Source organism: Barbatula barbatula (assembly GCF_947034865.1).
Source record: "Barbatula barbatula genome assembly, chromosome: 7".
NCBI lineage: Eukaryota > Metazoa > Chordata > Actinopteri > Cypriniformes > Nemacheilidae > Barbatula > Barbatula barbatula.
Window position 1 is genome coordinate 7289063 of NC_136770.1, and position 52007 is coordinate 7341069.

The window sequence follows — 52007 nt, forward strand, 5'->3', positions numbered from 1 at the left end:
ACATACCAAACTCATTTTCTACATCATTGGGAAGAATGTCTTACGTGGACAGCATTACATATGTTAATAACTGCCAGATTTCTCCCTTCTCCTGACAGACCAAAGAACAAAACTACTGATTAACGTGAATTCTTGTGAAGTGTGCCGGTCTCCGAGCGTGTTGGGAGCTAAATTTGCCCCCCGTACAGGGTAGCTGCGCGGCTCCTTGAACACAAGATGGAGTTTAATAAGTAAACAGAGCAGTAAGAGGACAGAGACTCTGATCACGGGGCCTGTTCGCCTACCGCGGCCCCCTGCAAGCCAGGCGAGCTGATTAGCTCTGCCGATTGTACCTAGTAATTGCAGTTCCATGACCCCCTCCAGGCAAACATTAGATTTTAGTGGTTTAACCTTTGCGGTCTACAGTGGGTTTAAATTGCCTGTGCAGATGTTGGGTAGCCCAGCGGCAGCCGGAGAGCTGGTGTCTTCTCATCAGTGGAGGGAGACGTCTTGAGACTCGGGTCCTTATTATCCCTCTCTTATTTAGGCTCGCTCTTTATGTCTGATTGGGACGCAGAGATTTTTCACTGATATCATGAAGTTGCTGAAGCTTTGTTTATTATTATGTGAAGCACCTGCTAAAACCTCTGGATGTCCGGTCAAATGATTTATTTAAAAAAGCACTTTGTGATTTTATGAACAAAGATCAGTTAAAGAGCAAATGGCTCTGTTACAGTAAAATTCCCAGTATGTGTTGGGAATGTGCGCAACTCTGAAACCCAATGGAGTTAAAGCCACAGGAGGGAGGGGGGGGGCTTTTGCAGGGCAAGCCCATTAACAGGAAATGTTCATGAGATAAAGCAGTAGGAAGTTTTTCTTAGGTTAGTCTCAGCGACCAGAGGGTCGTATTACCTCCGTCCTGTCTGGGGTCTCGAACCTCTTCCTCCCCAGTGGCGGGCAGCTGCATCCCACGACCCTTCTCTCCACACTGCGTAGTAATGGCTTCCTTCCTGCAGTCGCCACCGGGACCCCACCTCAGACGCTTACCTGGGGGAAAAAAGACGATGAGGGAGGGTGAAAGAGACAAGTCTTTTTATCCATGGGAAGGAGGGAAGGAACCCTTCAACTTGTCTCAGGCTTCGAAACCCAATACAGCCGCACTGGTGTACGATGGGGGGGGGATTAGGAGGGGGGTTGAATGGGCCTACAAAGTGGTTCCATCTGAGAGTGAAGGAGACGGAGACCCGCGCAGGAAGCGTATCTCAGGAAGAAACACACACGCATCACACGATCCTGACAGATCTGTATTCCGATCTATCCTTACTGCCCATGTAGCAAGTATCGTGTCGAAGAACTGAGGTGTACAACATGAGATCAGATGGAAAATCTGATAGAAATAAGCAGGGAATCAGCGGAAGGTCTGGCAGTACCCCCGTGACCACGCAACCCTGCGAAAGAGGCATTAGCAAAGCTGGCGCAGGCAAAGCACTTCACTGATCTAAATCGCTCCATTCTTCCTTATCAGCAGTGTGTGGGGAGCAATACTCAGGTAGCCCCCCACAGGCCCATCGCTAAAAGCCCTAATATCTGTGGACGTCCGTGGCCACGGCCCAATCTGCCGCAGCGGTCGATTTGTTTCACGCACTGCCAGAAGTGCTTTGTAATTAGGCTGATATTGATGAGGCCTGATTCCAGCAGGTAATCACTGGCAGTTCAGCTTCTCTCCGCTTCTCAGCAAAACGTCTCTATTTATTACAGAGCTTTTGCTATCAATTAAAGGCCACTCCATGCGCAGCTCTTTGATAATCAGCCGGATGATTTCCGTGGCTGTCGGAGGGCAGATATGAAATCTGGATAAGCATTCTCCACGGATGCATTGTGTTACAACAATGCTGTGCGATTTAGCATTAGAAAGGACTGTTTGCATTAAAAGTCCATTTTCTAAACAAGCCTGTTAGTAGAAAACAATGTAAATCAAATTGTGATTTTCAAAAAGCAAACTCTGCCAGAGTTATTTGTGGTGTGTTATGTCATACTTATTACGTATGTAGGCTTGATTGATCGTGTATGTGTGTTTAGGTCCCTGGGCCGTGCGTGTTTTGTGTGGATTACAGCTCTCTTGGATTCTGTCTGTGTTTCTAAAGAGAGGACACCATTTGGGCCTTACTCATATCCTCCGGCTGCCTTTTCCAATCACTGCCTCCGTGCCTCTCTACCTCTTCTTTCCTCTACAGATAAGCAGCCAATCAGCACAGGTCCTACATGCGGGGTAGGGGCACGGGGTGGGTTCCATTGCCCAGGGGAGCGATAGGAGCACTTGCACCCGTGACAAAGAAACACATGCGGATACTCACGCATTTACGCTAATGCATAAGTGCGTGTTCAAGGGGGAAAAGAGAAATCTGCTGTTTTCCTTTGAATCTCTTGCCACCCTCACTCCCTTTAAGCTGTGTCTTAGTATCAATCAATGGTTCTCACTGCATTGACCAACTACTTTCTTATTCGATTCACTTGTGTTGTTCCTACTTAAACACAAATGAACACAAAACCATTGAGACATTTCTCAAAATATCTTCTTTGTGTTCCCAAGAACGGAGTCATATGAAGGTTTTGAACAAGATGAGCGTGAATTAATGATAACAGAACATCACATTAAATTGCAGATTATAATAAAGACTTCTATAGACGGTTTCTGCCATGAATTACTCACCCTCAAGTCATTTGACAAGCCTAGGACATCGGTCAATCTTCGCAACACAAATGAATAGTTTTGATGAGGTTTACTTTGAGTGCTTTCTGACTCCCACCCATAGACAGCAAGGCAACTGACATTCAGCGTTTTAAATGTTATTAATTTCATTTTCACTTTCTTTCTTCCGCTTGTATTAGCACCTATTGTACTATTGCTCATTGTGTGACATATCGCTTATTGCTCCCCGAACTCTATGTAAGTCGCTTTGGATAAAAGCGTCTGCTAAATGATTTAATGTTAATGTAAATGTGAAAATTTTTGTTATCTGGACCCCATTCACTTGCAATGTTTTTGTGTTCATACAATAGAAGTGAATGGGGTCCAGTGCTAGTAGGTGACCAACTTTCTTTAAAATATCTTCTTACATGTATGCTGGTCTGTTAAATAACAGCCTTCTTATACTCACTCATATTGAAATATGCCCACATTATGCAAACTCAAAAGAACATATTGGTAATATTTTTGTAGGATTACTTCCTATCGATAAATAAAGCATTTTGAAAACCTCTGGACAGTTGCCATATATTTTGGAGCTGGCCCCAGTTAAACAAAAACATTAGCCCAAGTCTTAGCAGAGAGCCTGTGTTGTTTGTATCCAGTCAGATTTTTCACATAAATCCCTCATCAATGGAATAAGATACAGTGTGCAAAATTCCAGAGGAAAAGCCGTTTTATGCAGACTGCTTCTATGACTGATTGTGTCAGCCACAATGGCTGCTCTAAGCAGTGTAAAAGCTTTAAGGTGAAAACGACGCGTGCAGTGAGATGTGCTTATCCCATCACGAGCAAGTACATATATTAGAAAATCACTGCAAAGCGTGAGGGAAATTATGACTGGAATAAGCCAACATCCTGCCCTGCCACAAAAGCTTCAAGAATCAAACCCATCTATCTCCCCTTTATCCTCTCCTTCTCGCCCTCTTATGCCATGCCACCATGAACCTCTTTTTTCCTCAAATCAATATTTCTCGAGAATGCACCATTATGACATTTCAGTCTGTGGAATTTGCCATTCCTTTCTCGTTCTCTAAAACCACACAGCTCTTTTGCCTTTCAAGGAACCTTCTTTTTGGATGGCGGCCACAAAATTCCTGGAAGAAAGGTGGACATTTATTAACTTTTAAAAGACAGCAAAACCGTCTTCACGTGAGTCTGGCAAAATAATAATAATGAGATCATGCACAATACGGTTAAAAGGTTAGTCCACCAGATAATGAAAATTCTGTCATCACTCGTTCACCTTTAAATCATTCCAAACCAATACAGGATGACTTTGGTTCTTCAGTGGCACAGAAAAAAATGTGACAGAGGCTGTCAGTTACTGATATATTATCCCAGGCATAGACTTTAGAAGAGATGGACAGTGTGACGCCACTTCCTTCCATTGTAATAAATTGAGCATAAAACGTACAACGATGGGCGTGGACGCAAAAACGTCATTTTGGAGCCTGGGCATGCGCAGAAGAAATCGTCAGTGACGCCAGAGTCTGCGCAGTTGTGAGCACGAAGTGGAGGGTGGTATCAAGGTCCTATGCTATGAGAAATAGCGAGTCATAAAAATTATTTTGGCAAAACTTAATATACAGTACATGACAAAAGTGGACAGGATCCAAACCGAATTTCTGGAAGGCTCAGTTAATAAAAAAGCAAGGAAAGACAATATTTTTTCTTTTTGTTAACTGATGTACCTATTATTGACAACGTATTGTATATACATGTGTGATGTTTAGATGTACATCTTGTTGAATATTATGTTAAGTGAATAAAAAAAGATATCAAGGTCCCGCCCATATTCCTGAAATGACTCAATCTAAGAAATCATGTTTCCATAAAACATATCTTATAACTTTAAACCACACTTATTAGAAAACGTACACTTGGACATACATCAATGTGATCAACACTGACTAAAATAACAAAAACATCTTTGGAAAAAATATTTGAAGTGTAATTGATTTTATAGTTTGGCTCCTGTCCCTTTTGTTTACATGGCAAGGGCAGGGATTTATGACCTGTAGTGCAGCCAGCCATCAGGGGACGATCAAAGAGCCGTCGGATTCGCTTTTCAGGACGTGTGAGGCACCCCTGATCCCAGGTAAAAATGCGTGCACTTAAATACACTTTATTTTATTACAGTCAGTGCACTTCTAAAAGTATACTTAAAGGAACAGTTCACCTTCGAAATGAAAATTCTGTAATCATTAACTCTTATGTCATTTTGTGATTTTCTTTTTTCTGCAAAATACAAAGAATATATTTGGATAAATGTTGGTAACCAAATATCATTGGTCCCCATTGACTTCTACTGTATGGACACAAAACCAATGCAAGCATATAATTAATAAAATAATTTATATTGACTAATATTCAATTATTGTTAAACATAAATAAATGCATCTAATATGACCATATTTATATATGTATGTTTTTGTATTTATAAATAGGAAATTATCATTGTGCACATAGAAATATATTATGAAACACAAACTTTTATTCTGGAAGCGATTAATCATGATTATTCGTTTGACAGCCTTACTTAAGTACTTTTTTAAGGCATGAAAATAGAGCACTCAGGCATATTTAAGTGCACTTTTTTCACCTAGCAATGTCTGCTTTTAGTTATGTTTCATGGAAAAAACCACCAACATGGGAAAATGATAGAGGTTTTCCTTTTTGGGAATAATCCCTTTAAAGAGAATAAAGATATAGTTAAGAAATGTGAAAATGTTGTAAATAACTCATATTATTTACTACAGAGTGACCTTAACAGAGAAGACTGTCTTGAGAAATAGAAAATGAGGGTCTTGGTGTGCGGATGCAGCAAGTCTGGAAACCAAACAAATCAACACAAAACATGCAAAGCTAAAACAATGATGTCAATAATATATGATGTCAGCAAACTGCATGACTGGTTTATTTGAGAACGTTACACCTTTGCAATCTTTTCTTGACACGGTCATATCTAATAAAAGAGTATTCTCTTATTATTTTTAAGTAAATAAATAAAAACAATACTATTTTTTAGTCTTATGCTGTGCATCACACGTGTTAGTTCTGAGTTTGGCCGGAGTTAGCATGTGATTTATGTGAAGCTCACTAACCCCCATGGTGAATTGGAGACCGGGGTCGAATCTATTTTTCTTTGCAAACGCTTGTGGCTAAACCTGAGCACAAATGTAGTTCATCATTGCGCCACATTAGCTCGCCAGAGCATTGACTGGCACAAACCAGGAGCGTGTGCCCCTTCACTTTGATTAATGTTACTAAACCCTTACTCCAACTCCATCATGAGCGAAGACCCAGCATTCATTAAGAACCGCGCTCACATACAGTCTCTAGAATAAATGTTAGCCTGTGGCTCTGCCCTCTCCATTTGATTTGCTCTTACATAGTGTGAAGGAGATTGATTTTTTAGAAATCAGTAATTAAAGAAACGAAAAGAGAAAGTTGTTTGGTATGAATCATGACAAGCTTACAAAATGTATACTGTAACAATATAAAAACATCACATCCTCATTTGTGCAGAAACATTTCACATTATTTCATTATTTCACAACGTTTTTGTAGTTACTTCACACACTGAACTGACCTCGCTGCGCTTCTTGCCGGATGTGACACGCTCGTCACTTCCTGTGCGAGCAAACATGGCTGCCTCCTGTAGCAGAGGCGTGAGGTCGCTCTTATGGAAATATGAGACTTGCAAAAAAGGCTTATGTGTGTCTATATCAAGGACATGTCTGCAGGTAAAAACGACGCTTTCTTTTCTTTGATCATCGGCACTTCGGAGCGGTTTCTGCGTTTAGTTACTCGTGACTTGTAGTGGTGCTGCATAGAGTATCGTGTCCTTGTGCAATAATACAATTTAAACGTAACAATAGAATTCTTATAGCAAGTATATAAGTCATAAATTGACATAATATAGTGGACTGTAGATCTGTTGTGCAGTGGGAATTGTCAGAATGGCTTTTGTTTCATTATAATTTAGTATAAGATGGTCTGGCATCACCTTTGTAAGTCGCTTTGGATAAAAGCGTCTGCTAAATGACTAAATGTAAATCACTGTCAAGCTAAGCTACTAATTCAGATCGCACATAATCCAGTTTCAGAAATGCAAATGCAAAATATTATTACAGTGATCATAATTTATTTGAGGTTTTAGTCACCTTAATTTCGATCATCTTCCTTCTCCATATTTTAGCTGCCCGTCAGACAGATATGTGTGTCTGCCTCTGTGTGGAGAAAGAACTTGGCAGCTGCAGGCCCAAAGAAATACACAGAAGAGTTTATCAAAAAGCAGGTGGAGGAGTTTGAGGTTGGCAAACGTCACCTGGCCAACATGATGGGGGAAGACCCAGAAACATTCACACAGGAGGATATTGATGTGAGTTACGCTATTCTTTTCTCTTTTCTTCTCTTCTGTGTACTGTTCTCTGGAAGAAGGTGAGGCGAGACGGTGTAATAAAGATATAAAGTAAAATCAGCTTTTATTTCAATATGTTAATTAAATTTTTTGATTAAACCAATGACAATATTGGTACATCATTGCTAGTTATTGTACTTTATTTTCTTTTCATTGAGGAAATGTGCAAATTCAACGTTTATCCTAACTGTTCTGTTGGTTGTTTTTATATAAGCATCTGCCTGTTGTGTGCGTTTGGAAACATATTTGTTTACATTTCTAATCCACTAAATTCACTGGATAATCAACAGAATTATAGATGAATAGAATAGACGGCCTCTCGCAGTAAATGGATTTTAACGTGTAAATAGTAGGAGTGTGATGTCTCGCGTAATCCCACGGGAACACAATTTCCTTACGCAATTGTCATGAGTGCTGGGCTCGAAATTGCAACCTTTTTAGTCGCATATGCTTCCTAAATCTAACCTGTGCGACCTCAAAATATATTTTGGAGCATATGTGTGAGTGCACATTTTGTTGTGATGTGACCTTTTTTCATTACTGTACAGAACACGCTAATAACTGCACAAAGTATGTGCGTGCCGTGCTGTGAGCTACAGTGACTGGCCCGGCCATTCATAGACAACATGATTTTCCATCCCGCGGTGCTACTTTCCCATTGTTTTTCTATGTAGACGGACGGGTTTCAACCTTCAACCACATCTTCAGCGCATCACGCATAAAAGCACTAGTATTGCAACAGTGCAAAAGCACAGTCAGTGGAGGAAGGAGGATTGACAGTGTGATATGATCGCCACCTCTGCTAACATGAGCACTATCCAAAGTCATATAGAGAAAACAACCACAGCTCTTTACTAAAAGCTATGACTGTTAAGAAAACAAAGCATACATTTTGTGCAATAACTGCCTATCATTTGAATTTATGACATCATTTTGCAGTGTTTACTTATTGTTTATTATGCATAATATCATTCATTAAAAGAGAAGTTTAATGTGTTTCATAAAGTACAAGTTGATTTTTTAATACCAATGTTTATTTTGTCAAGGTGAATAAAATACTATTTTCCATATATATTTCATCATTGAGGATTTTCTTTTAAAAAGTCTAAAAAATCGCGTCTTGTCACACCCCCCCCTAATAAATAGGTTGTAAGAACGAACTCTGAGTTTTAAAAACATTTTTTGTACATATATGTACATGCATGTTGTATGTTACTTTGGTTGGCTGTGTGAGCTGGTAATAGTTTAAGATAATGGTTTGTGTTTTAATCATTCCGTTTGGATATTTATGTTGCCATTATGCTTTGGGCTTATTGCACATAGTTTAGTTTACACTATGAAGTTAAAGAGCTGCAAATAAAAGCTCATGAGATCATAGTGCTGTAGTTTAGATGTATTTAGTGTTAATCTAGAGTTTGGCCGGGCTTTGGATCTCTCAAAATGTTTAGAAAGAAAAGTAAGGATTTAGAAACCATATGAAGACAAAACAACTAGAAACCTAAATGCTGTTTATTCAAATACTCTGTGAGCTAAAAGGAAAGTGTCCAAGCTGAATCTGGCATAAAAAATCAAACATCAAAACTTATCTTTCAGAATTTGTGATTTCTAGGCCCAGAAGAGAGGAGAAAATGAGTCTTAAAACCTTTTCTTCCCGTAAATCAACTACAAATATAACCTGTTCTGAGAGGAGACTTTGAGACCCGTTCACCTGTTTATGAGTTGGCAAATCAAACTGTTCAGTACTTGTGTTCGGTATCTTTTTCTCTGCCAGACTGAGAAACGTCGATAATTGATTTATTCCACCCATTTGGTCCAATTTCTCGATTCTTAGCGTGATTCCCCGATCTCTGTCACCATTAATGAATTGAGTCCTCAGAGTAAGTGTGGCTAAGAAGGGTTGACACGTACCGTCCCTCTGCCAGCTGATCGGTGGGTAAGGGGTGGAAAATGGCTGCGACTGCAGGGCACAGGGCAAGTACAAGATGGGGCGTCTGTGCCTGAGCTGGCAGTAGCGTGTCTGCCAAGCGCTTCAGCCGACATGACGTTCCTGTGAATGCGCTGAAGGTGTGAAACAGCTGCACAGCAAGAGCTGCCAGGAGGAAGTAATTAATAAAGACTGCAAGCCTCACCTGCCTTCTCCCGCTGTCTCTCATCTGCTCGAGCACGCACTTGTGTTTGCACCCGTCAGGTGGGCTCTGAACTTCACAGAGCCCGTGCGTTGGAGAGTGCACAGGATTTGGGAAGAAATTTGCTGAGTTTTTGACGATTCCAACTTTGTTTGAACAAAATTGTGACTTAATGGCATCACGTAGACTAGCTCTAATTTTCTTGAGGCAAAGCACCTACCGTAGTCACAAGCTGTTTAAGGAAACAAATGCGGAATGTGTCATTCTGAAATCATCATGGTTAAAGTCACAACTATGCTGATGCCGAAGTTCACCAGGAAGCTTCTCATATACTTTGCTCGCCCGAATATAGTCACAACATGGCACCTCTTTGCGTGTCAGTGTCATCGGTTTTTAGGGAAAACTTGCATTTCAACTTTATTTGTTCACTTGATCTTTATCTTGGATATATGAAAGTCTTGGAAAGTAGTGCATGTAATTTTTTCTTCATTTGTTTCTGTGTCTTTTGGCAGTAGACAATATTACCATTTCTTGGACATTAGAAGCTCGGGTATTCTGAAAACATATTTTGTCTGAAAATATTATGGGTTTGTCGACATGTGAGTGAGCAGATGATGACAGAGTTTTCAATTTTGGCCAGACGTTATTGAGCCACTATTCAATATTTTGAAACATTCCTTAAACATTTCCAAAATAAACATTTTTTTATAGTTCAACCAATATTTGAAGGGACACTTCACCCAATAATGATAATTCTATAATTTATTCAGCCTCAAGTTAAACTGTATATGACTCTTTGGACCACAAAATAAGATAGTTTGAGAAATGTCTTGGTGGTTTTGGGTTCATTCTAGAACTGTGAATCGTTCAGAACACGATTTGATATATCTTGACTTGTCATCCAATTGTTATGTACTATTAACACAAACATTTTAAACTTTCTTTTTGTCTCGTCGCTTTCTTTGAGTGTCACACTTTTACTGGTACAGCTCTTTTCGTAGTTTTGACAAGGCGCTCATCGGGAGAGAGAGAGAAAGAGAGACGGACATGCACTTATTTACAACGAGTACTTCATCTACAATAAAAACAGCAACGTTTCCCATCGATGATATATTTAAATGCATTTTTCTATAATCGGTTATTTGCTTTATTTGCTTTTATGCATCGATGCAATAAATGGTGACATCAGCATTGTAAAAAATGAAGATAATTTTCCACAGCTCTAGTTCATACAGTGAAAGTCAATGGGGTCCCAAATTGTTTGGTTACCAACATTCTTCTAAACATGTTATTTTGTGGAACAAAGAAAGTCAGGTGTAGAACAGCATGATGTTGAATAAATGATGAAAGGATTTCAATCCCTTTAAATCATAGGTTTCATACAGCAGTCCTGCGGGCCACTTTTCTGTAAAGTCAAAGTTCCAAACTTCTCCGACACACCTGCTTGTAATCTTTTGGAATTTTCACTGGTTTGATTGGGCCTGGAGTGAAACTTTACAGGAGAAAGTTTAACGCCTGTGCTTTTCCTGTGAAAACGCATGTAAGGGTCAGAAAGAGGGTAGCAGGTATTAAATTGACTTTGTGGCGCAAGAAACCATGTCAAGCCTAGGTCGACATCCAGGAAGACAGAATAAAATGCTTCAAAAACCTGTGTAATGAAAAGGGATGGGATGTCAGATTTGGTCAACCTGCACAGTTTTTAACTGTATCAGCCAGATTGTATTTATTAACAGATATGTCCTTGTCACCTAGGAAGGTCGTACACTTAGTTTTGATGCTCTAGTTATCAGAGCGCAGTGGTCAGACGGCTCAAAATATTCAATGAAGTTGAGGGAGAGTGTGTAGGAAGTTGTTATCCCAGATTGGGGCTGTGTGAAGCTCAGGCTGCAGAGGTTTCTAGAACACTATGACGAGGCTAAACCTCCCTGAGGGACTTGGGCCATATTGCTTTTCAAGGTGTGAACAGGTGCTGCCTTCATCTGTCAAGCATCCCGCACTATTCTGTCCGCTCTTATTTTGTTTCTCTTTATCTCTCTCACATTATCTCACCCGCCGGCTTGGATGGCCCAATACATGGATGTCTGTTCTCTTGGAGTGCATCTGTCATCGCCTCGCCTTTGGCATTCGTTCTCTCTGTTCTTTTCTGAAAAAAACAGGGTACAAAAAACCCAAAGGCAAAAAGATTGCCAGTTCTGACCGGGTCAAAAATTTTATCCACCTTTATCCCCACTGTTGGAGATATTTTGTCTTTTATCATGATAAAATAGGGGGTGCACAGAGAGACGTAGTTGGGTAAACATTGAATATATGTTGTCTTTACTATAGTGTGACTTGACTTAAAGCTGGGATGTTTGTATGGTTTTTGTTTTTTCCTATAGAGGAGCATTGCATATCTCTTCCCCTCTGGACTGTTTGAGAAGCGAGCAAGGCCTATCATGAAGGTAAGATTGGGTCCAGCTGAACCGTATTGGTCCCACTTTATAATAATTGATGCATAATTGACACCTTTGTTTTTTCTATTTCAGCATCCAGACCAAATATTCCCGAAACAGACAGGTAGAGTACTCGCTCTCTGTGCTGTTTCTGTTTGTTTCTGTTTGATATAAAATATAAGCATGTCAATAGCCAATGATGATCATCCCTCTTCTCTTTTTATTTAGCTGTCCAGTGGGATGCAGATGGACGTCCTTTCCACTTTCTGTTCTACACAGGGAAACAGTCTTACTACTCTCTCATGCATGTGAGTCTATGCTCCTCATGATGTTGTCAGTTGTTTTTTTTATTTGTGGCCGAAAGTCATCTTGGACTTGTTCTCACACTTGCTGTTAGATGCAGGATCAGACTACAGTTGTTACATATGGTTTTCAAATACTAGCTGTTCTATAGGTTGAAGTAAAGATGGCTTTGAGCTGAGTTAGGGAGAGGTTTTGCTTTGTGTGGTCTATGGATGAAGGGAGTGGCACCGACAAATGTGTAGGTGGGGGCACACCACGGAGAAGTGGGAGGGGCACAGAAAACACGACTTTGGTCTCTGATTCCCTAAAAATGGCCTGGATGGAGTGAGGGGTGGTAGGGGAACTGTGTGTTTGTGTGTGTGAATGCATGCACACATATGCAGTTCTTTGTGTTTGCGTGTGTGGATCGGTCTTTGGGAATTTTCTGTGATGGTGAGCCTCTTGCCCTAACCATCTCTTTGTCTCCAATGCTAATTCTTTTTCAAAGTTTGTTTGTCTTTAGCCTTTTTTCCCTTCTCTACCATCCATTTCTAGACTCGACCTTGGGCTAAGACGTCTCTATAGTAGTAGAGAGTTTGTGTGTGAGTTGACTAATGTGCCATTGTCCTCAGTTTGCCCAAGCCCCTCGTCCTCCCCTTTGCCCTGCAGTAGCTGGGAACCCTGCTGCTAATTTAAATAGGTATGTCAAATCTGCCGCCGCGCACTGGCTCCCTCATCCAGCCCCGATTCGGTGCTCCGTGCCCAGAAACCCCGCAGCGTGCAGAAAATAATGTATAAGTCCCATTCCTCCAGAGAGGAAGATTTTTCTAGAATGAGGGAAAGCAAAACAAAAAAATACACTTTCTTACTGACACAAAGAAGAAAAATATGGACATTTATCAAGCACTTCTAGTCTGTAAGGGTATGTTCCTAATATATCACAATACATTTACAGCAGAGGGTATTTGAGAGGGAGGGGCAGGGGCTCTGTTATATACGGTTTCAAATTAAACATTGCTTTTCAAGCCGGCTATGTAAAGGGGTAGTTCAAGCAAATATAAAAGGTCTGTCAACAATTATTTACCCTCGTGTCACTCAAAATCTATATATGACTGAATATGAAAACAAAAGAAGATATTTCAATAGGGGCCAAAATTGTTTGGGGTCAGCTGTGGCCTGGTGGTCAGAACGTTGGTCTTGTGATCAGAAGGTTGCATTTTGAAATTTGTAAATGGACTCTTTTTTTATGTCTGTACTCTATCATCAGGTGCCGGTTGTTCAAAAAGTTTAAACTCGATCAGAATTATCTGTATTTCAAAGTCCCATGTTTTGCGATTCAGGATCAGATAATCCATTTTAGTTTTGTCACTTTTTCAAAGCAAAACTGGATTCAATCTCCCTGATCCAGATAACCAAATCTGGATTACTACCGCTCTAAGGAAGACCTAAAGGGACATGGTGATGGAAAAAAAAGATATATAATGTAAGTGTGTATATTACATGATATAAATCGTGTACATTTTCTTCCACCCTTTTCCTGGGGTCAGTATAATCCATTTTTTTTGGATCAAAGGTATCCGAATTTTACTAAAAAGTTAGATACAAACTGAATTTTTGATCCAGATAAAAACCTAGATTGGATTTTGTGATTTAATCAAATTCTCAATCCATTTTTTGCTTTTGAACAACCCATTTCTAAGATTCAAACCAATCTGATAGCCGAAATCCAATCAGATTTCTTTTGACAACCTGCCTTTGGGGTTTAGTAAAATAAAAACATTCGATTATATCTAATAGTAATAAATACATTTTCTGAGAATGTATATTTCAAGTTTTTACTGAAAAAAAATATATTTTAACTTTTAATGTGTCAAACTTGGGCTCATTCTGAATTGAATTATTAGGATGGCAATTTGGATGGTACCTGGTTACCACAGATGTTGCACCTCTTTCAATAAGAAGCTCCACAGACATCCTTATGACACGTTCTACGTGAAATAAATCGTCCCCTCCTGCTCATCATTAACAAAAACATTGCAGCATAGATGCACATCATTGGTAGTCCTCGCTATTCCTTCCTCAACTGTAGCTCTATTAACTTTGATTCTAAATGCTGTATTCATCACATGGTATTTTCAACAGAACCTTAACCGTCTACGAAAATCCTTGGGAGGAGCGAGGCCGCACAATTTAAGCGTGATTTGTTTGACTACAAGGAGCCCTGGCAACCAAAAGGCTACATTCAAAGTTCATATTAAAAGCTCTTCCAACCTCAGATCGAGGAACCTCTCTCCCCTCCTGAAGGCATTTGAATTTCTCTGGATTCGCTATGGCACCGTGATCACGAATGTGTAACGCGCATTCCCCCTCTTTTCTCTTCCTCCCCCCCTTTCTTTTCTATTATTCCTCCTTTTTTGTGCTGAAAATTGGTTTTTGCCCAATGTTTGCTTTTTTGGCGAGTGCTGGTGGATTATACGCACTCTATCAGGACCGAATTAAACAAACAGCTGTGGGATAATTGATGGGGAAATGAATTCTCGCACGGTCGCGAGCTAGGCGCAGACGTGAGCTGCATGTCGGTGCCGGGTCCCGCGTCAGACCCCTGCTCCGCTGCGCTCCAACACCGCCACGCCTGACGGGCACTCATGGGCGCGATGCCAATTTAGACAAGTGTGCCCGAGGATGCCATCCTGCTCCGCATGGCAGGTTCTCCTGTCAGAAGAGTGTGTGTATTAGGAAGCAGGGGTTAGAGGTGTGTGTTTGTGTTTGTGTGAGAGGGTGTGGGGGGTTAAGGCCCAAGTGCTCCCCAATTCAATTTTCCCTCCACACACACACACACAATTAAATTCAGTCAGAGCTGAAAAGAGAAAGATGGAATCTGCTTTATAATGGAGACTCCCCTGTGTGTGTGTGTGTGTGTGTGTGTGTGTGTGTGCGTGCGTGCGTGCGTGTTTGAGTGTGTGTTGGGATTTTTAAATCCCTGCTTTTGCTTCACTGCATCTTTTCTTTTGAGGGATTCTTGAATATCTATGAAGAATACTTTGCTATTCAATGTATTCATAGACATATTAGTCAAAAGGACCATGTTCTATGTATTTCTGTTTCACTTTCCTGCTGTTCCAAGGATGTATTTGAGAAGATTGTGGCGATAGAGAGACACCAAGACAAGATGAGAAATAAAGGCCTCTTCCCATCAGATACCAAACAAATGTAAGTCATTTAAAACGTATTGTAAGATAACTGTTGGAGTTGAGTGATCATTTTAATGGTTTCTGTCTGTGTTTGTTTGTGTCCATTTGGGTTTTTCTCAGTTCGCTAACTGGAAGCAGGTGGATGGTGAAAGAGGAAATGGAGGAGCTTCTGGTAGAGAATATTTCAGATCAAGACGTAAGAACCAGAGATATTAAACCGGCCTCAATGAGGAACCTTTAAGTCGTGTTATTCGGTATGAACACAAGAGGGTGTTGTTGTTAAGTAAATGCTTTTTTTGTGCAGTACATGCGGTTTATTCAGCTGATGGAGAGACTGTTGTCTATGCCCTACTGCTCTCTAGAAGAGGAGTTTGTAGGAAAGTTCCGCAGACAACTGGAGGTTCAGTCCAGTAAACAGGAGATCGCTCTGCTACAGTATGACTCCGAGGGAATTGCTTTCAGCGTTGCAGATGGTACTAGAGAAAATAGTCATCATAGACTGTGATTTTATTTTTTGTAGTACTTAAACTATGGAGACGTGTTTAATTCACCCAAAACATGAAATGTGTGGAATTAAATTATTTTTGGAGTCTTATTCCAAAAATGTAAGATTTCCTTGAAAAATTGTGAAAAAGAGACGAATGTAGAATGTTAAGCACGAATCCTGGGTTTTTTTCACACAATTTGAGTGTAAGGAGACAAATATTTTTTTTAATTTTTTTTAGTATACAGATTTGTTGGTAATTTGAACTCTTAGCCATTTTATTATGTGCTTTCTATCATTTTATTATTATCGTATTATTTGTTCTCTATATATTTATTCCGTTAATTTTAGTTTGTACTTATTTTCAGTTAATTTATTTAATTTAAAATTATTTAATTTTTTGCTTATTCAAAATTTCTATTTTTCAAATAGTTTGAAAAGTATTTAAAATAATATTTAGGCAGATGTTTTATTTTATTTCCATTAACAGAAATGTTTTAATCATTTTAGTTTTAGTTAACTTTTTGAAACGTAAACTTTGGTCTGTACGACTTCTGCATCGAAGCATGAAAATAGCACCTGAACTTTTGATAAAGGGATAGTTTACCAAAAAAGAAAAATTCATTCATCGTTTACTTGTTCCAAGTTCTTCCAAACCTGTGTAAACTTCTTTCTTCTGATGAACACGGAAATAAATTTGGAAGAATGCATATAGCTAAACCATATTAGAAAAATAAAATATTTTGAAGAATTTAGGACCGCAAACAGTTCTACGTTCACATTTATACATTTGGAAGACGCTTTTATCCAAAGCGACTTACATTGCATTATGCTGTTTCATTGTGTCAAGAGTATGCGCAATCCTCTGGGATCGGACGTGTAACCTATGGGAAAGCTAAGTTCTGGGGCATTTACATTTATTCAATTGCTTTTTTCCCAAAGCGACTTACAAGTAGGAGAGCATAAAAACATTTAGAGGCCATGCTACTAGGAGGATTAAAGCTGGAGTAGGCAAGGGATGGGATTTAGACATGGACAGTTATTGGTTTATCAAATAAATGCATAACTTTTTTTAAGTTTTGGTGGAGGCTGGCAGTTCATTCCACCACAGGGGAACTAAATGAGTAAAGGTTTTTGCAAGTGATTTGGTGCCCTGCTGGGATGGAACAACCAGGCGTCGTTCATTTACACTTTGACTAGTAATTTTTCCTACTATGGTAGTGTAGCAAGGTTCAATAAAAGGATGGAAGGAGGCGGGAAGCGGCGAACTTAAAACAGACTTAATAAAATAAACAAATGACAAAACAAACTTAAAATGCCGGCAGCTACCTCCCAGTCGACTGCCGGCCATACAAACACACTAAAACACAACATAAAGTCCAGGCCTTGTCCTCACTCGCCCTTCCCTGCGGTTGTTCCTCTCTTATGCTCCGTGAGAGATGCAAAACCTCGGGCCTCGCCACAGGTAGTCAATGGGGTCCAAGAACTGTTTGGTTACAAGCATTCTTCCAAATATCTTTCTCTGTGTTCAACCAAACAAATAAATGTATACAGGTTTGGAACAACTATAAAGTGTAATTCATGACAGAATTTTTATTTTTGGGTGAACTATCCCTTAACAATGCCAAACGCCATTGAATTTCGGTCTGGTAACCGATCATAACATACATTATTCAGGAATAAAATGGAGCAAACGTTTTTTATTAAATAACAACCTAAATTAAATATTGATCACTTTCATTTTTGGGTGGAATATTATATATTTTTACCTTCAGTAAGATCTGATTCGGGGAAATATATTCGCATTACTCAGCCCTAGTCTACACTGTCAGTTTAGACTTTTTAGTCATTTTACCGTTAAATGTTCTTCTTTACACATTCACTAAGCTCTCTTTCCCACAGGCAGAAGGAAGTCAGCCAAAGCCAGCATCACCCTCAGGGATAGCGGCTCTGGAAACATCACAATCAACGGCAGGAACTACCTCCAATACTTTTCTTTACTTCAGGACAGGTGCGTGTGTGGGTGTCACTAGCTGTACTCATCAGATGTTGTGAGAGAACAGATCCTTTCAGCAAGAGCTTTGCATGACTAGTATTTGTCTTCTGTAGTTAGTATGCCACAAATGAAACTCCAACCTTCCAAAACCTAAAATGCTCATAGCCAGCATTTATGAGGATAGGGTGTGTGGAGCATGTTTGAAAAGTTAATTACACAGATGAGCGAGTCAGGGAGTTGCCGCTGTCAGCGTGCGGCCGACTGATGCCCCTTATCGCTCTGTCCGCTTCACACAAGTATAATTGGAGCAGAAGGGGACTGTCAGCATTGTGGGTCGCCCCCATGAGCGCACACGCAAAAAGGCTAATGCACGCTTTTGCGTCGCATCCTCTATAGTGTCCTCTCAAGGTGTCAGATTATCACTTTGTATAAGTGTGTTGCTGTAGTCGTCAATGGGGGATTTGCAAGAGTGTCATACATATAGGTGTTGAAAGCTTGAATAGTTTCTGGAGAGAAACGTGTTTTTAATTCTCCCCTGTAAGCCGCGCGTCTTCTGTGCTGTTCACATTGTCCGTATAAACCTTGATACGTTTTTTCTCTTTCAGGGAGCAGCTGATGTATCCTCTGCACTTTGTGGACATGCTGGGCAGGTTTGACATTGAGGGCAGCGTGGAAGGGAGCGGTCACTCGTCTCAGGCCGGAGCTCTGAGATTGGCCATCTCACGGGCCCTGCTTAGCTTTGTGTCGGAGGGAGAGGTGGAAAAAATGAGGCAAGGTGAGTGATGGAATCCCATAGCACTATAATGACTCAGAAATGTAAACCGTGGATATTGAGATGAGAATTAAATCTGATCACAGACTTCTGTTGGTAGCCTATTATGCACGCGAGCAGAAAAACCAAATATGCAACAGTCACAGTTTTTATATAGCTTAAATATAAATTGTAAATGTAACAAAATGAGTTACACCTAATACTCCAATTAAAAACAGAAATTGTGTCGTCATTCACTGTGAATCTTATAAATAGCTGGCCTGCTGACCGCTGACCCCAGAATCAAGGAAAGGAAAAAGCCAGGCCAGGAGGGAGCACGGAAGAAGTTCACCTGGAACAAGCGATGAGCAAACACAGCAGCCCTACGGGATATGGATTATGGAACTTTCTCATTGTCACACACTGGTTGCGATGATCATACCACGCTTCACAGATGTAAACCAGCCATGAGGTGATATGCAAATATGTCTATAGGAAACTGAATGACATTGCAAACTCTCCTTCTCTGTGTGTATTGTGTATATTTATATTGTATTAAAAGATTTGTCAACATCTTTTAATAAATGTGTTTTTCAAACGTCAATATTCAAAAAGAAATTTATTAAAAAAATGCCACTTGCCAGGCTTACTAGAAGTATCTTAACTCACCACAAGAGGTCGACAAAGATGTACTTGCCTGTATATTTATAAGCTTGTCAATCTCAAATCGGATTTAAAGGGTTTCTAAAAATGTATAAAGGTTTGGAAAAACTTGCAGAATTCTCTTTTTTGAACGGACTATCCCTTTACATTGATGAATTTAGCTATGCATGCATGTGATCAAACAAACGTATTGTTTAATGAGTTGCTGTCTATAAGGCTTCTGCAAGGATTTGTACTACCCATATTGACACACTTACGGTTTTCAAATAAATTTACGGATTCGATTGGTTTAACATTAAATACAACATTATATATAGAGCTCAAATGATTTAGGCAGTTTTGTTTATTAAAATGGACGTCTTTTCAATCTGTACATTCAACCCAGGGCATTTATTTACAAAGCAACACCTATTAATACAGTATGTACACAGTAGCACTACTTGCATATATAAAATATTTCAGTGGATATAAAGAGATATAGCAATGAAGAGGATTTCCAAACCCTTAAACTGAAAAAATGGGATGAAAGGAATTGGTTGCAATGTTTTTTTGGGGGGTTGACCGAAAAGAATGAATAAAGTCTGTAAAGACTAAAGAGCATGTTCATTTTACTCATTTAAATGAAATACTTCCTTTGCTATATTGCCTTGTGCATGTTGCACCCAGTGTTTTACCAGTTCCTATATTTAACTGAAAATGTTCTAGTATCTGTAATACTTCTCTAACCTACTTAAATTGTAGGCGAACGCTCCTTTACCGTTCCTTGATCTTTAATGGCTGCGGTTATGTTAGTCTACATAGGCAGTGTTTATTCTGTGCTTTTCTGGTCTCTCATCTCAAACAAATTCTGCAAACATCTCAAAAATATGACATTTCCCTCTTTTATACAATGTTGAAAATCTAAAACATTTTCAAATACAAGGTTACAGATTATTCTCAGGCAATACCATCACAATGTGCTACCTTGCTTAAAGAAAATGTAGTTTTTTGATCAAACAGTTAATCACAGTTTAGCATTCTTAAAACAAATGACCCATGTCCACATTGCAACATGCATATGAGATGCAGCAAGCAAAATGCAGCTATTAACGCATGTATGAAAACAGCACAGCCTCCGTCAGAGACTTGTGTTTGCTTGAATGCAACATGGCTACAGTTTACAGATTATTTAAAGGGACAGTTCACCCAAAAATACAATTTCTGTCATCATTTACTCACCCTGGAGTTGTTGCAAATCGGTAAAAATTGTTTTGTTCCGATGAACACATAGCTATTTGAAAGAATGCTTGAAACCCAAGAGTTCCCCATTACAATGGTAGTCAAATGTGCCCCAGAATGGTTTGCTTTGATACATTCTTCTAAATATCTTTTTTGTGTTCAACAGAACAAAGAAATGTATGAAAAAATCCTACCATGGTACTAGTCAATGGTGGCCAAGAACTGTGTGGTTACAAGCATTCTTCCAAATATATTTCTCTGTTTATTAGAACAAAGAAATATATAAATGAAGAACATTTTTGGGTGAACTGCTTCTTTAAGACTGATAAAAAAGTGAAACTTTTATATCAAGTTAACTCGACCCTCTGGCTTAGTAAAGGAGCAGAGACGTCATTTTCAGGTTATGCACACACATTTTTACACACTTTGAAATGAAGAATATTTTTATAAGACTTATGTTGATTTGTTGAATTGATTAAATATATTTCATGAAAACAATCATATTCATAATTAAGAAATAATTCATTTAATTTCTCCCTTAAAATATTAAACAGACCATGACAAAGCACGCAAGCAATCAGGTAAGGCTATAACCGGTCATTTTCCGAGTTCAGAGCGAGTAACTTTGGTGTTTGATAAAAACCACTAACCATTTAAATAAATCTGCTTATTAGAAGAGATGGTATTTTGACCTCAACAATGCTAGCAGTCTACAAACCATAGTTATATTGTTACCCTAGATAGCACGTTATCTGGCCGAGGCTGCATTTACTGTCAAGTGGTTTACGTTGTACAGTGTTAACAATGCATGTGTGCCCATTTAAACAAAGCCACTGAACCAGCCACCGTAAGGCAATGAGGAAAATACTAACAACGTCTGTTTTTCTGAATGATAAACTTTTAGTTTGATGTTCATTAAAATGCTCCATCACTCATTGTCAGTGTTGTGTATACACACAGACGGACAATAGAATAAATAGTTTTTCAACACGCACTGATTCTCTGCCTGACACAGAGAAACAGGTTTGTATAACAAGTCCTAGTCATCCTCTTGAGCAAGCTCCGGATAGGAGCCCTAATGCGCTCGGCCCTTTTGCCACATTTGTGCGATACGGGTCCAAAACCAGCGTTAGTTGACTGCCCGAAAGTACCCTTCGGCTTCATGTGTGGTTGCTGTGGTGGGCATTTTCTTGCTGGCGCTCTACGGGAACGACCAGGGCTTTCTTGGCGACACAGTGAATGTGAACAGGTTTTCCGCCGGGCAGGCAGGCACAGTCAGGCTCACTAAAGGTATTGTGGCACAGCTGGCATCCCTTCTTTTCCGACACTAATATTGGGCCACCTCGATACTTCAGCTGCGTGAAACGGTAGAAAAAGAATGATGATAAAGGTAAAGCTTTCTTTAGGAAACAAAAGCAGAATCCATGTTGAGATTTATTAAACACAACTCACCCTGTCATGCTTAAGCTGGAGGTTTTCTGCACGGGCCAGCCCCACCGCAACCCGGGAAGTGCACCGTGCGTGCACGCTGGCCCTCAGTGCCCCACAAAGAAAAGGGCGGAGCAGCGGTAAAGACCACTCCTCCGGGAGGAGGTTCAACACCCGCACCGCATCAAAATCGTTAGCGTGCCGGTTAACCAAGTCCACAGCAGCTACGGTTTGTGGTCCTCCTGGTACATCTGGGTCCAGATAAACACTCAGGAGTTGGTGGAAAAGGTTCTGACGGTATGCTTGGTCCTGAGATTCAGATGCCCAGGAGCAGTATTCCTCAGCTGCAGGCGAGTCTTTAAGCTGGTGCACCAGAATGTGCAAGGCTTTATCATGTTCCTCCAACTTTCCGTGTAGTGTAGCGCGCTCAGGTAGTAGCAGCTCGCAGTCCTGAAGTTTATCTGCAAGCACGCAAGCATCTCTCAGATTACAAGAGAAAATCAATTATGCTTTAATCATTGGGGCAATGTGTATGCTTTACAAGACTGGCATACAGACTAGGTACCCACTTAATAATAACTGGACTCTGTACAGACTGGACTCCTTTAGTAACTGTTGTAGTTTCTGGCGGGCAGCAGACAGTTGTTCCTCGGTGATGGATGGTCTCGAGATCAGGCCGAGCACTCGGTCTGCATACAGCACAGCCAGATGTGTGTGATACTTCTCTTTCTGTAATAACAATGACACACAACAAGCGGAGGAACCCTTAAACCAAAACTGAGAATTTCTTATTTTGCATAGCATATTGCATTTTTTTTATTCTTGTTCCCTCATATGAGGGTGGCGCTATAATGATTGTCTAAAGGCAAAAGTTTCAATTCATTGATTTCTTTTATTATATTTTCATTTTTTAATTCGATTTCTTTTCTTATTACAAAAGCAATTTCACTCAGATATGTCCCAATGCGGAAGGAAAATACCATTGCAACTTGTTCTTACCTGCAAACTCTTTTCTAATACCAGGTGTTCCAGGTAGAGCACAAGGGCTTTATTGTGCTTCTGCAAATACCCAATCACATCATCTGGATTTAGTTGCACCCTCTTCTCTTCAGAGTCCGGCCTTTTGGTGAAGATCTGGACACCAATCTGTGAAAGACACAAGAGATAGACATGAGTTGTGTAGATTGGGATGGTGGATCATGCATCCATTAACATGAGAATAAAACACAAACCTTTTGATCTTTCTGTAGTGCCCAATCTGCATGCCGCCACACAAGGTCAAGGTTAGAACAGAAACCAAGAAAGTCTACGATGTACTCAAAGAGATCTGGTCGTGTTGAGTCCTGGAGATCCCCCTTGACAATCTTAACCCACATCTAAAACACCACAGAAATTGCCATCAGTTATCAAGTACCTGAAAGTGTTCCCAATGGTGAGGTTATTTATTAGAATTACATTTTCCTCAAAGACCCCTTCTACGTTTCAGAGCACATTTACGCAATAAAAAAACTGAAGTTTTTCTTTTGCATTTTCAAAAGTTTTTGCTGGAGAAACATTAATACATTTGTCCAGCAGCACCGCCATATTGTTTTGGGTATGCTAGCGCCACTGAACATTTACTGCATGTGTTATGTCATAATTTTCAGAAAGTTCTGTCTTGCAGTTCACATTGACGCAATAACGGGGCCGTTTTCAGAAACGTTGAGACCCGTTTTTAAAAGTTTGCAGTTTCAGTCCACCAAGACGCCGTTTTCCATGTAAACGGCCAAAACATATAAACAAAATTCCATAAGTTTCAAATGGCTTTTTGCTTGTTTTAAACAATCTTATTTGATTCTTATATTTTCTTTTATAAAACCAGACTAAATATATTGGGTCACTTTCTTTGTCAAGAATACTGCCGATCAAAAGTTTTTTTAACACTTCAGTTACGTTTCTTATCTTAAAGAACACTTGATCTGAAGGTGCTTAAATGTATAAAATTGGTTTCCTAGACAAAACCGTAATTTTGCTAAATAAATGTTTTTTCCATTATGAAACTAACGTAATATTTAATAATAAATGTTTTTGAAATGGATGACTTTGACCGAATAATGAACAGCCAATAAGAGCTCAGAATAGACGGAAAGTCTTTTCATTTTGTTTAAAAAGCATTTCAGTGTGAGACCTCAAGAAGTTGCTTGATAAAACGGCAAAACATTTCTGCATATTTACATTTAGTCATTTAGCAGACGCTTTTATCCAAATCGACTTACAAAGAGTTAGAGAGCATATCAAAGAGCATATTCTGGGCAAAATGTGACTACACTAAAGGTGCTAAAATATATTAAAAATTTTAAATTGTTGCAACGTAATTATGTATAAATGCGATTACTTCCCTTTGTTTTATTTAATAATTTACTTCCCTTTGTTTTATTTAATAATTTTAAGTCTAAATTGTGTAAGTTGTTTGATTTTTTACTAGAAAACAAAAAACATAGATATAAATAACTTGATGCTGCATTAGCATCTGTTTCTATAGTCCGCTATTCATAGGTCGTCCGCCATATTGGGATGATGCGAGCTGGTCCGTTAACACTCAAGAGACTGTGTATGATTATGAAAAAATATTTATTGTTGTGTAAACATATCTGCTACACTAACATATGACTACAACGAAACGTTCCCCTTTTCGGGAATTGAAATCCCTGGGGTTTTCACAGCCATGGCTGCGCAGTGTTGGGGCATTCTAGCAAACCGTGAGTGATGACAGTGGATCGCACATCTACATACCTGGAGCATTTAAATGAGACATCTAGTTATTTATATCTATGCTTAAAGGCTCTATTTTGCAGTGTTGATGTCACTTACATTTACATTTATTCATTTGGCAGACGCTTTTATCTAAAGCGACTTACAAGTAGTTTTATACAGTGGCACATTACTGCAGAGCAATCAGGGGTAAGGTGCCTTGCTCAAGGGCACTTCAGTCATGACCTGCTGGCACTGAGATTAGAACCAGCAACCTTATGATCACAAGCCCAATGCTCTAACCATTAGGCCAACCATCAAATATTACAGTCATTAAAAATCATATTTCACCTGTAAAGCAGCAGAATCTTGGCCATTGTAGTGATACAGAAGCCCAAGAGCAAAATACCTGAATGGAGAGAAACACAATTAAATCTCTTATTGCATAAAGCTTGAATACATGTGCTGCCCTGGCATCATTCAGCAGTGATGAAAATAAGTGCATGAATGACCAATACATCATAATGATTTAACAGACACATCAACAACATTTGATATTGAACAAGCCCTCGTGCATTTTATCCTGGAGTGCTTGCTGGAGCTCTACAAGTGCTTTACGAGTTCAAACCAGGATGGAACTCTTTTAACGGCCAGTTAAAGACGAATAAAAGCGAGTACCCACTTGTGATTTTTCTCCAGCCAGGGGGCGCAGTCTGCAAGAAGGCAAGCATTGTCGGTGGCCAACAAGTCCAGTAGACTGTCATGACCGGTCTCTGCATAGAGTTTCAACAGCGCCGTGTCTACATCTTCTCGGAAACCGTTAGCACTGTCGATGCTGCGCACCTCGTGCAAGTAGCTGACGAGGAAGCGTTTGAAGCGCTGAACTTTCTCCTTGTCACCCTGCGTTAGGTGGTTTAGATCGGCGAATTCGTGAAGCGGAGGATGGCACCGTGTGAAAGTGGAAGAGGCGGGCAGGAGGAGGGGATACAGGGAGATCAGTTCTCGTACATCCAGCTGTCCTTTCCTGAGATTGACACAACATATACCAAATTAATACACCAACCCCATTCATTTGTTTCCCTATTGGAATTTCGACTGGTTAAAGACAGCATTAAAGGCGTAGCATGTAACTTTTTTGCAGTAAAATATCCAAAAACTACTAGGCCAATGTTATATTTTTTGTTTAGTTGAGTACTTACAATATCTTAAATGTTCCAAACTATTTGTAAATCGTGAGAAAATTGTCATTTCAAACAATGACACAGGCTGTATCTGGCAGTCGCCTGTCAATGGCGTCACATCTGCGTTAAGATACTAGATGGAAAGCCTGCAACCTTCAGAGGAATGCAGGAAAGGAGACTAGAGGCTGTTATGTGATTGGCTGAGGTCCCTCACGTGATTCGTGTAGGCCATAACGCTTTGTTCAGATCTCCCTAACAACACTCTGGCCCTCGGTTTCCGCTCTTACTGCTGTAGAAACCATCACGTTTCGTGGACAAATGTTAAAGTATTCGTTTTAAGCGTCTTTTACGCAGTCGTTATGGAGCACAATATTCTTTACTTTTTGTAGCTGGTTCAGTCAACAAAGACAAAGCTGGTTCAGTGACACCAAATGACCCAAGAAGGGTTTGTGACAAGAAGATATAATTGAGACAGATCTAACTAGGATCATTATCGGTGTGGCATGTCTTAAATGGAGAGAGCTGCGCGATAAATTTGAACTAAACAGACACGCTGACCTTGCATTTGTTTTACTAGACAGGTGAGCAACTGTTACGATTCCTTAACTGACTCAAAACGATTATTATATTGATCAACAAGGTTAGTCTTATAGCACGAGTGTCATGTATACATTTACTGAACAAGCAGTAATAGTTTTAAGATCGTCCGACTAAATAGTAAGAAATACATTTTATGAATCATGTCGAGTGCGTCTAATTCGATATAATGAAATAAAATCATGTCATCCAACGCAACATTTATAAAATTGTATAACTTTACATCATCCATAAACGTGATTTATCATTCTCATCGGATTCATTATGAGGGGTGGGGTTGAAGATTACAGTTCCCATTATTCCACGCTCCTTCACAGCAGCATCAAGCTACACCGTTGTTGTTGTTTTGATCTGTTTTGAATGTGCACCCTCTAGCGGCAGGTTTTACAAACTGTGCCTTTAATGTTAAATTAAGAACAAAAAAATGCATTTGACTGTTTTAGAGTAATGAACACTCATTTATTATTATTATTATTATTTTGTTACCATTTCCTTTCGAAGCTACATTTTTATGTATTGGTTCAAAAAAAAGTTTTTTCCAGAAACTAACAGACTGCAGCTTTAAACCATATAGAATGCAAAACGGTAGATTTATGATATTTATGACGGCCATTTATTCAGCTTTTCATTTCTGTTCTCATCCAGATTAGCATACAGCTATTAGGGTCATATGCGCCAAGGGAGAGGCAGCGATTAGCGAAGAAGTTAATTAACTCCATTTGATCATCCTTTGAAACATCAGTGTTAATTACATGACAAAATCATGCACATTACCTAAAATGTTCTTTTGCTTCTAAAAATTGAAGCTGGCCAAATTGGATGAATCCTGCTTGCTGGAGAATTCTTCTGTGCAATATCTAAAAAGAAGAGACAAATATGTCAATAACAACACTTGCCCAAATTTGTTCTCATATTTTGCCATTGTTTGAACGGTTTAAGGTACCTGATACTTTTCCTTGGGAATGTTTCTCTGCGCGGCCTCTGTAAGAGTCAGGGCTTCCTCGACTCGATGGCTCGCCAGCAGGTCTTGGATCTGAAGTTCCAGAGGAAGAGGAACCAGTATATACACTGCCTTTGTAGAGGCCAACACCAATTTACCTGAATACATGAAAACATTTAAGACAAAGAATTAAAACATAATGAGAACATACTGCTGTTTTTTCACACCAAACGCAAACAATCCCATTCCACGATCTTTATTACTTGCAGGAAAAGTTTGTTACTTTCATGTGAGTGACACGAAAAACATTACGCGGTGGGGACTTTCTTCACGCATCCGGACCCATCAAACAGGTGTCAATGAGCTCTTTATGCAAATGTCTCGCTAGTTACATTTTTTAAACCTATTGCGAATGACATGAGTTAGCTTCGATTCGCATCTTTGCATTGACTTTGTATGTAATTTACTCGTGCAAAATACTTAGTTTGGTGTGAACACAGCATAAGGGAAGTGACAATGTTTTATTCTAAAGATAAAGGCATTGAAAGCGGATGGCGGGATGCAGAAGTGTTGCCGTTTGTGTGAGAAATACATATAGGCCTTAAGCATTAAAAAGGAAACAAAACATATCATTAGAAAATAAATAAAAAGGAAATGAGATTTAAGCTCATGTTCACACTTAAACACAGTAACTTCAATATATTAATAAAGAAAACATTGAACTCATTACATAAGCCATATTCATGGAATCAATGTGACTATATGAAGTGTGAAGGCTGAACCTGATGGCCCCACACACGATTAGACGGCTAAAAACAGATCAGTGACAGACCTGATCTAAGCCTGTCATAAAATAGTACTTTGTGTTATCCGGAGTGAATTGCCTTCTCTACTTGACTTGCATTATTAAACGTGAATAAATCTGCTTCAACTCCTACTAATTCAAGCCCTATCAAGCAAGACTTGACAGGACAAAATAAATGTCTTTGCTGCTTTGGAGGGAAATCTATCTCAGCACTTCACAGAAATCAATACTTGTAATCTCTAGACTGCAGCACCAGCATTTAATAGGAATACATACTAAAAGCTAGATATAAATACCTATATCGGTGACATTCCACACTACTCCAGATAATAGTTTTTAATAAAATTTAAATTGTGTGGGGTGAATGTGTGAATTCAAAAGAGAAATATAAACACAGGGCTAGATATTAACAAGAAGCCACATCTAAAACTATGAATGAGGTATACTGACTTTATTTTGATACAAACTCTACAAACTGCAACTTCTTAACTAACAGCCACAAACTGTCTCCTTAATATCTTCTGACACTTTCCTTTAAAGATCCCCAAAAGACATTCTACTGACTTAAGTAACTGTAACTACATGTGAAGTTATCCTACCAACCCTTACAGTCTATTAATCTCTCTTGAGGGTTAGTTGACATGTACAGTAGTTACAAGTCAACTACAAGTTTGTTGACTCAGTTGCAAATTCACTTTTAGTTAGTAGTACGTCTAAGATTACTCTCGACATAAAGTTTAACCAAAAACTACAACACTCATTACAGATGCTATAGGGAAGTACCACCTACTAGTAAAAAGAACCAATCATCATTCACTAAGACTGACACTTCTCTAGGGGAGGGGTTTATGTACAGGCTTGTGAATATTTTGAATATTATAAAATTTTAAAACATATTTGGAAAATATTTGGGTATACACGGGCAATATTTTGAATATTTTCTTAAATATTTACAATTGGCAACTTGATCTTTCCACAAGGGGGAAAGAGGAATTTCCCCAGAAGCAAGACCACCATCAGTAGCTATATTAAATGTCACCGATTAATAGTCATCAATTAATTTGTGGAAGGAGGTAAAGATTTAGATTTTCACCTGAAATTTGGAGTCATATTAGCGGGGGTAGAATGACATGAGAAATATGCCAGCATCATCATTCTATTTTTACACAGAGATTGGTATATCTGTTAGTAAAATCTGTTCATTTTAGCAATCCTTGATGCATTTAACGCCAATGGTGACAGCTCAAAAATGAAGAAAGTGGCCAGGACATGCCAATGAGTGCTGTATATCAGTCAGTAACATTCTATGTTACACGTGTTTGCTGTCAACCACCACTGGCGCATACACAGCAGGAAGACCTGCTTGATTGAAATTTTGTAGGTGGCGCTATAGAGCCGTTTTGCCACGCTTTCATGAGTTTTCGATGAATGTTTAGGCTCTTAAAAACGTAATTCATTTTGAAGGTTATGACAAACGGAGAAATTCCTTACAACATTGGTGCTCGGGCCATAATAAACAAATCCCTTTATAAAAATGTCCCTATAACTCAAAGAATATGAAATCTTATAAATAAACTATTCAAAGCAAGTTAATGTGCCTCAACCCGAAGATTATGAACAGTAACTCCAAAAGGAAACTGTTATGGTTATGTTTAGTGCAGTTGTTTTGATAGAAGGAAAATATATATATTTCTAGTAATTTGTTCTTAAGACATTCCTCTTTAAAAATCACCCACAATTGGTTTTATTGATGACTGAAAATTTGTCCTTTTTAACAGTTTTCTCATGTAGCCATATTTAGATCTCGTTCACCCAGACAACATGGTATTTTCAAACCTGCTTGATATTATCGCCAAATGATCTCGTTGTGTGAGACACTGTGGAACTAATCCAGCCAATCACAGCGCAGGTGGTTTATGTCAAATTATTGCATGGAGGAATGTTCTGTCAGCTAAAAACAATGAAATATTAAAAGCAACTGTCCTTTCATAGTCTGATGACAAATCTCCTCTGACAAAGGTCTTCACCACAGAAGGTTCTTTAAATCGAACAAAAGGTTAGGGTGACTCTAACCTTCGAAATCTTGCAGTAGGTGTCCATCTCTGAAAGGGAGCGTCTGTTTGAGCTGCTGGTCCAACATGCTGTGAACGGTCACAAAACCTTTGTCCAGCGCGACCACATATGGAAAGCACACAGACGCCGCGATCACGTTCTCTGACCAGCTCACCGGTGCGCGCTGAGATATGCCCTCCGCGTTAGCAAACATCCCTGAGAGATGAAGATACAGAGAGCGGCGTGACTCATGTGAATAATCGCCATGACGACAGTGAGAGACGAAAGGAACATCTCAGGTGGGATGCGGCTGAAGTTATAATAGAAGACATAAACAAACAAATAATAGAAATATATGCAGTAGAAATTATTTGTCACACTGACTGCCCAGGGTCATATGAGGCACTTGCTTTAAGAATATAAACTAATTTTTAATCCAGCATCTCTGAGAATTTAGACCTCAAACACAATCTTATTATTTCTTTCTAAATGAGGGGTAAAATATTTTATCGTCTGCATTATGATGGCAAATATTTCAAGGAAATCTGTCAATAATTTGGATTTCTTTAAATAAACAATATGTCAGGGCAAATCTGGATGCATAAAAGGTATAGGCACATGCCCTTACCGATCCTGTTTTGGGTCATTTAACTTACCAAGTCCACCGGGGGCAGCCAGTAGAAACTCTTCCCGGCCGATCCTTTTAACGATAGGTTTCCTTTCTTCACAGTCGTAGGGAAAAAGATCCTGAGATGCTCCCGTGCTGTAGTTCAGAATCATATACTGTGTGGACAGGGCCAGGCAGATAAAGTATCCATCCAGGCTCAGGGCGCAGGGCTGCTCCGGTGTGGCTACTTCCTTTAACACTTGCACCCGGTCCTCATGGACCAAACAGATCTGGACAGCCCGTTTGCGTGCCGACACCACCGCCATTTCTACGCAGAACGGGTCTCCCGTCACCGGGTTCTCATTAATACAAAACGCAGTCACACCTTTCAGTTTATTTCCTCCGGTGGGCACAGGTTCAAGGGTAACCATGTCCACCACAGTGATGGTTGAATCACAAAGAACAATGAGACGTTCTAAAGCAGAGGCAGCTTTCAGCTCCACCACCGGCTTTTTTAAGCCCAGGAATTTATGTAGGAGCTTCTGGGCGTTGTATGCCAGCATGCCCTTGGCTGTCGTGTGCTCCTCCAGTAGGAAGTGATGTATGAAGCAGTCGTTGGTGCCCAAATACAAGTGTTTACCGCAGCATTCAATGCATTCGATGTTTATTCGCACCTTGTCGCCCATCACCTGTTCCCGCACCACGGCGGGAACAAGCTCGAAAGCTTTCACACTCATGGTGCCACCCACATCTATAGCAAAAGAGAGGACAAACACAGTTCAACTTAACAATCAGTATGAGATGATATACACAGGATTTAGAGATTCTTTGGTTACAGCAGTTTCTATGAAACATGGAAAATTGCAATAAAACTATTTGCCATAACTATAACTAGCTGCATCAACACATCAGTCATTGCTTTCACATCCATTAAACAGCCCAACATGAGCTCTCATATGACCGACAGGAATCATTCAGATCAAGTGCTGTGATTACGGGTGACTATGGTCGTGTCTCAAAGCCCACTAGAGCTGCCTTCATTGCTTTGGGAATTAGAGGCGATTTGTAAAAGTGAGCGTAGCTAAACGATGCGTACAAATCTGTAAAAGCATCCAGCTCTCTAGGCTTTAAGACACAAGCTATGTGTTTCAATGCGCTTGTGTAAGCGAGCCGGCGGGCGGTGTTAGATAGATCCGGTGCATGTCATACCCCAACCGCGGTCTGTACGGTCCTGATTTGAGAGGTGGCAATGGTTTCACGGCCTGTCCGTTTCATTCAAGCGCACCACTCCGCCTCCATCCTCTCCCCATGTCGGCATTAGCGCTTCCTGTTTCTCCGCCGAAATGCATCCGGTCACGTGATGAGTGCGTCATCTATCATTTTGGCACTTGTGAAAATAAAACTTTGAATTTTAGCGACTAAGCAGGATAACTCAATCTTTATTATTTGTAATATCTATGGCTACAATTCCCGATCTCCCAATAGGTCTCTCTTCTCTCAGATGATTTCAGTATTGAAAGAAGTAATGATTATGTATAGGCCTACAGACTCTTTTGTGATTTTAGGCGGGGATTTTAATGAATGTGTGGATGATTCCTTGGACAGACTTCCTCCCAGATATAACGATAGCCAGCAATTAAATACTAACATTTTATCATTGTGCTCAGAATTGTCTCTTTCAGATACATGGCGTTTCTTTCACCCTGATTTGCAGGAATTTACTTGGTCAAATAGAAATATGTCTTCCCAATCCAGAATTGATCTCTTCCTGATCTCTTCATCAGCTCTTCAATTTGTTAAAGATGTTTCTCATTCTTTTGCTCCCCTCTCAGACCATAAGCAAATTAGTGTAAAATTGTACAGCAACACTGAAAAAATTTCAAGTTTGCGTGGTTATTGGAAATTGAATAATTCTCTCCTTAAAGATACAACCTTTAATAACGGCATTAAGAACATGTTTTCTAGTATATTCTCTGAAAATTCTAGTGATAGTTATAAAACTAAATGGGAATTTTTTAGATATAAAGCTAGACAAATTGCCATCAGAAGGAGTAAAGAATTAAAGTCTTCTAAAAACAAAAAGATTTTTGAACTTTTAAATAAAATAAACACTTTATTGCAAAAAACATTAACTCAGGAGGAAGAATTGCTTTTAAGAGAATTGAATTTACAAATTAATAAAGCTTATTTGGATTTAGCTAGAGGGGCCTTTATTAGATCAAAAGCCAAATGGTTAGAAGAAGGAGAGACTAACTCAAGTTATTTTTTTGCATTGGAGAAAAGAAATTGTATGAGAAATTCATTAACAGCTCTAAATATTGATGGGGTCAGGTGCACTGATCCTAATTTAATTTCTAAATTCATCACAGGATTTTATAACAAACTTTATTCTTCTGAATTTAATTCAGATAATTGTGAGACTTTTGTCGAGACTATTAAAAGCTATTCCAACTATTGATAATGACATTAACGATCTTTGTGATTCAAATTTGATAATGGAGGAAGTTAAATCTGCAGTTTTTTCTATGAAGAAAGGGAAATCCCCTGGTGTTGATGGTTTGTCCGTTGAATTTTATGTCCATTTTTGGGACTTAATAAAATCGCCACTGCTTTGCATGTATAGAGAATGCATTGCTCAGAAAGAAATGACTACTTCAATGAAACAGGGTATAATTTCCCTTATTCCAAAACCTAAAAAAGATCCTCTCTTAATTGATAATTGGCGACCAATAACTCTCTTAACTATTGATTATAAAATATTGGCCCTGGTATATGCTAATAGGTTGAAATTTAAGCTTGACAAAATTATTGCGGAGACACAGTCAGGATTTGTCAAAGGCAGACATATTAGCAATAATATAAGACTTGTTTTAGATTTATTGGATTACGCTGAATTTGTACAATCTAAAGCTATTATTCTTTTCTTAGACTTTTATAAGGCCTTCGATACAATTGAGCATGAATTTCTACTAAAATCTCTTAATTTGTTTGGTTTTGGGGATTCTTTTGTTAATGTAATTAATATGTTTTATAAAGATATAAGTAGTTCAGTCATAGTTAATTTGAACACCTCCCAAAGATTTGCTATAAGGCGTGGGGTCAGACAGGGCTGCCCAATATCCCCATTTTTATTTATTTTGGTTACTGAGCTATTATCACTGAGTATTATGCACAATCAGAACCTAAAAGGTATCTCCATTTTTGACAGAGAAATTAAAATCTCACAGCTGGCTGATGACGCCACTCTCTTTTTACATGATAATAGTCAACTCTCCAAAGCCATTCAGATAGTTAGAAATTTTTCACGTGCTTCTGGGTTAAAGTTAAATATGTCAAAGTGTGAGATAATGTCGTTGCATAAATGTGAGGATACGTTATTTGAGGGCATTCCAGTCAAAGACACTATAAAGTATTTAGGGATTCATCTAACAAAAAATTTAGTAGACAGACAACATCTTAATTTTTCTAGTCGAATTAAGAAAACCAAAAATATTTTAAATCTTTGGCTACAAAGAGATTTATCTATTTATGGTAGGGTTCTCTTATCTAAAGCGGAGGGTCTCTCTCGCTTTGTGTATCCATCACTCTCTTTATGTGTGAATGACTACAATGCTAAAGGTGTCAATAAAATTTTCCTTGACTTTATATGGAAAAACAGATCTCATAAACTCAAAAAAAGCTGTTATTTCGAAGTGTAGGGGTGATGGGGGACTGGAAGTAATACATTTTCAAAACATTGTTAATGTGTTCAAAATCAATTGGATTAGAAGATGTCTCATAAACTCAAATTCTATATGGTTTTTCATTCCTAATTTCATTTTTAATAAAATTGGAGGCCTCCATTTTATTTTAAAATGTAATTATATGCACAATAAACTCCCGGTTAAATTGTCTAAATTTCATCAGCAAGCTCTTCTAGCGTGGAAATTGTGTTACATCCACAATTTCTCACCACATAAAACTCTTTTGTGGAATAATATGAACATAACTGTTAGAAACAAATCTCTCTTTTTCTCTAATTGGTTTAATAGAGGTTTAATTCATATCATCTCTTTATTTGACAATTCTGGCAACATCTTGTCTTATGAACGCTTCATGACTGTCCATGACTTCCCTATTCCTTTTAAGGAATACAATACTGTACTTAAAGCTATTCCTACAGGTCTAGTGCAACTGATTAAAAGTCACTTATTATACAACCAAAATGATACGAGGGAATCGGCTTTATTGTTGGATGGCATTAGCATTTATGATAAGAAATGCAATAATAAGCATATTCGCCATGTTTTTCAAAAAAGAGATCTAATTTGCCCTAGAGGCAGATCACATTGTGCTGCCTTTGTAGGAAATATTGAATGGAGAAGAGCGTGGTTATTACCACATAGATATTTTATTCCCAACAAGTCCAAAGAAGTCCACTTTATAATATTACATAAGATATATCCTAACAATGCAACGTTGTCCAAATATATTGATATCTCTAGTGCTTGTTCGTTTTGTGGGGACAAAGATGAAACATTATTACATTTGTTTTATTCTTGCAATTTGGTTCAGAAATTTTGGTCTAACGTATTTTCCCATCTGAATGATACCTCTACTCATACGCACTCTTTAAACTTGACAGATATTATTTGTTATTATACTGACTCCCACACATTGAAAGAATACATTTTTAACTTTTTTATTTTATTTGGCAAATTTTTCATCCATAAACAAAAATTTATGGGGTCACCCCTACCTTTTCACACTTTTTGGTGGAAATAGATATAATAATAATTCAATCAGCGGTGCTTGGGATTTCAAACTGGAGACTGGGGACGCACAGTGGGTTGGATGTGGTGTGTCGCGCGCTCACGTGGCTGTTGCGGTGAACGTCACGAAAACAGTATAAGTTTGTAATTAAACTCGTTTTCTTTATACAATGAAAAGGAAGATATGAACTGCGTTTAAAATATTTTAGTGGGTCTTGACTGAGTGGGTCTAAAAGGATTGGAGCCTAAATTTTTCAATCTGTGTAAACAAATCACATATTAACTTTATATTAACTAATACTAACGTTAAAGCAACTAATCCGTTTTAAATTTATTTTAAATGTTTATTTTATTAAACACGAGTTCAACTTTATCCACAAGGGGGAGCCATAGGCTAAGCTCAAGGCCAACCCGGACTGTACATGGATTCAAGGGATATTTTTTATGGATAAAATGGATACTAAATAGTATAGATTAATTGTATAAAACATTGTCTAATGGTATTTAATCATGTATACTAATAGTGTAGACAGACACTAATCTACACTTTTGAATTGTTGCTGTGGGTCAATGTAAGAGACATCTATTAAATCCAATATTTATATATCAATATATTATTATTGTAAAGATTGTATTTGTAAATATTATCATTACTGTGACATACTGTAACAATTGGTTCACGTCTGTAAAAATCACAGATCAATGGCGTTCCCCTTCGGCTATCTGAACAGCAACTTTTGTTAAAAGAGCAATTAGGCACTGTTGCCCGTGCCAAGCCTCATTGCCTTCTAAAGATCTGCATTTGGAGTGTGTCGTCTGCCTGGGACAAGCCCACGCCGAGACTGCCCTCACAGGTGTAGTAGGCTGCCCAAACTGCAAGCGTTTCTCCCTCGCCGTGCTTCTCGCCCCGACCGCCTTCTTCAGCAGTGTGCACCCCTGTTCTCCCCCACCTGTCCCTCTCGAGCTGTGTTGATCAGCTCAAGCAGCCCCAGCGTGCCCTCTCTCCACCGCAATGCAGAAATCCTATTTGTTTTGCCCGCAAGGACCTTCGCCCCTCCTCCAGTGCTAGCGGCATGGTCTCGTTTCTTCAGACGAGCTGGCAGAAGTTATGTCCCCCACCTCGGAGTGCGAAGACTGGTCCACTTCGGATGAAGAATCCAGTGACACCTGTCCTCGCTCTGACTCTGAGTTCGTCAAAATCCTTACCAAAGCATTTGCGGAGCTCGGCTTTTGATTCGTCTCTCCTTCCTGGTTCCGCATTTCATGCTCTGTGGATTTAATCTGTTAAAGTCTACAGAGCCCATTGGTATTAGAGGGCGCGAGTTCCATAGCCTTGGAGCCACAGCACAAAAAGCACGGTCACCTTTCATCTGACGTGTTCTAGGGATAGTTAGAAGGACTAACCCTTCTCTTCTCTAAACATGTAGTGGTCTAGCTTTTGTTGAAACTAGTAACTTTGAATTAGCACCTATTGTACTATCGCTCTTTTATGAAATATCGCTTATTGCTTCCTGAACTCTTTGTATGTCGCTTTGGATAAAAGCGTCTGCTAAATGACTAAATGTAAATGTCTATTATAATCCATTGTTGTTTACCCCCTTGTGGGTTTTTGGTTTGTGTTTATCTATTAAAGTCATTGTTTCCCACCACCTTTCTGTCTGGGCCTGGTTTCCCTGTCTTTAACTCATGACAGAACAAAGCGGCCAAAGGAGTAATACGGTTCCTGACGGCGGCAGGAGAGGCGGGGTTCAACGAGGCAGAACTCAAGGTGAACTACAATGGCTGCCTCAACGAACCGCTCAAGCCCTCCAAATTGAGGATGCTGGGGCCCCACTGCAAGACCACCTGCTCCCTTGGACCTGGACCCCCCTGCAACAACCATATTCCCCTGTCTTGGCCTCGCCCTTGTTGGGTACCCCCACAGGAACTGTTCCCCCATCCTCGACCTCCGCAATGTCGGCTCCTCCCAAGCCCATGATAAACCAGCCCCGCTCCCCGCTCTCACCCTCGAACTGCACCTACCCATACTAGGACTCCTTGTTCAAAATGCTCACTGCCAAACGTATTATTGCTCAAATCCGTCCGGGGGACTGGCTTATATCTATGGATTTTAAACATATACGTGGCAGCTAGGTTTCACAACGCTGCAACGGAAGAAAACACTAGTGGAGGTTTTTGGTGGTGCTGAGGTGGGAGATGAAAGAAATGATGGTAAGCGGGGAGAAATAGGCGTAGGGCCTGAGGATGAGAGGAAGGAGGAAGGTGGCCGCCGGAGTAAAGGCAGAATGGAAGTCAGGAGCGGAGGGCCAAAATAGCGCTGGGAAGGTTGCGGTCAGCCCTTTCTCATGAGGGCAGGAGCAGGTTTTTTATGTTAATGATCATAGAAATGCCACTGCAATAACAGACCATTGTTCGTTCACTAAGGTTCAAATAGTTTACAACGACCAATACGAGTTTATGTAGATCGTGATGAATTCTTGTTTAGGTGGTACTTGAGCTTGTAGACATGTGTAGCCAGCGTGTGCATGATGTCTAGCTATATGTGCGAGCAGAGAGACGCAGAGATCAGCACCAATATATTGTTCATGATTCTAATCTGAACACTTGTGTCCCGTTAGCAACGAGCCAGTGTTAGCGGCGAACCAGCATTAGCAACGAGCTAGTGTGCAGGCAGCAATCGCATCTAGGAACGAACAAGGTAACTAGCGCATACATAAATAACTCCCCGAATCTGTGGGGAAGATAAATGTGGGAATATTTACTTGTACGGATCGGGCCTGGGGCCATAGAATCCTTTTGAATACATTACGTATAAATGTATTGTCATATATGTGTCTGCACTTGTGCTCTTTGAAACTGAATAATCTGCTGTAATATAACACTGACGATAAACATATTGCCCTGGTGTATTAGAGAGCATTAAAGGTATTAGAGCTCCATAATGAAAACAAGCTTTGGAATTTGCTATGGCTACGAACAGCTGATGCATATTTATGCAGTGTATGTAAGTCATTGTTTGAATGCCTTTTCAATGAGTTTATTAGGAATTGAAGAAAATACATGTTTACGATATCAATAAATGACAAATACGATGGATTCAAAACAAATATTAGCATGACATTTTTTTTTTATGTAAATAGGCAAATCTTAGGATTTTACATTCACAATGAACTAACTCTCAATTAAAAACTTTCAGACTGAATATGACATGATTCATTATTCATATTCATTATTAATGATAATAGACCCTGGCATGCACAGAAAGACCCCTTAATACTGATTATGTAAAGAAAACCTTTATTAGACAAATATATGAGCTGGAACTTTGATAGAAGAGTTGAAAGTTCGGAAATGCATGGTGTGATCAGATGTCTTTGCCACAGTCAGGGCACAGAATGTCATCTCTCTCAGTCAGGAACCCACGACCAACCAGGGACATCGAGCATTTCTTGCAGTTAAAGCAGTCGTTGTGCCACTGTCTCTCTTCAAAGGAGATGTATTTGCTACCTCCTAAGCCTGTACAATAGAAAGCAGGATTCCTGATCACTGTAGTGAAGTGTGTAATTTCTGTGCCACTATATTTCCTTTTTTGTCTCATACACAAAGCAAATCTGGCACAAATCTCTTATTTTTTCACCAGAGGCATCAAACAGTAACAAACGGCCCCCTCTAATTTTTTTATTGGTCAGTAAGAGTATTAGTCCCACCCAAAATGTAACCATTGGTTAAGTCAATATAAACTTTACCCTATAAGTAAAATATTTGTATTCATCAAAAGTATGAAATCATTAGTTATTTCATACAACTTCATAGGCTACAACTTAACAAGACCCTTCAAAGAATAAGATGTTAATATGGTGTCTAAAGGGTCATACCACTAATAGGGGTGATGCAGGCAGTACACTTCTTAGCATACAGGTTGCAGAAACAGTTGAGGCAGTAGGCAAAGTCATCACGAGAAGTAAAACGCTGGCCAGACAACTGCTGCTTACAGCCAGTGCACAGGAAACAGTCCTTATGCCACGGCTGGTCATGGTAGGTCACGCCCCCAGTGGTGATTGGCTGAACATGAACAGGAGTTATAGCAAGAGCTCTATCTCAGGTTTTGTGTATTCATTTTAAAAAAGCACATTAAACACACAATTTAAAATGTGTATGTAATTATTTTATCTTATGTCATTCTATTTTGGTACAGCACTGAGTAAAAAGTAAACACAATAAAACTACACAAGCACACATCCTTAGTCAACTGCAGTATGTAACAAATATTTTAACATAGATTATTTTTATTTTATACATTTATAAATCAGTAAGAATCATTTGACAGGTTAAAGGTAAATGAATCATCTTTAATAGGCTGTGTAATGGTGGAGTAATCTTACCTTCTTGCAATGCACACACTGCAGTGCAAACTGCTTTTCATAGCAAGGCACACAGTAGTTACTGCTTTCCTTAGGAATGAAGCTTTTAGTACCAATGGGTTGCTGGCAGCGCTGGCAGGTAAAGCAGGTCTCGTGCCAGCTGTTCCCCTTATGTTCCATCTTTCTGGACCCTGATAGAAAAGGCGAATCAGAGAGACAACAGAAACAGTCATACAGAGAAATAACACAAACAAATCACTGTTATACATTTTATGCTATTTAGTAGACAGCCTTCAGTTTCCAAAGTAAAATGTTTCAAAAACAAGTGTGAAAGTCACAATGGGCAAACTACTGTTCCCTCACCTGGCATAATTGTTTTCTTGCACTCATAGCATTTCGAGGAATACTCATTCGAGTAACACTCAGTGCATAGTAGCTGCTCATCCTTGGTTGAAAATGGCTTGTCCACCAGAGAACGGGGACATTTGAAGCAGTGGAAGCATTCATCATGCCAGTGACGATCCTTGTAAGACAGATCCTGGATGGAGACAAACACATTGAAGTATTTATACTGTGCACTTCAAATGCATTAATCTTGGGTTTAAGGAAGAAAAGTGCTTGGCCTCGTGATCTTTTGGGGTCATTTTTTTCTAGTCTTTGAGCAGCTGGTGGGTTCTTCAATGTCAGTTTCACAGCAGGTCGTTCTCCTAAGAGAGCCCTAGGTGCTGGTGTTGAAGGACAATCATGGCACGATCTGCCACTTGAAGTGTGTTAGTGAAATTATGTTGTGCGCTGCGAGCACACATGGCCTCAGGATAAGTGTATGACACAGGGTTTTAATTATCCACCAACTTGGAAACAAAGACTACGTGTGTGCTGGCCCAAGGTGGTATGAGGTCATCCTGATTGGCTGCTTCTAAGGGGTGGAGGCGACTAACTGGGCCAAGGACGTGACACACAGATGTGGCCCACCCCAGGCTTGTCTTCTAGCCTCCTCACCAGGATTAATGACCATGTAATGTGACACAGTAATAATAGGACACACAGTCTACACAATTATGTATTAGTAAACTATTGCCATTGACCCTATGTATCATCCCCCAAATTTACTGTATTTTCTGAGTGATGCGTGCATGTAGGCAATTCCAGCGTTACGGATGTGATATTTTGAATCAAATATTCATAGAGAATGTATTTCTAACCAATATATTGAACAATGTTTTTCTTTTTTACTAAACCCCTAATGAGTCCAGACATCAGAAAAATTCGCTCAGAATGCATTATGAATGAGACAAAAATTGGATTTCGTTGAAATAAAATGGGACGGACAAAAATCAATAATACCCAACAAATGGAGAAGGGATGGCTCTTCATAGAACATTTAATAGTGCATTTTAATTTTAAAGTGCCCATATGAGGAACATGGACTGTTATGGATGTGAGAATGACAGGTATGACAATTCACTCACATATGGAAAACTATGCTTTAAAACTTTAAGAGAGGCATCTGACCTATCAGTATGGTGAAAACCCTGGGTAAAAACATTTTTGTCTTAAAGGCATGGCATCTCTTGTTTTGGTACTCGGCCCGACTCTGTCTAAACAAGTGTAATTCGGAAATCGGACACCCCCGCCTTTAAGGTTGACATTTGCATGGAATTGCTCATGTGTAAAACTCATTGTCACGATGATTTGGAGGGTTGCTAAGGGTTAGGAGTGCTAGGGAATTCTGGATGTCCTGGCTAGAAAATATTTTAATTTAATACCAATTTTTACCAATATTTACTATTTACAGATTTACAGCATCTAACTTTGCGTACCTTGCGTATATAAATAATAATTATATGTAAGTTAATAATTATATGGCATTTATCTTTCATTCACAATGCTTTAGTGTACCTCTTAAGTGTAAGTTTTAAGTTACACAGGGTTTGTTTTGTCCTTGAAATGACAATAAAGGATTATATGTCCATCACCAGGGTCATGGGGTGCTGGTAATTCCACAAAAGCTCATCTGCTCTCTTTGGGTTTGGGCTCACACCCCAGCATTGATTTCCAGCTGCATTCAGCCAAAATTAGCTGGCATTCAATCACCCCTTCCACTCTCTATGTGATCTCATGGCTTTCTGGGGGGTCACACAAAGCCCCAGATCATTGTGCAGTGTTACTATATAAAAATGACATTTTAGCAGTTAGTCCGTGCTAAGACCTTCTTGATCCCAGACGCTCAGATCCAATCAGTTTTGGTTTTAAACTTGTCTGACAGAAGAGACATTGGTTGTGTTTTTTCAGGATGTCTAATAAAAGGTGTACCATAACTTTAAGCAATGACTAATTTGACCTTCTCACGAGCAATTCCTGTGATTCCACTGGACTGTAGAGTATATTTTATTACCCTGTATTGTTTTGGATACTCTAAACTAACCGTGCAATACTTTACCATCACTTTCTGCTGGTAAAAAGAAGCCATCACCAGATCAGCAAAGAGGTTTCTAACTATAAAAAAGCTTACTCTGCTGTTGCAGCCGATGGGTTTCTTGCACTCCTCGCATGTGTTGGAATAAAGGCTTTCATAGCACTTCACACAGTATGGATTCTCATCACGCAGAACATACTTCTTTCCAAACAGAGACTCCTTGCAGTAGTGGCAGTCATAGCGCTCTGCCATCTTGGGCTTTGTGTGCCTGAAAGATACAATTTGTGCTTTTAAATGTTGCAAACATGGTATAGGCTTGTTGATGATAGTCAAAAATACATTTGGAGACGTTGTTTGGCATGACACTGATGAGCACATAACCTAGCAACCCTATAATACCTGTCCTGCTAAACTATATGACACACACTTTCTAAAGAAAGAGAGGAAGGCATGCCAGTGTATCAGTCCCAGCTGTTCTGTCTCCCTCAGTAAAGCTCTGCTAATATTTCTCTGTCATCCTTCAGAACTGTGTCCAGACTGGAGTTTGCGAATGCAATGCAATGATCTCCACACCAATCCCGTGGTCAAATTTCACAGATGGTCTCTTACCATTTCAAAAGGTGTCATTTTTAACTTTGATGAAGATGCCCATTGATTCAAAATAAAAATCACAGCGCTTTGAATATTCATACAAGTGACCAAAATGAAAACATGATCTCATAGATGCCTGTATTAACTAATACAGTCTCCCACAGAGGGGTAAAAGTGTCAGCGAAATCTATGCCATGAACACATGTCAGAGCACACACTTCTCACAAAATTCTTTGGTCTTACAGGCTTGGCACTAATACTGGGCATCAGATCAAGAGAAGTTCCAGCTGTCCCATGTGTGTCCCTTACTATCAGGAAAGAAACATATTCCTTTAGTCTTAAGCAAATACACACTTACAGAGAATTAGCTTGGTATGTAACAGATGGAGGTCTAAGCACAAGGTCTTGTCATACTAAAGGTCAATCCACACAATCATACCCAATTAAACCACACGTGATATTGTGAAACATGAAGCTTATTAAAGATAACAAGAGGGGTGTCTGTGAGACATCTCAGGACAGATGGTTAAAAAAATTCCACAAACCAACTATTATCCATAGTTTATCTGCATCATCCAAAACCAACTACGAATTTGCTGTGCTCACTTCAATTCATAACACAACACCCATAGACAACAACAACATTCTAAATGCCACTTCACACTGATCTACAAAATGCCATAATGATTCAACAAAATGCAACAAACCACTGAATGCTCCCATAAAGGTCTTGAACACATCCTTCGTAATACCAGCCTGCAGGTGTTTTAGCATTAGCAATATGTAATTCATTTTAATGCTTTGAGTAAAATGCTTTTATAAATGAACAACATTAAGCCAGCAAAATAGTTATAGTTACAACTAAGTTTAAGTTGTATATAAGACACTTACAAGCAGTTGTATTACCAAACATACCTAAACATACTTACAAATCTTATGGATTTGAATGCCAAGGAATACACATACTGACAAAATGTACAGTCTAAACGCATCATGAGTTGCTTTGGATTACTTTATGAATCTAAATACTTTTACAATGGAGGATTTTGATAATCATAAAATTGTCTGCATTTGGTTGTAGAATAAGAGAATGTTGGACTGCTCGTCGCATACTGCAAATACTTTTATTCCATTAGATACTATATACTTTAATTAAATATTCTTCAGTGTTAATAAAAGTTTGCATCTTATTGTAAAGAAAAAAATCTATAATAATTTAGAGAATGCTACGTGAAAGCTGAAATGGAAGCTTTGATAAAAAGAAGAAAATATCGCATGAGAAGAGAAAACAAAAGTTTCTATGTTCACTTGCCTGTGCTCTTTAGTGATGTGCTTCTTTGCCTGGGCTGTGTTTCCTGAAAGTGAGCTGGAGGTGCTCCTCTTTATTGGATAACTTTTGGATGGGGCGGTGGGGTGATTGAGATGGGACGGACACTTTATTAGACACTATAAATACTGAGTCTTGAACACATGCAACAATTCAACAACATTACGATTCATCTACATTTGCCTACATCTTTTGCTTAACTTTCATTAACTCTCGCAGTAAAAGGGTCAGAATCTACAATAAGTAAATCCATTATCCATTATCCATTAACTTTAATTTAAACAACAATAATACCACAATTATACCACAACCTATACCATATACGGGCAAGGGACTGGACTATAATTGAATTGGAGGAACAGTTTGGAAGATCATTTTTCAGATTCTTATCTTGTGCATTAGTCATTCAGTTGCTTGATTTATTAAGTGTTTTACATAAATAGGTAGAAAATTGAGCACTTATAGAACATATTAAAAACTAAAGATAAAGTTTAGATGATACCTCTTAAAATCACTTTCGGTGAACAATGGATCTTGCTTACATTTACATTTATTCATTTGGCAGACGCTTTTATCCAAAGCGACTTACAAGTAGTTTTTTTTACAGTGGCACATTACTGCAGAGCAATCTGGGGTAAGGTGCCTTGCTCAAGAGCACTTCAGTCATGACCTTCTGGCACTGAGATTTGAACCGGCAACCTTCTGATCACAAGCCCAACGCTCTAACCACTAGGCTTACAAAATGTAGCAGTAACAAAAACTCTCCAACTCACAAAAGTTCTTTGCCTCACCCACAGTTTCCACCACCTCAACACCTGAATCTTAGTGGTGGACACAATATCAGAGGTTGCTAAGTGATGGAGTAGATAGCGGAATAGATAGCGACTTAAAAAAGCCTTTTTCACAGTAGGCGATGGCTTCTGGTGGGGCCGTGAAGCTCAACACCTGTTCCTTCATGCCTCGGTCACTGTCAACTTTCAGTGTCAAGGGTAGATAGATTGTATTTACAGCAATAGCTAGAGTCCAAAACGTCATGTATGTATCAATTAACACATCATTTCTCACAGTCAGATTAGGCATAGTGCCTCAGAATTTGCTCAGTGTCGCTGATGTGTACATGTAGTACAAGTTTCTTTATGCACACTTCACGCATTCAGAAAGAGATTCATTTTACACACAATCACTGTTCTTACAACACACAAATGATGCTTTGCACATGTCAAGTAAAAATTAAAAATAGCAAGCATTTCATATTAAGGCAGTGTATGATCCAACTAATGTCATATAAATGGGTGACATTGTCTTAATGTATGGTTGAATACAATTTAAACTTTAACTCTCAACAATGTTTATATGAACCTTTCAGACACTCCAGCCAATCAGCCAAGATCCAAATATAACTCCAATGTCATGAAGCAATCAGCGAATATTCATTCCGGAGTTTGACGGAACACATTCACTGTTTTGCTTGCTCTGGACTGAAGAATAACATCCCAGCTAATTTCAATTTATTTCAATACAAGAATGATGTTAACTATGGATACCACCAGTCCATTTAAGGCTTATCAATAAACATATGCTGTCCTGAAAGTGCAGCCTCTCTGCCTGGTCATAAGGCCTTAGATAAATCTAGCAACTACAGTATGAGAGGTACAACTTTCTGACCAGAGATAATGGCTGGCAGAGAAGGTCACCTGTGACCCTCCTAGACCATCGCTTGGGCTGTAAATCCCCCAGAGCTGGCAGATCTCACCTGTCGGACAGCAGCTTAGATAGTTTCTTAAAAAGATGTGTTAAGCAGGATCTTATGTACCTTTATAGTCTGTTATTTGGCATGCAATACATTGTAAATCAAATGTACTGTACATAGACGTATCATTTCAATTGTGCATGTCCGTCGTTTGACTTTATTTCTCAAATAATGGATTACCCAACAGATCAATTTAATTATGAAATGATTCTGTGAATCAATGAGCTTCACTTGATTATATAAGCTACACTACACGGGCATTTCCTAGAATGCCCTAATTTAACACAATATCATCATAATGAAGCCAAAGAACATGGACCCGGTCCAGGTCCAGGTCAAGATCAAGTGTGTTTTGGTGAACAACGTACATTGGATCTTGTGTCGCAGTAATTTCATTTACATTCCAATGGATTAAAAGGAAGTGTGGCAAATTCAGAATTTTGCGCAACCCTCCAACATATTTCTTACCTAATGCTTAGGAATGTCACATGTCTCATGCGAAGCTTCTGTGGGAAAATCTTGATTTGTTTGACGTCTCTATTGGTTTTCTTCAATTGTTATGTGCCACAACAAATAAAACATCCCCACTTTCATCATTTAAACAAAATATAGTATTTTTAAAACGTTTTTGAAATTGTTTCCATATATTATTTTACCAACCTTGTTGTACCTGTATGTAAGCTCTGTTGTTAAAACAACTCAAAGGCTTTGTATTTGGCAACTGGATTACTGTTAGTTGGAACACAATATCACAAGATGTACAAGAGGTCTCTGACGCGTGAAATGAGCCCCCTGTAGAGACTAGATCTAGAAGACCGCCAGTGTCCAGTAGCCACATCCAAACCACTCGCTGCACATTAACAGTCTTAAAGGATAGTTCACCCAAAAATGAAAATTCTATCATGAATTACTCACCCTCCAGTTGTTCCAAACGTGCAGTTAATGTCTGTTTGGTTGAACACAAAAAAAGATTGGAAATATGATAGCAACCGGCAGTTTTGAGGAACCATACATATTAGGAAAAAAAAGTTTCTTTTTTTGTTCTGTTGAACACAAAAGAAGACATTTTGAAGAATGCAGGAAAGCAAACAATTCTGGGGCACTTTTGACTACCATTGAATTTTTCCTACTATCGTAGCCAATGGGGTCCAAGAACTGTTTGGTTACAAGCATTCGTCTAAATATATTTCTCTGTGTTTAACCAAACAATGACATTTATACAAGTTTGGAATAACTGGGGAGTGCGTAATTCATGACAGAATTGTCATTGTTGGGTGAACCATCCCCTTAATCTTGAAACTACAGTCAGTAATGTAAAACTGATTACAATAACAAAATAGTTATTAAGGAACCTGCAGTTTTATGTATCTAACAGAGATGGGAGTGAGAATATGTTTCTTTTGAGTTCTTTTTAGATTTGATTAATTATGATTAGAAATTTGTTTTTATTTAGTTAACAGGGACATTAATAAAAATTACTGTAAATGTTCCAGAATTATCAGAAGCTTTTTTTTCATCCATAGTCCCCGGACAGATGAAATGAAGAATGTGGCATTATTGAAAGCAAACACAGATTTCTGCTAAGCATTCCTTTTCAAATGAAGCTCTATTAGGACCGCTAGGACTATGGTTTTTCTTTTGTACATTGTATGCGTTTTGTGGCCCTTAACTTGAGAACCTCTGACTCATTATGTAATTTAAAGAACACCATGTTCTGTCCATTTACTACATGAATGTCCATGAAAAGAAATACTTTAACTCTCTCAAGAAAATCACATTAACCAGTTCCCTGCTGTTCTGTCTGTTTATATTCAATTTTATGGGGACAAACCTGCTACTGTTTGGCACTGTCTCAGTATTGTCTCAGCATCTGTATTTACTACTGATTTGTAATTATTATCCGAAGCACATGCAAGCATGAAAACATTGATGTTTAAGTAAATACAGCAAAAATCTAAACTCATTAAAGGGGTAGTTCACCCAAAAATTATGTCATCATTCACTCATGCTCAGATTATTCCAATTAACTTTTTCTGCTAAACACAAAGGAAGATATTTGGAAGAATGTCTGTAACCAAGCAGATCCCATCCCCCATTTACTCCCATATAATATTTATTTTCCTACTATGGAAGTCAACAGGGGACGAGATCTGTCTGGTTACTGACATTCCACCAAATATCTTTCTCTGTGTTCATCTGAACAAAGAAATGTATACAGATTTGGAACATTTGGAACAGATTTGGGAATCTTTTTTTTTAAATAATAACAACGGTTAGACTTCATTTACATACAGTATGTGACTTTGTCTACCAGCTAGAGTCATTATTTGGTGGTTTACTGTTTTCTACATAAAATCTTCCGACTTGTACATACAATCATCCATAATGTAAAGAACAAAAATGGAAATATCATCCAGAATCTTTAATATTGAGTTTAAAATAAAGATTTTGTCTAATACTGGGCATCTTTAGCCAAACGTTCAAAGCTCTCTCAAGTCATAATACACAAATAAATACCTGGTTACACTTGTTATGCAATTACTGCATCATAAAGTCTTTTAAGGTCTTTTCACCTTAAAAATAGCATCATGTACACAGTGAGTTTTCAAAAATGTTTACCCCAGATGCAGAACATTATCACATTCAGCACCTTGATAAATAAAGATCTTTGGAGGAACTGTATCTCATGCAGTCTAGTTCTCTTTTTCTCTCCTTGCTGCGGCAGAATGATTGTCAATTGTCTAATACAATTATCTGTAAATTTAGTATTGGTACATCATTGTAGTTGTGTAATTGTAGATACTGCCATACATATGCTGTATAAACCTACATTACTGTGCTATACATCCTCATAAAAAATAAATTCACGTTGCCATAGCAGAACCTTTTTTGTCTCAATGGTTCCATATAATACAGTTCTTTGAGGCAAAAAAAGGGTTCTTCAGATCATAAAAAGGTAAGAAAGAGATGGTTCTTTAAACATTAAGGACATTCAGGAACCATAAACAAAACATTTGCAGTAACAAATAGTATTTGAAGGGTATGGTTAGGTGTATGTTTTTCATTTTTAGGATGTCTAGCAGATTGAGACATTTTTAGAAATTCGCCAAGTTTCAAAGAATTCTCAAAGAAGTCCTCTCTTAGTTATGTGTGAGGGACTGTTGGTCTGTTACTACATTGGAAGCCCCCTTGACTATCAGACATCTAACGGATGACCGATTCAATGTAGTAGCATGATAATTTGACCAATTAACGTATTGCAATAAAATAATGCTTGTTTTTGAGGTTTTTACCAGTAATGTCTTGATAATAACAAAATGTAATCAAAAACCTTGTAATCACAAAATCTAATTTTGAATAATTCAATTCATTACAATATTACAGAGAACTCATTACATTTTCAGAGAATTTGTGGTGTTGTTTGTAAACACAAGAAAAGTAGAATCCTTTGGCAAGTATGCAAGGATTTAATGTAAGAATTTAAAACGAAACACTGTCGAGGTCTGACATTCATCCTGGATATTCAAGGTCTGGATCACACTCTGCTGTGATGCCAAAAGCATCGTAACCTTAAAGGGATAGTTCACCCAAAAATGAAAATTCTGTCATCATTTTCTCACCCTCAAGGCATTTCAAACCTGTATACATTTCTTTGTTCTGTTAAACACAAAGATATTTGGAAGAATGTGAGCAATTATTCAGTTCTGGGATTCAGTCATCCTCTACCGTAGTAGAAATATTCGCTTAACAGGACTAGGTGTTATAATCTCACTATTTCAGCACTGTTAATTTGCCCAACAGGACATTTCTCACACCTTTTGCATGACAGAGGGAGAAGTCAAGAATATGAATCGAGGAAAGGAGGTCTGAGGTTTCACTGGGTTCGTTGGGTAAGTCTGTGGTTTAAATCAACTCGCATGTCCCAATCCCTGGCTATACTGAGCAGACCTGCATCAGGGGATAAGGGCTTGGCCCGTGTTTTCTGCCCCGGCTGAATACTGGGTTGCCTTTTTAGCATGTTAGCCTGGGCGTTTTGGGGGATGTTTTTTGCTGCCACTCTCTTGTTCTCTAATCCTGCAGCCAAGCACTTTATTTCTTGATTGTGGCGCCATGTGTAACTCCCCTGTGTCAAGCTCTTCTTACAACCCACAAGAATATGTTAAAGGTCTGCTGGAGCTGCACATAGGTGGCAGGCTGGATCAGGTCCACGGCAAACATGCAGATTTGTTGGTGAGGGCACCACATCATAAGGAGCTCTAATGATAAAAATTAACCACCAACGCTGAAATAGGAAGAGAGAGCACCATTCCCGTACAGCCTTATGTTGGTAAGGCATCTTGGTAGCCCAAGCCATTTCCTTAATTGTGTACTCACCACTCTCCAGGTTCTTGGCGTGAGACACTGTGAGCTAATACATTGGAATTGGCCACATCAGGCGTGGCAACAGGCCAAATTGGAAGCACCACAGTTTCAGCTTCCAAGGAAGAGCTGTATTATTGATTTTCTTGAGTCCATTGCCTGAGTTGTTCTCACCTGTTCGGCGACTTTAAGATCTGCGGTGTACCACCGTCCAAGGCTTTTGATAGGCTTTTCTGTGGCAGTTGGTATGGGTTCACTCTTGAACCTGTCGTTGGTAAGCCCGTCCTCGACAATAGAAATGCTGATTTTTACCATTTAGAATTTTGGAAAACAAACAGTTCTGGGTTTAACAAAGAGTCAGGAAGACAGAGTCGAATCCAAAAGCAGCTTTATTAACAGGGTCATAATAGAACAGGCAAAAAGTTGAGACAAGCAACAAATAATCACAGACCAGGAACATGCAAAGGGTCAAAAAGATGGTAAGGGTGACCTCTACAAAGGAAGGGCTAGACAAACAATACTCAACAGTGTGTGAGGGAGTAAGTGTGGCTTATATAGTGTTTGGGTGATTGGCCACAAGTGAAGGTTTAATCAGAGGGGATCTTGGGAAATGGAGTCCATGGGGAAATAGTCAATGTGGTGTTTGGAGACCTCTGGTTGCAGGGAACAGATTTGTGACACTGGGGCACTTTTGACTACCATAAAATGTGTTCTACAATGGTAGTCAATGATGTTCCAGAACTGTAAATTGTTAACATTCTTCCAATTATCTTTCTCTGTGTTCATCAAAAACCAAATTTATACAGGTATGAAATTGCATGAGGGTGAGTAAATAATGACATCATTTTCATTTTTGGGTGGACTATCCCTTTAAATGGGTCAACAACGTATAACGACCACTCATCATGTGGTGGGACCAATTGCATTAATAATTTCTTTGGCTGAAATATTAACTGTCAGATTTACCCAGAGACCAGACAGGAGTTTTAATTCCCAAGCTAAATAGCAAACAGGTAAATTTTCCAAAACCATCCAAAAATAGGTGCGTAATCCAAGACCATGTGACAAATGGCTGAGTGTACAACATAACATGGATAGGATAAGTGCAGGTAATGGTGAACAGGGGTAATGGCTAGAATGGATACAGCTACCTCCACTGGACATGCACACTTTAATACAGCATAATGTTTGTCATGCTGATATCAGTAAAAAACATTTTTTACTATTGTAAGGTTAGGTTTAGGGTTGGGATAGGTGTATGCGTTAGTTAATGTAATTTATTTTAAATTTTATGGCGAGATTTTGCATCTTTTCCAGCCTTAGCTATATCCTGTCTAGACACAACCATGAACAGCTGCAGATGATAATTCATGATGGTTGACAGGCTGCTAGGGATTCTGGGAGATGTAATCCGGGTAGTGAAAAGACAGGGAAACAGAAAGGGATGTGACACAGATACACCCTGTGTCCCAATTCACCTACTTATATTATGCCCTAATAGAAAGTACTGTTTTTGTGTTGGAAAAGTATAGGTACTTTTGAGTGCATAGCAAAAGAGAATGCACACACCGGGACATACGCTTTTTTCTCAAGATCCGAAGATGACCTCAAGTGCCCTTCCATGCCGACAGGCAACATGTCCAGTATCACATTTTCCCACAGATATAAATAAAAACCAAGTTCATTTAATAAGCTTGAACCTTAACCGCTTACACATTTTACTACAGTTGTAGTTTTTCGCGAGATTTTTGGAAGCAGGTTTCTATGCTGATTTTTGTTAAAGTTTACGTTGGTTGTCATAAATGTTCCAATGAGTAT

At 39.0% G+C, this 52007-nt stretch overlaps 3 protein-coding genes across 3 annotated transcripts; 1 reads left to right on the plus strand and 2 right to left on the minus strand.

The window, feature by feature from the left end:
- The first annotated feature begins 6311 nt into the window (after nucleotides 1–6311).
- Nucleotides 6312–19412, plus strand: mrps9 (mitochondrial ribosomal protein S9). The gene is made up of 11 exons (XM_079459740.1): nucleotides 6312–6474; nucleotides 6930–7112; nucleotides 11656–11718; nucleotides 11803–11833; nucleotides 11938–12017; nucleotides 15116–15201; nucleotides 15303–15378; nucleotides 15487–15655; nucleotides 17569–17677; nucleotides 18268–18437; nucleotides 18690–19412. The coding sequence occupies exons 1-11, from the start codon at nucleotides 6376–6378 to the stop codon at nucleotides 18779–18781; spliced, it is 1158 nt and encodes a 385-aa protein (XP_079315866.1). The 5' UTR covers nucleotides 6312–6375; the 3' UTR covers nucleotides 18782–19412.
- Nucleotides 19403–31981, minus strand: tgfbrap1 (transforming growth factor, beta receptor associated protein 1). Its single transcript, XM_079459739.1, has 12 exons — nucleotides 31844–31981; nucleotides 30684–31385; nucleotides 30049–30243; nucleotides 27174–27328; nucleotides 27005–27087; nucleotides 25135–25476; nucleotides 24804–24861; nucleotides 22955–23098; nucleotides 22722–22868; nucleotides 22292–22451; nucleotides 21747–22183; nucleotides 19403–21649 (listed from the first exon to the last, which is right to left on the minus strand). The coding sequence occupies exons 2-12, from the start codon at nucleotides 31369–31371 to the stop codon at nucleotides 21455–21457; spliced, it is 2604 nt and encodes an 867-aa protein (XP_079315865.1). The 5' UTR covers nucleotides 31372–31385; nucleotides 31844–31981; the 3' UTR covers nucleotides 19403–21454.
- A 6422-nt stretch (nucleotides 31982–38403) lies between these two features.
- Nucleotides 38404–44110, minus strand: fhl2b (four and a half LIM domains 2b). Its single transcript, XM_079461380.1, has 6 exons — nucleotides 44066–44110; nucleotides 42259–42430; nucleotides 40110–40284; nucleotides 39768–39937; nucleotides 39261–39447; nucleotides 38404–38901 (listed from the first exon to the last, which is right to left on the minus strand). Exons 2-6 carry the CDS (start codon nucleotides 42412–42414, stop codon nucleotides 38750–38752), a joined length of 840 nt encoding a protein of 279 aa, XP_079317506.1. The 5' UTR covers nucleotides 42415–42430; nucleotides 44066–44110; the 3' UTR covers nucleotides 38404–38749.
- Nucleotides 44111–52007: the final 7897 nt, after the last annotated feature.

Excerpts from the sequence above, each read along its gene's own strand:
- mrps9 (XM_079459740.1), top strand. The coding sequence starts at position 6,376 with ATGGCTGCCTCCTGTAGCAGAGGCGTGAGGTCGCTCTTATGGAAATAT. Across the intron at positions 15,379-15,486 it reads AGAATATTTCAGATCAAGAC|TACATGCGGTTTATTCAGCT; the intron begins GTAAGAACCAGA and ends TTTTTTGTGCAG. Across the intron at positions 15,656-17,568 it reads TGCTTTCAGCGTTGCAGATG|GCAGAAGGAAGTCAGCCAAA; the intron begins GTACTAGAGAAA and ends TCTTTCCCACAG.
- tgfbrap1 (XM_079459739.1), bottom strand. The coding sequence starts at position 31,371 with ATGAGTGTGAAAGCTTTCGAGCTTGTTCCCGCCGTGGTGCGGGAACAG. Across the intron at positions 30,244-30,683 it reads GGCTGCCCCCGGTGGACTTG|GGATGTTTGCTAACGCGGAG; the intron begins GTAAGTTAAATG and ends TTCATCTCTCAG. Across the intron at positions 22,184-22,291 it reads CAGAGTCCAGTTATTATTAA|ATAAACTTCAGGACTGCGAG; the intron begins GTGGGTACCTAG and ends GCGTGCTTGCAG.
- fhl2b (XM_079461380.1), bottom strand. The coding sequence starts at position 42,414 with ATGGCAGAGCGCTATGACTGCCACTACTGCAAGGAGTCTCTGTTTGGA. Across the intron at positions 40,285-42,258 it reads CCATCGGCTGCAACAGCAGA|GATCTGTCTTACAAGGATCG; the intron begins GTAAGCTTTTTT and ends GTCTCCATCCAG. Across the intron at positions 39,448-39,767 it reads AGTGTGTGCATTGCAAGAAG|CCAATCACCACTGGGGGCGT; the intron begins GTAAGATTACTC and ends GTTCATGTTCAG.